Consider the following 72089-nt stretch of genomic DNA (forward strand, 5'->3'; position numbering starts at 1 on the left):
CTGTCTGTCTGTACACGCATCACGAGAAAACGGCTGAAGAGAATTTAATGGAAATCGGAATGAAAAGTCGGGTGATGAACCGCTACAATCGAGGCTATAAATGATTTTAATCACGCTGAGTGAAATGGTAGTTTAGGGGAAGGCCTGAAATTTAATTCTCAAATAGTTATGTTATTAGTGGTCGTGTCTTAATGAAAATCGCTAGACAAAGATGGGAAATAATTCGCTACAATATAGGCTATACACGCTGAGAAAAATGGTAGTTTAGGGGAAGGCCTAAAATTTAATTGTCAAATATTTATTTTATTAGTGGTCGTATCTTCACGAAAATTGGTATGCAAAGTCGGGGAATACGTCGCTATAATCTAGGCTGTCAATAATACTCGCACTGAGTGAAATGGTAGTTTAGGGGAAGGCCTGAAATGTAATCTATATATATATAAAATAAGAGTTTTGTCTGTACATTGCTCAGAATTTGAAAAGAATGGAATATCTGTATCGGTCATGTCCACAGTAACCAGCAAATGCACTTTTTACTTTTCCGTAATTTCTGTCTGTCTGTCTGTCTGTCTGTCTGTCTGTCTGTCTGTCTATCTGTCTGTCTGTCTGTCTGTCTGTACACGCATCACTAGAAAACGGCCAATTGCATTTAATGAAAATCGGTATGCAAAGTCGGGGAATATGTCGCTACAATCTAGGCTATAAATAATTTTATTCAGGCTGATGGAAATGGTAGTTTAGGGGAAGGCCTTTTATTTAATTTTCAAATATTTATGTTTTAGTAGTCCTATCTTCATAAAATTTGGTATGAAAAGTCGAGGAATACGTCGCTATAATCTAGCATATGAATAATGTTATTCACGCTGTATGAAGTGGTAGTTTAGGGGAAGGCTTAACATTTAATTTTTAAATATTTATGTTATTAGCGGTCCTATTTCATTGAACATTGGTATGCAAAGTCGGAGAATGAGCCACTATAGTTTAAACTATAAGTAATTTTATTTACGCTGAGTGAAATGGTAGTTTAGGTGAAGGCCTACATGTAATTCTCAAATATTTATATTATTAATTGCCGTATCGATAACTATTACATAACAAAACATATAGACAATTAAATTTCTGACCATTTATGTCTTATACATTTTTACCGTACCGGCTATGATACAGATATTTATGAATTTGTTTTTTTGTTGCAAAGTCCATATCAACGTCGAGCCACTAGAAAATGGGTTAACAGAATTTAATGAAAATCGGTATATAGAGTCAGGGAATAAGAAACTACAGTCTAAGCTATAAACGATTTTATTCATCCTGGATGAAATTGTAGTTTAGGGGAAGTTGCTTAAATGTAATTTTTAAATACCAATGTTAGGCTATTGGTCCTATCGAAAAGTACTATATAAAAAGTTATAGAGAATACAATTTCCGACCATTTATCTTTTATTTAGTTTTACCGTACCAACTATGATAGGAGTGGTTATTTCAGAGTCGGAAGAAAACGAAATGTGAAGGCGTATAATATCGAAAGTCCATAACATTGATCAACAATAACATTATATTGACTATTGTTTATTGTGATGTTCTTTGTCTCTTATGCTGCCTCTCAACTCCGAGTATAACAGCCTGATTAAATATTGTCGGGAAATAGGCGGGGAGTTAGAAAACTTTCTTCTTTAGCATGCCATTCCTCTGGTTCATACATTTCCCGATACAGCTGGTACGTAACACACTGGATCATCGTAGGATTTCAGCTATTCGATCCCTACTCTGACGCGCTGTTTTGAATGAGCAGTGTGCATACTTAAGGCAGAGCCTCACTTAGTGGTGGTGGTGGAGGTAGTAGTAGTAGTATTATGGCCTGGTCTAGAATAACAATTTAGGCCTTTTCCAAATTTTAGCACCACAATATTCACTAAATAATTCAAAATTCAACTCTGAAAAGAGCCGTTTCTTAAGAAAAGCTCATTTCTCTTCACTTTTATTAAATTCTACATTCAATTTATTCCAAACTAGCAGTGAAGAGGGGGTTTCTCTTCTGGCTTGGAGGAAAAATTTGCCTTCAATTCAGATAGATTTTTCCGCCACCAGTGTAGTGAATTGATATTTACCGAGCTCGATAGCTGCAGTCGCTTAAGTGAGGCCAGTATCCAGTATTCGGGAGATAGTAGGTTCGAACCCCACTGTTGGCAGCCCTGAAAATTGTTCTCCGTGGTTTCCCATTTTCACACCAGGCAAGTGCTGGGGCTGTACTTTAATTAAGGCCACGGCCGCTTCCTTCCCAGTCCTGGCCCTTTCCTGTCCCATCGTCGCCATAAGACCTATCTGCGTCGATGCGACGTAAAGCAACTGGCAAAAAAAAAATGATATTTTCCGACTCATCGGGTACTCCTAGGAATCAGAATAGTAATTGGGCATAGTTTGTGCCCTGGGAGTCTCCACTATTCGACCCTCTCCCCACCGAAGAAAGCCGAAGAGTGTTCACGGATCACGTCTGTCTGCGGTTTGGTCATTCCAGGTCTGGAACATTGGACTGTTAGATAGGCAGCGTAGTCCTGTTCGTTAAAAGTGAGAAAATGTGTGGTGTTTCATTTGAACGAGTATTTCGTAATATGAAAGCATTGCTTTTAATCGCGCCATTCATATTGACGTCGTTGTATGTTCATTTCAGTTGGGAAAACAACTAAGACAGTCTTTCTGAGGATGTAAAAAGGCATTATAATGAAAACATCCCAACCTGATTGTGACTGATGGTATGAAATTGGGTCTACCATTACAGTGAAAATTCCCTCAGTCTTCATATGAGAATAGATGTTTGGTGACCTCCCGTCGCGTTTCTAGGGTAACTTTATGAGCTATACAATTTAAGAAAATCTTGTTTACAGCGTGTACACTACCTAACCTAGAATTCCTTATACAATGTAGAATTCCGTAGCGAAGCACGGGTACATCAGCTAGTTACCACTCATAAAATGTTTTCACTCCTCCCCGGAAGGGGGAGGCGGGCCTCTTGGACTGTAACGCCGTTTCTCAGGCCGGGATATTTGTTACGGTGAAGGAGATTCTCGAAGAAGATGAGGGCTTGGCGGACGTGGCCTATACTAGGAACTGCCCCGACATTCGCCTTAGAGTAGGAGAATGGAAAACCTCAGAAAACCATTATAGGATAGCCGTCGGACGTTCGGGGCCGACTGTGATGTCCAGCTATGTCCCGTCTCAAGAATACAGAGGCGTAGAGCCACGGTAGAGCCGTGGCCAACCCTTTCCTGCTTGGTTAGCCGGTCAGAGTGCAGAGCTTTTGGACAACGGCCAGCCGTGGTCACTTATTGGCCTTGACCCGTTCTACATCTACCGACCGTACTATTATTATAAATATATGTCGAAGGGGAAAAGTCCGTTATATTAGCTTTACGACCGCAGCAAAATATTTTGATAATAATAATAATAATAATAATAATAATAATAATAATAATAATGCACACCTGTCTCTTTCATTTACCAACCATTATTTTCGCCTTGGGTCGAGGTGGCGGAATAACATCCGAATTATCGTCTACCAGTCGTAAGAGTTGACTAAAAGGGGCTCCAAGGGCTCTTAAATTATTATTTAAGAGAAGGCCAGATAAACAAGTGATAAACAATCTGCCAGCATGGTGACTGCCCTAAATGCACATCAGTGGTGATTGATTGATTGATTGATTGATTGATTGATTGATTGATTGATTGATTGATTGATTGATTGATTGATTGATTGATTGATTGATTGAGCTTTGGTTGGCGACCACGGGGCCATTAGCTGAGTCTAAGCATATTTTCCACTCACTTCTGGCAGGCTCCTTGCCTTCATCTACCCTAACTAACTTTCATTATTTAAGGCTTAGGTTTCCAAGGTCTGGGGAGCCTTTCATTTTCACGCCCTTCGGGGTCCTTGTCTTTCTTTGCCCGATACCTTTATTTTTCGAAATGTGGGGCACCTTTAACTTTTTCCATCTGATTAGTATTAATAGAGGATGGTTAGCCAGTTGCACTCACTCTTTGAACAGTAATCACCACCGCCACTTCCTCCTTTATTGTTTTCAACCCTTATTGATTTGTATTGATCATTTCCATATTTTCATGGCTGGGGAAGGAACCATTATCACAAATCATTATCGTCATCACCATCATCATTAGCGCTCTGCAGTCTTTTTGATGTCATTTGGCAACAGAATTTCAAATACAGCGACTGGTGATTTCGCCAAATTTTAGATAAAATTCTCACGAATTTTAATTTATTACTTCATGAATTTGGTGAGCCAAGTGGTCAATACTATATAGCATTGTGCTTCGTGTAACCGCGTGGGCGCGTGATGCAATATATTAAACTATGCGTTTTAAGTAACAGCATCTAAGAGTGCGTGATTCATTCATTCGTGTGGAGCATGAGTTCATATTATTTTCGGAAAGATTACCAGAGACGTCCGTGGTACCCGCTCACTTCCTGTAAGGGACTGGAGTAAGTAATTTTGATTTCCCTGTGATGAGATTGATGAGTTGATGACAACATTAGGATTACCGTAGCCTACTTTCCATTTGATTATTTGGAATGCATTCATTATTCAATTGCCCCTGTCATTCTAATGGACTTTCAAATTAATAATGGAAAATTAATCGAATGGAAAATGTAATCGAATAAGCGAAAGAATAATCGAATGGAAAAAAATTGAATAATAGAAAAAAATGAAATAATCGAATAAGCGATTATTTTGTATTTGATTTTCCCATCAAATGAATTTCTAAATGTTGAAACTGAATGAGTGAATTAACAGTCGTAATCTTTAATATCTGTAAAATAAACTTCCTTATTAATGAAAATGCCGTATTCTGGCCGCATAATGGAACTAAGCCGCAGTAACTTTCTACCAATTGATAATTTCTTTTAACTAGCAACAGGCAATATACTTTACCAATAAATTTATGTCGTCGGGCTCCATGGATACGTGGTTAGCATGCTGGCCTTTCGTCCATGTTGTCCAGGAGAGTTCCGGGTTCTACACCCGGTCGGGATTTTAACTTTCATCTGTTAATTCCTATGGCTCGATGACTGGGTATTTGTGATGTCTTCGGCATTAGACTTCACGGATTGGAAAAATAGCGTATTTCTATTTTTTGCAACAGTTCGTCTATTCGCTTATTTCAATAGATTGTCCATCCGACACACTTAAGTTCAAAAATTTATTCCTGACGAATTCTATTGTTGTATGCGATATAACTGAATGATATTTGAAACCCATTCTATTATTTGATAATTTATTTGATTATTTAAATAACCGGATGGAAGTTATTCGATTATTAATATTATCCCTTCACTAGTAGGGTGTGCATTTATCCATTCATGAGTTTTAAGACCGGCCGAGGTGGAGAAACCTACTCTTACTAACCCTCTCCTTGGAATTCGTGAATTTTGATACTCGTGACTTATGAGACTCGTCAGTTCTGAGACGACACGGAATGAAACAAATGCCACATTAAACAGAATGATTCACAAGTTATTCAAATGTAAAAAAGTGAAAACGTCACAATTTGCCGATTTGGACCTTTACGAATTCCCAAGGCGTTTTCTTATTAGTAGCGGTCATCCGTTACCTCCTTCAGTTTATAGATAATTTTCATACAGAAATATCGCTTCAAATTTACGTCCTCTATGTGGTGCCATTTTGAGATTTTAACAGCTGCTAAGCGGTTTAACACAGGGCTGGTGTCATTTTAATTTAACACAGGTGATAACAATTTGTTAGTGTTGACAATTTTTGATAAATTGTGTGTTAAGTCTACTTAACAGCGGTGTTAACACATAACATTCGTAATAGAAACTGGAACCTTGTAAAGTAAGCTAGTGATGTCGGTTCTGCAGTGTGATAGTGCATATATCACACCCTCGCACTATATGTAGAAGTGAGAGACATTATTGTCAATATTAGATTATTATTATTATGATTATTATTATTATCATCATCAGTATTTCATTTGTATATTTTGTCATTTATATTTGTAAGCTGGGAGATCTCCATGTAGGTATGAGTAATTTGTTTTGTACAACGGCTGGGAAAACATTGCTGTAATAACTTGGAAACTTTGCATGAGTCATGTATATATCCCAGTCTGATGAGATGAGCTTGTTGTTGTACTCGGAAAGTTCTATGACTCATGTGAAACACCCTAGTGTTCGTTATTTTCTTGGGACCAAGAAGAAGTCCACGGCGTGGTCTTGACTAGATGATACACCATAATTTGGATATTCCATGGCCCCTCTCATTTACAAATGCCACACCCTCCTCTGACTGTAGGCTGGGTTTTACTTTTTGATAACTTTCTAGTTCTAGGAAATAAAAGTACAATACTGAACCGCATAGACTATGTTGGAACTTCTCATCAGTCAAAATCTTATGAAGAAAAGTTGCCCACAGCAACAGAATTATCCAAAGTAGACAAACGGCATGGGTACCGAAACTTGCCCAAGATTAGACAGAAAAAGAGAACAAAATAACATGAAGTTTTCCAAGACATAATTATACCATATGATGTACAGATAATATCTAGGATCTGAATACGTTTAATCCACCTTCATAATTTCTTACAGATAATCACTTTAATCCAACTTCAAGTTATAGCAATGTTAGGCTAGATTTTTCTTCAGGGTTTTTATGTTAGCTTATTATTTCGGGTTACTGAGTTGCTTGTCGTGGTTCTTGGTGCATGTATAATAAAGACAAGGAAACCTACAAACATCATGGACTTCCAGAAGGAGTGATGCTTCTATTTAAGCCCATTTACAAGGATCTTGCCCATCCCGATTTATTGAAGAAATGTTTGTATGGAAAAACCCAAAATGTAAACGAGTCTTTTAACAGTGTTATTTGGAGCCGTGTACAGGTACCTAAAATATTTGTATTGGACATAAATACTTGAAATTAGGAGTACATGATGCTGTTTTATCATTTAATATGGGAAATTCAGGCAGAATTAAAGTTCTAGAACAGCTGGGGATTCACCCAACGTGGAATTCGCTCAGTGCGTTTCAAGCTTTTGATGTTCGTTGGACCAAAATGGAGGATAAACAGGTGTTTATAGTGGAAGACAAGATAAGGAAGTCAATGAGAGCAATGGAAAGGAGTCTGGAGGACAAGTAGGATGAGGAATATGCAGCAGGAGGGTTCTAGACTACATCTCAACTAAGATTTATATAACTTTAAAGTTATTTTTTTCTGCTTTTGTTTTTTCCTTATATAGGTACGCTCAGTCAAAAAACTATAAAAGGTAGAAATCTGAAATAATTATCAGTGATACTTCCTTACCTTCTCTCTGTAAAGCTACCAGGTTATTTTAGATATGTTAATATATGAGACAAGAAATAATTATTATTACTCAAATTTTTCATGAACATTTTTTAAATTTGGATAAAATTCCCAAGAAATAACCATGCATCTAATCCGAATGCTACAGACAGCAATGTAAAGAACAACGTTCCTACAATAACAATATAAAGTTTCAAATCTGTAGAACAAAGGACCTTTTACCTGAGCGTACCTAGAAATGGAGAAATTACCATTGTCAGCATAGGCAGTACGTACTCCCCTTAATACAGAGACAGTGAAGGGTACTTATCTACATATATGTACGTTGTTCAACGAACTAACTACAAATGGTAGCTTAGTTATTGCTTTCGTTTTCCCACTGTTTTCTTTGTTGTTGTTGTTGTTGTTATTGTTGTTGTTGTTGTTGTTGTAAATATGGAGTCTTCCAGTAATATCTTGTGTGTGTATTCTATGAATATTTTGGTGTGTTGATGAGGTGTTCAAGCACGGATTTTATTGAGAATATAGTTATATATTTTAGAATCAGTGGCGTCATTGATGAACCTAGGTTCAGTTCCTACCTATTTAGTCGTTTTCAGAACGTTAGGTAAGGCCTGAAGCAGATGTACCAGTACGCACCATTATGTACACGCCCTGGGAGACAAAGAATTATCATGCTCTATCCAAATTCGAGGGATCCATTCTGGTGAACTCTGGCGCCCATACTACGGACATTTCGATTAATTATATATGTTAATTTAATATATTTCCAGTATTTTATTTATTTATATATATTTATTTATGATATTTTATTATTATTTATTAGTTTATAAAAAATTTACAGCAGAAAGACAAAATTGTTGCCGGTGTGATGTATGAGTACATAAGATTATAGTGACGTGGTTATTCTTTTCACTGCATAATGAAGAAACTAGCCCGTTACATTTTACTGAAGAAAAGGAAACTAAATAATGACGATGCAGGTGAAGGACATTATAGTGATGTTTTATCTCGACCTGATAAGCTTTTACTTCTATTTCTGAAGAGAATCCACTAAAACTTGATTGTACTTTTCAAAATAGCATAGATCTCTATCCATATGTGTGTTCTTCTGACGAAGAAAGGTATCAATACTTGAAGGAAACATGTTCCCCTGCTGAGGACTTGAAGTTTCCAGGATAAATTTCAATTTGCACCTGTAATATTCCTCTGGGTCATTAGTAATATGGTTAGCATCGATGTATTTTTTAACCAACTTTCTAAGCAATCTCCCGTTTATCAACTCCAAACTTCGTTTGCAATTTCTTCCGATTGCAAGGAAATAAAAAGTGAACTTGGGTTGCATGTCTATCAGTTCTTTTTTTTCCAGATCTTCACATAGATTAACACAAGTCTTCATATGTACCTGCTTTGACTGAAGTGCTGTGGGAAGTCCAAAGGACAAACTGAAAATGTGATGAATAATAACCACTGATATCACAGTATAAATACAGAACGTTAAATTGCAGCTGCGTATGAAAATGCCTTGTTTTATGTTTCAGAATCTGCAAATTTCTGAATTTCTAGAAGATAGTGAACATGAAATCATTCAGCTCTGATAAAAGGGCAATAGTATCCCAGTGTTCAGTTACAACCCAGCGTCTCTCGAAGTATTTGAATAATCTTTTTCCATTAAAACCCACACCTCATTAATTGCTCACATTTTGAAAATGATTGTCTAGGTTTTCGATAAGAACATTGGCCAACGAAAGAATCTACGAACATCATGTATGGGAAGAAATTTAAGGATATCTTCCCGAATGATGAAAGATTATTTCTGAATGTGTACATAACGAATGCAGAGAGAGAACTGTTCAATATCTGAAACGTTTGCGGTTTCATCCCCTATAACAACAAAATATGTAAACTCGTAAAATTTATTGGCAATATTGTTGATAAACGTGTGGAGAAATGTTCTGTGAAGATCTGGAAAAAAGAACTGATAGACATGCAATCCAAGTTCAATTTTTATTTCCTTGCGATCGAAAGAAATTGCAAATGAAATATGGAGTTGATAAACGGGAGATTGCTTAGAAAGTTGGTTGAAAAATACATCGAGGCTAACCATATTACTAATGACCCAGAGGAGTATTACAGGATATCAATTTTCTTCCCCTTCATTGATTACATGTTGAGTTTGTTACATAATCGATTTCTGCAACACAAATATTTCCTGAAAAACATGAAAATAATTTTTTATCAATCAAATGTCACGGCATTTGTTGATGAAATAAATATTGCTGTAGGTGCCATTAGGACTCAATGGCCAGATGATATCAACGCGTGTAAAATTGTACTTTCCAGTAAACTCAAAATTCGGAAAAGAAATATTTCTTCTAAAAGCAATCATCTTGAACAAACAGACTTCATATGTGCACTTAACATTTGCAACAGTTGTATTCTTCTAACACATTTGCGACAATTGTATTCTTACAACACATCGAGTACTAAAACTAGTTTGCTGTTTTACCAGTAACCACTGGTACACCAGAACGTTCATTTTCAGCCCTGAAGTGTCTGAAAAGTTACTTGCGAAGTACGACTGCAAAAGAAAGATTGAACGGTTATCTCTTTTCTATATTATACAGAAAGGACATGTGACATTAGAAAGTATAATCTACGAGCTGGCCAGAAACCCCAGGAGACTTCTGCTATTGCAATACTGTAATCGACATGAATACGTACCTTAATTTTTAAAAATGTGTTATTTTGAAAGTTTCAATTCCACAATATGCACCTAACATTATTTTATAGTAGTCCTCAAACTTTAATAATTTTCTAAAGTTCAGAATTTAATTTTTAAGGGTAAGCCGTATGAGATCAAAAATAATTAAGCAAGAATATGCCCTCATTAAAAAGATTTGTGCGTGCACCCTTGTCTCCAAGTGGCACATCCTCCAGCAGAAGTGGGAGTTCATGGCGTAGAAAGTGCAGGTAGCATGTACCTCAAAGAAATGCGGCCCAATCAATCAATCAATCAATCAATCAATCAATCAATCAATCAATCAATCAATCAATCAATCAATCAATCAATCAATCAATCAATCAATCAATCAATCAATACTGATCTGCATTTAGGGCAGTCCTCAGGTGGCACTTTACCTATCTCTTGTTTTCCTAGCCTTTATTGAATGATTTCAAAGAAATTGGAATTTTATTGAACATCTCCCTTTGTAAGTTATTCCAATCCCTAATTCCCCTTCCTATGAACGAATATTTGTCCCAATGTGTCCCCTTGAATTCCAACTTTATCTTCATATTGTGATCTTTCCTACTTTTAAACACACCACTCACACTTATTCGTATACTAATGTCATTTTACTGCATCTCACCAATGACAGCTCGGAACATACCACATATTCGAGCACCTCGTCTTCTTGATCCCAAGTCTTCCCAATCCAAACTTTGCAACATTTTTGTAACGCTACTCTCTTGTCGGAAATCACCCAGAACAAATAGATCTGCTTTTCTTTGGACTTTTTCCAGTTCTTGACTCAAGTAATCCTGGTGAGGCATTACCCAAGATTTCACGCCATACATTCACTTCCCGCTTCAGTTGAACGACTGCCTGTCGCACCCAGTGGAGACTGTCAGCATTCCAGCAGCGCATGTTGTGGCGGTTTATGGTACCGTTATTGCGGAATTGCGATTCGTCCAAGAACAGGATTCCCGAATGCTGCATCATTTTCCAGATCTCGAAATCCAGCTCATTTAACTCCTAGTTGAACTGTAGATCGTAGGGGCGATATTTACGTGCATGCAGTATTCGTAGTACAGAAGCTTGGCTGATGTTCACCTCTTGTCCAATTTCACGTGTACTCGCATTTGGGTTATTGCGAGCTGTGTCCAGAACAGCCTCTTCAATTTCACCAGACGTAACGATCTTCTCTCGCACATGTGGTATCGTCTGAAGGACCCCTGCTCTTCGTAAACGACTTTCATCACTACGGCAAGTCTTCGCGGTTGGATGTCGCTTATCCGGATACCTTTCCTGACAAACCGGACGAGTTGAGCGGGAAGATAGTGGGTTCGAACCCCATTGTCGGCAGCCCTGAAGATGGTCTTCCGTTGTTTTCCATTTTCATACCAGGAAAATGCTGGGGCTCTACTTTAATTAAGGCCACGGCCGACCCCTCCCCATTTCTAGGCCCTTCCCATCCCATCATAGGCATAAGACCTATCTATGTCGGTGCGACGTAAAGAAATTGTTTTTTAAAAAAACTTTCGAGAACACATGTAGTGCCTGCCATGAATCCTATCTTTCTTCCCCATAGATAACAAGCACGTCAACGTATCCGTCTGTGGAAAACATGGCGAATGATTGAACCGAATTCAATCCTACCGTATAACAGTGTAGTGTGCTCCGCGTACATAAACAGTAACAGAGGCGTTTTACTGCTTGCGTATAGCACACACTAATTATGTTTAAGCACTGAACCTTCATATCGATGTCAAAATAATTGTGTGATGTGGAACTTAAACTTTTTTTTTTTTTTTTGCTAGTTGCTTTACGTCGCACCGACACACATAGGTCTTATGGCGACTATGGGACAGGAAAGGGCTAGGAGTGGGAAGGAAGCGGCCGTGGCTTTAATTAAGGTACAGCCCCAGCATTTGCCTGGTGTGAAACTGGGAATCCACGGAAAACCATTTTCAGGGCTGCCGACAGTAGGGTTCGAGCCTACTATCTCCCGAATATTGGATACTGGCCGCACTTAAGCGACTGCAGCTATCGAGCTCGGTAAACTATAAATATTACGTTTCATTAATTCTTATGCTAGTCTTCGACCACATGCCATACGACGCAGTTATCGGTGAGGCTGGAATTAAGAATGCCACGTTACTGCTCCAGTTCACTGATTTTTACGCTCTCCACGTCACTGTGTCGTCATTACACGCGTTATTTTTGCGTTTTGCTACATCCAGTCACTTGGTACGACATCTTAACGAGTTACATGGTTCTGTCACCACTTTTCCCACATTTGTCGGGTCGCGAGTGCCAACTGTGAGGCACAAGTGCATTTGACCCTGTTTTACGTCCGGATGCTATTCATGACGCAAACCATATATGGAGTGATGTAATCACTACTGCGTGTTCCTGTGGTGGTTAGTAGTGTGGTGTGTTGTCTGAATATGACGAGGAGAATGTTGGGACAAACACAAACACCCAGTCCCTTAGCCAGAATAATTAATCAGACGCGATTAATATCCAACACCATGCCAGGAATCGAACCGGGGACCCTCTGATCCGAAGGCCTCAAAGTTGACCATTCACCCAATGAGTCGGACAGTTACATGGTAGACTGCCGTATCATAAATGATTGAAATATTGTCATACTTTTCGAACGGTCAATCATCACATGGCGGGAACGACGTTATTGCTATAAACGTTTGCAGGATATGCTTACATGGCATCATTATGATGATGATGATGACGATGGTGTTGATGCTTGTTGTTTAAAGGTGCCTAACATCTAGATCATCGGCCATGGCATCATTATCATACGGGATGCTAGCAGAGAAATATCGTGCTCACGACGATCTCATACGGTTTTTGGGCTGCAAAACGAAATATTGGTAGGAGCAGCTGATTCACCTGTTACATTGGTTTGTTCACTTACTTTCTTTAATATTCCATTTCTAACTATTGTCATGAATGCATCATACACCAATATTAGTATCTATATTTAACGTAACGTGAAAGTTAAATCTTATTGTCACTGATAAAATGCCATCAGCTGCACTAACACTAAAGAAATTCCATGTGAAATTGTAATAACCGTTCCGTCGGAAAAGAGGACACCTTTTGTAATATCAATTGCCTAAATTTGGGGGCTAGTTGCACTGATCCAGTACGGAAGTACAGTAATAAAATACATAACGATGGTACTTTCAATATGCCAAATTTGTTTAAAGCAACCGTTCGTAATTTGATTGACACACTCATTCTCACGTAAACACAGACAGATACCCAGACAACCGCAGACTGTGATTTCATGTGCATTCGTTTCATTTTCTTGGAAAGTGGGCTGAAAATACCTAGACTCAGTAATGAGTGGGAGTAAAAATATGCATCCTTCGGTCCTATTGACAAGTAGGGAGTAGGAAGGTGAGATGAATGCTAGGAATAGAGCTTCTCGTTTTCTTATTTTTGGCACCTAAGCTGAGGGTTATACTCATTGCATCAAACCTTCATAATAATGTATTGCCAAGGCAAAATCGTACTGGAAGGCAATTCTTTAATGATAATCCTTTACGCCTTATCAGCAAACTAGGAGGCTCATCGAATACAGGGGGCATAAGAAAAATTATCCCTGCTGCCATGCCAAAATGATACCGGACCACCATAATTCAAATACTAGCAAATATTAAGTGAAAGTCATAACCGAAGAGCATTGTAGATCTATAATTCATATACGCGTACTGCTTACGTGCACTTAGCGTTCTTTAAGGATGTACTTTAAATCCATTTGTGTTAATTTCGTAGCTAAGAAAATGAAACTTTATCCAACGCTGTACCTTTTATTTCCAATTATAAAACTTATATTAGCAGTAACTTCTTCGTTCAGTGTAGTACTATCCGGTAATTTAATTGCACATTATATTCTAGATACGATTATTAGATTATCCGATAAAAAAGGCTGTAACATTAGCAAAATGAGGGCTTGTTGGAAGATGATAGGAGAGGAATGAAACGAAGAAACGAGATGGGGTGAGGGTAAAAGGAATATCTGGGCACTTAAATCTTGTACAAGGAGGGAAATTGGCAAACTGCTTCACATTGAAGTTTTATAATTCCTCTCTCTCCAGCTAATGACAGGAAAGCTGGGCTACATATTCTGAAATATCATTTTTAGCATTTTTCGCTGTGTTTTTAGGGCTATTTGTGAAAACCTGGATTTCAATAACAAATGGGCCCGAATTTAACCTGCAGAGATCTCTAATGTTGGGTCACATGTTACTCTTCCACTACAGCTACTTGTAAACACTTTCTCAGTGGGTATGGTCAATTACTTATGATCTCAGTGAGTATGTCTTCACAACATTTACATGAGTCTGTGTTGTAACCAAGGTTGAGATTTACAAAACACAACTTTATTATTCGCTTCAAATGCAAAATACACTATTTACACAAATAAAAATGAAATTTAACTTGAAGCAAATGAATTAGGAATCTTGAGAAAGAGTCTATCTTTTGTACACTATATACAAGTTTACAGTATTTACATCCACTTCTATCTAGAAAAGATAGTCCTTGTGATAAGAAAAGTCGATAGTCGAAAACTATCCGAAGTACTGACATAAATGTTTTGGAAAGTCCTTCCTTGCTGAGTTCATAAAAGCAAGTTCAATGTTGGAAGAATTCTTACTTGGCGAAACCAAGGGAGTTTGCATCAATTAAGGAAATATGACGGTATGTAATGGTATGACTGGATATGGGCAGCGGAAGAGGAGCGGTGACCAGAGGTGAGACCTCGTACTGCCAGAAATTCAGTCCACCTGGTCGAAGCACATTTTCAAGAGGAGTAGCCTCCGTGCTCGACGTAGGGTGTATTCTGGAGCTGGACACCGGGGCAAGTGGGCATCTGGACAGGCTGGGAGTTCCTCTTTATAGTACACACACGACTGTTCAGGCACGCGCACTGAGGGCTGCGCGTCGAGGCTAGAAGAATGACACTTGACGCGCGTGTAGCTGGCTGGCGGAGCGAGAAGGGAGCGCCGGACATACAACACCCTCCCCTCCTAAATACGCCGGTACGGCGTGAAACGGCGGCGGCGCTGGCGGCGGCTGCGATGCTGGGCCGGAGCTGCTGATGTCTCTGTTGGATTGTCCGGAGCTGGGACCGGGCGGAGTGGCGCTGTCTCGTCCCGAAAGGAACCCATGGTTATTAAATGGTCTAAAGCTCGTTCAGCAATAGATTTATCTGGCTGAGCAATAGAATCAATAGCTGGACATGGGCGGTAGCGCAGACGTATCTGGTCTTGATGGCGGCAGATACGTTTCTCCGTAGTCTGTATTTCGTAGAGACGATGATCCAAAGATCTGCAGATGACTCCAGGTATCCAGAGTGGGTTTGACCTGAATGTCCGGGTGTAGACCTTGTCGTGGACTGAGAACTTCGTTGGTGAGGTCTGAGACTGGGCCGGAAGAGGCTGCAACAGAGAAAGCAAAGTTCTGTGAGGTCGTCCATGGAGCTTCTGTGCAGGAGTGATATTATCAGCGCCGGGCAGAGTTCTGTAGTTGCTTAAGAGTTGGAGCAATGCTTGGTCTTTAGTTAAGCCTGAAGAGACAGCTTTTTTCATACTTCTCTTAAATGTTTGTACAAAGCGTTCAGCTTCACCATTAGATTGAGGGTGAAAAGGCGGTGCTAGGATATGACGAATGCCATTATATGTACAAAAGTTCTTAAAAGCAGTAGCTGTAAATTGAGTTCCGTTGTCCGAAATGAGTACTTGAGGTAAGCCTTCTGTAGTAAATATCTTCTGTAGAGCACGAATGGTAGCTTCGGTCGTAGTAGTCGAATGCATATCCACTACATATGGAAAGTGCGATAGTGAATCGATGACTATTAACCACATGGAATTGAGGAAAGGACCTGCGAAATCGATGTGAACTCGTTCCCATGAAGTAGTAGCAGGAGGCCATGAAGCTAGATCAGAAGACGGGGCGTTCTGATTCAGTTGACATTGTTCACAATGACGGATGAGCTTTTCGATGGCGGCATCAATACCGGGCCAGTAGCAGTGTTGACGTGCTAGTTGCTTCGTTCGGGATATACCCCAATGGCTTTGGTGTAATAATTCGAGGACTTGTTTCTGTAGGCTAAGTGGGATAACCACTCGGAAGATGGTGCCTGCTTCTAGGAGTACAACTCCAGCACGAGTCGTGAGACGATGCTGCATACGATGATAAGGTGCAAGGTGGGCGGGAAGATTGCTCTGAAGAGGCCAACCGTTGCGGATGTAAGTACGCACAGTAGCAAGTGTACTGTCCTTATCCGTAGCTTTAGCTATGCAGGTAGCATCAATAGGAAAACTGGAGACAGTATCTTCAAGTTCTATGTCCAACTGAAGACATTCAGATTCTTGAGAATCGAAGGCAGTATCAGGACCAACTGGTAAGCGTGAGGGGGCATCAGCATTACAATGCTGGGATGTGGCTCGATAGACAATCTGATAGGAATAATCAGAAAGGAACATGGACCATCTTTGAAGCTTTCTGAGGGAATTCTCAGGGATCTTATTACCAGGATGGAATAAGTGTACGAGAGGCTTATGATCAGTAATGATCAGGAAATGGTTGCCATAGAGATATTCATTGAAACGGCGAATACCAAAGATGATGGCTAAAGCTTCTTTCTCTATCTGTGAGTATCGACGTTGATGGTCATTAAGTGTTTTCGAAGCGAAAGCGATGGGGCGTTCCCGTCCATGACGATCCTTCTGGGAGAGAACGGCACCGACACCGTAGTCTGAAGCGTCAGTAGCTAGCGTGATGAGCTTGTCGGGCTGAAAATGAGTGAGTTGTATAGCTTGAATTAAGGCGTTGTTGATGGTTTTCCATGCCTGTTGGCATTGCGGAGTCCATTGAAATTTAACACCTTTTTTACGTAGAGCGTTTAATGGAGCTGCTACTGTAGCGAAGCGGGGAATGAACTTATTATAGTAGTTCGCTTTGCCTATGAAGGACTGGAGCTGCTTGAGGTTCTGAGGTGCTGGCATGTTGACGATAGCTGAGACATTCTGTGCACTAGGGCGAATTCCAGTCTTATCAAGGATATGTCCTAGGTAGTGAACTTGAGGCTGAAAGAATGTACATTTAGCGAGATTCGCTCGTAGGCCATTGTCTTTCAATTTCTGTAGAAGGAGGCGTAGATTGTTTAGATGTTCCTAATGATCTTTTCCCGTAACAATAATATCATCCAGGTAGTTAGCACAACCGGGAATGGAGGCAGTGAGTTGAGCTAAATAGCGCTGAAAAATAGCCGCTGAGGATGAAACACCGAATGGGAGCCGCTGGAGCTGGAGCAGTCCGAGAGGAGTGTTGAGTGTTAGAAATTTCTTAGAGTCTTCGTCTAAAAGTAGCTGGAGATATGCTTCTTTAAGATCAACTCGAGAGAAGAATTGTCCACCAGCGAGACGACGGAATAAGTCTTCTGGACGTGGAATAGGAAAGATATCTGTGTCGAGTTGTGCGTTGACTGTAGATCTAAAATCGCCACAAAGTCGAACATTACCATCAGGTTTCTTGATTACCACTAGTGGAGTAGCCCATTGACTAGAAGTAACTGGTACCACAATTCCAGTTTGTATCCATCTGTCTAATTCTTTCGTGACCAGGTCTTGAAGTGCTAGGGGTACTGGACGTGCTTTGAGGAAGCGAGGCTTAGCTCCGGATTTCAGCTGTATGTGAGCTGTATAGTCTTTTGCTGTTCCTAGCTGAGAGTCGAAGACTTCAGGAAACTGCTTTAGGAGATCGGTAACGTCAGAAGTAGGATGCAATGTAGATACAACGTTAATGTTGTCATGTATCTGGAAACCAAATAAGTTAAATAGATCCATGCTCATAATGTTGGATGCAGTGTAGTTGTTAACTACGAGAAGAGGAATGGCCTTCTGAATTCCTTTATAACTAGGCTGAAGCTGGATTTGACCTTTAATGTCAATTTTCCTTTTGTTAAACGTCACAAGCTGGATGTCAGCTGGAGAGCATGAAGGGGAACCTAAGTCATGGTAGGTAGCCAGGTTAATAATAGAGACAGGTGATCCAGTGTCTAATTGAAAATCGACAGATCGAGTAGAGAATGAGAGAGGAACGATGATCTTGTGAGAATTCCTTGTGGGCAGAATAAGATTGATCTGATCAACTTCCATGTCTTGGCGGGGCTGTATATGCTTCGGGCGTGCTGCAGGAGTCTTAGCAGGGCGGAGCGAACTCCGACATACAGTCTTAATGTGTCCAAGTTTATTACATCGTTCACAAGTGGCTTTGAAAAAACGACAGTCACGACGTTCATGATGCTTGAAACAGCCTCGGCAGGAAGGCAGGAGTTTCGAGGTGCTTTTAGAATTGGGCTTCCTTGTAGCATTACGAGAGGGAACCTGGCGAGAATGCTTGGTAGAGAGCGCCTTATCTGGACGGTTCACTGTAGCAGAGGACTTGCGGGCCTGAGTCGAGACTTGAGCAACTTCGTGTGGAGAAGCTATGGCTGCGGCAGTCTTGGTAGTAAGCTCATAAACCGTAGCAATACGCTGGACGTCTTCTAAAGAAGGGTTACTCTGCTTGACAGCGTCAAAACGTATCTTGTCCTCAGGAGTATGTAAAATTACCATGTCCCGAATGAGAGAATCAGTGTAGGGTGAACCACAACCGTCCTTGGAGCATATGAACTGGCAGGGTTTAGCTAGACCACGCAATTCAGTTATCCATTCAGTATGTGTCTGATGGGGTTGCTTTCTGCTCTGAAAAAATTTATAGCGAGCAGCCACTAGGTGAGGAGCTTTGGCATAATGTTCAGTGAGACGGGCCAGGAGCTGTGCGAATGGTACCTCAGAAAGGTTTTCTTCTGGACCTAATTTACGTAGTAATTCACACGTAGCATTGCCAACTGAACTAAGAAATAGTGCTCGGCGGCGTTGATCATCTGTGACAGAATGGCAGATGAAATGCTGTTGTAAGCGTGCTAAATAAACTGACCATTCTTCCTTAGCCGGATCAAAAGCAGAGAACGGAGGAATAGCTGATGGCTGTGTAGTGACAGAAATAGCTTGAATAGCCTGAATTAATGCTGCCTGTTGTTGTTGCATAAACTGTTGTTGTTGCTGCTGGAAGGCTTGGAATACCGTAGCGAGTTGCTCAGCTGTAGCCATTGCGAGATGCGTGCAATAAAGAGCAAGGGGAGCTGTGTGTCAGAACTGGTTGTAGGCGCGACCTTGACCGGTATATGCTGGGAGTGAGAGAGAGAGCAAGCAAACACGCTGGAGCGTGCCACACAGGTGGAGCGCACGACAGAGAGCTGTGGAATGTCTGTTAAGTGGGCGACACACTGAGCACTGATTGACTTCGTCGCCAATGTCTAAGTGTAGGAGGGCACTGAGTTTGCTGTACCTCGTTGTGAAGGAGTGGATGAATAGCAAGTTATTATCCTGTCGCCACAGAGTTGGTGACTGGGGCCGATGAATTGGAGTGTTTGTTGCGTTCCTTTTTTTTTTTACCTCGTCGCCATAGAGTTGTGTTGTAACCAAGGTTGAGATTTACAAAACACAACTTTATTATTCGCTTCAAATGCAAAATACACTATTTACACAAATAAAAATGAAATTTAACTTGAAGCAAATGAATTAGGAATCTTGAGAAAGAGTCTATCTTTTGTACACTATATACAAGTTTACAGTATTTACATCCACTTCTATCTAGAAAAGATAGTCCTTGTGATAAGAAAAGTCGATAGTCGAAAACTATCCGAAGTACTGACATAAATGTTTTGAAAGTCCTTCCTTGCTGAGTTCATAAAAGCAAGTTCAATGTTGGAAGAATTCTTACTTGGCGAAACCAAGGGAGTTTGCATCAATTAAGGAAATATGACGGTATGTAATGGTATGACTGGATATGGGCAGCGGAAGAGGAGCGGTGACCAGAGGTGAGACCTCGTACTGCCAGAAATTCAGTCCACCTGGTCGAAGCACATTTTCAAGAGGAGTAGCCTCCGTGCTCGACGTAGGGTGTATTCTGGAGCTGGACACCGGGGCAAGTGGGCATCTGGACAGGCTGGGAGTTCCTCTTTATAGTACACACACGACTGTTCAGGCACGCGCACTGAGGGCTGCGCGTCGAGGCTAGAAGAATGACACTTGGCGCGCGTTTAGCTGGCTGGCGGAGCGAGAAGGGAGCGCCGGACATACAACAGTCTGAATGTAAATTTGCTTTCCATCCGACCTGTTTTACCAACTTAGCTTCATTCTGTTTCAGAATATTTCGTATTTGATTAATTGATTTACTGCTACACTCTCTTAAAGGATCAAACGCTAAAAAAACATTTTGTATATTAAGGGAAGAAAAATTATTTAGAACTTAGTCATCACTTTTTATCGAAACACAAGAATACTAGTCTGCGATTTTAGACAGAGTCGCACCGGTTTTCTACCGTTTTTGTTGCAAACATGTAACTGCCTTATTTCTTGAAACGTGTGCACTCAGTATCAATAATATAAATCACAAACAGTTGAAATAGAATTTCAGTCTCGGCCATCTTTGAATAACAATCCGTGGTTTAGAACTTCATGGCCAGGCAAATGCTGGTCACAACCACTTCATGTTCAGTCTTAACAGTTTATTAACCCACAAAAAACAAATGCAATGTATCAAAGAAGGTTATTATGCACGCTTAGGCCATAGAGTGTTTAAGCACATTGTTGTAAGTTTACAACACGAAACAACAACAACAAAACTTCTTTAATGAAATCCTGGTTGAGCATGGCTGCAAACAAAAATTTAAACAAATATGGCGCAACACTCCCGAAGGACCATGGCCTACCGGGCGACCGCTGTTCAGCCCGAAGGCCAGCAGATCACGAAGTGTCATATGGTCAGCAGGACGAATCCTCACAGCCGTTATTCTAGACTGGGGCCGCCATCTCACCGTCAGATAGCCGCTCAATTGTAATTATGTAGGCTGAGTCGACCTCGAACCAGACCTCAGATCCAGGTAAAAATCTCTGACCTGGCCGGGAATCGAACCCGGGGCCTTCGGGTAGGGGGCAGGCACGTTAGCCCTAGACCGCAGGGCCGGCATGGCTGCAAATAACTGTTCCAAACTGTTAAAATTCGTTGTTTTAAAAAACAACGAATTTAAGTCGCGCTAACATGTCGAAGGTTTTCTGCAACGCAAAAATGGGAAAGGGCTAAGTTCGGTAAGGTAGCGGTCACAGTGTAACCTGCATTAAGGTTTGTCTGGTGAAAAAATGAGATAGCAAAGGTGGACAATATACAGACGCAGAATATGGGGCTCGTGTCTAACATGAATTTAATAGGAGATTTTTTATTGTGGCAGCTCTCAGTGTATCACAACATTTCACCGGTGCAGTGCCCCCAATTTAATGTTTAGTGAACAGAAAAGGCAAAAATTAATTTAAATAATAACGCCGCGCAAGGTGAAGCAAGTGCCAATGGATGTCATAGTTAAGCAGGCCGTACAGGAAGCGCTGAGCAGCAAAGAGACACTTGGCATGCTTGTCAACCTTATCCAGGATCAGGTGATAAGGTCAGTTGTCTATAAAAAGAAGACTACTAATTTCAATACTAGTGTAACTGAGGAACATACGAGGGCCCTGGAGGAGCGGGACAAAAGTATCAGTGAGTTAAAAACGGATATTAGGGTAAAAACGTACTCTCTGAAACAGTACCAAAGAAGGCAGTGCCTACTGTCGGATTTTTTATTATGGACACTCGAGTTTAGGCTTTAATTACAAACGAATCAATAGGCCTATGGAAATTCGAGTTATACCAATATTTGCGTTGTTTAATTCTGCATTAGTTTATATAAGACGCATTTTTTTCGACGTTCATTAAATATTTTTTATTTGTGGTTGTAATAAATATTGCCCGGGTTTTTGGCTTCTCTTCTACGAAGCGCTCACTTAGGAATATATACAAGGAAAACGACTTGTCTGATTCTAATGAAATTTTTATATGTTATAACCACATGTATTTTTAGTGTAATACTCAAGTTACAACTTTTTTCAACCACTTCGAAAAAAGTTCTTATCATTTTTCTAAAGCAACTCTTTCTCAGCCCAGGATAAAGGTACAGCAGCAAACTTGGGCTTATTTTGAAGCACGCAGTCATGGTTATCAGAAACTACAACAACTGTAACCGTATAGTGTGGTACAGAATTTATGAAGAGTAATATTGAAGGGAGGTTTTGTCCACGCCGGACCGTGCGATTAACAGCAGGCCGAGTGGTGAAATTGGGCGCAGTGTTGCCGCGTTCAGTAGTAATCACGAGCGCAACGAACACAGTTCACTTGCCCCGGGCAGTTGTGAAACTGAATGCCCGTGACCTTGGTTTGTCCGGAAGTTATTTTCAGTTTTCCTATGTTCTGCATGTTGACCACGTCACTTCAAGATGCCTCCGAGACCGCCGTTATCAGAGGGTGAACTTGCAATGATTTTTATTTATTTGCTTTACGTCGCACCGGCATAAATAGGTCTTATGGCGACGATGGGAGAGGAAAGGCCGATGAATGGGAAGGAAGCGGCCGTGGCCTTAATTAAGGTACAGCCCCAGCATTTGCCTGGCGTAAAAATGGGGAAACCACGGAAAACCATCTTCAGGGCTGCCCTCAGTGGGGTTCGAACCCACTATCTCCCGGATGCGAGCTCACGGTTGCGCGTTTGTAACCGCATGGCCAACTCACCCGGTTTGCAGTGATTTTAAGTGCTATTTTTTCTTTCAATGTGAGGGGAAAAAAGTAGGGGACAAGAGGTTCCCTGTGTACCAGAAGGTGGCAGATTGTCTTGGATTATCGCTGTCGTCAGTGAAGAGAGTAGGAGCCGCTTCAAAGGAGAATGATGGAAATACGTCATCCAGGTCATAATTTTACACATGGGAAGTGAAGAACGATTTCTTGACGGTGCAGAACTTTGTTTTATTGGCAAGAAAAGTAGTGATGATTACCAGAATGAGATGAACTCGACTCATTATGAAGAATGGTTCATGACAGTCCTGAGTTTATTGCCTCAAAGTTCAGCTGTCGTTATAGATCAAACTCCATATCATACGAGGGTCGATCCTTCATCTTAAAACCCGAATATGTCATGGCTGAAACGTGAAATCATACATTGGATAACGTCAAATAATATTTCACTACCAGTTGTGTTGTAACCAAGGTTGAAGTTTACAGAACACAACTTTATTTGCTTCACTTTATGATATTTACACAAATAACTGAAATTTATTTTGAAGCAAAAAGGAATATTGAATCTTGAGAAAAGTCTGTCTTTATACAATATGTACAGGTTTGCAGTCTTTATATACACTTCTATCTCGAAAAGATAGTCTTTGTGAATTGACACGTTGATAGTCGAGAACTATCTGGCACACTAACATAAATGTTCATGAGAGTCTTTGTTTGTTGAAGTGCCTGAATTCCTAAAAAGCAAGTTCAATTGATTGAAGAAATTCCACCTAGCGAAACTAAGGGAGCTTGCATAAGTTAGGGAATGAAAATGGCTTGTAAAAGAATTACGGAACATAGGCAGCGGAAACAGGTAAGGGAGCGGTGACCAGAGGTGAAACCTCGTACTGCCAGAAATTCAGTCCACCTGGTCGAAGCACATTTTCAAGAGGAGTAGCCTCCGTGCTCGACGTAGGGTGTATTCTGGAGCTGGACACCGGGGCAAGTGGGCAAGTGAGCCGGCAGGGAGCTCCTATTTATAGTACACTCGATGGTCAGGCACGCGCACTGAGGGCTGCGCGTCGAAGCTAGCAGAATGATACACAGGCGCGCGTGCAGCTGGCTGGCGGAGCGAGAAGGGAGCGCCGGACATACAACACCCTCCCCTCCTAAATGCGCCGGTACGGCGTGAAACGGCGGCGGCGCTGGCGGCGACTGCGATGCTGGGGCGGAGCTGCTGAGGTCTCTGTTGTATTGTCCGGAGCTGGAACTGGGCGGAGTGGCGCTGTCTCGTCCTGAAAGGAACCCATTGTTATTAAATGATCTAAAGCGCGTTCAGCAACAGATTTATCTGGTTTAGCAATAGCATCAATAGCTGGACAGGGGCGGTAGCGCAGACGTATCTGATCTTGATGGCGGCAGATACGTTTCTCCGTAGTCTGTATCTCGTAGAGACGATGACCCAAAGATCTGCAGATGACTCCAGGTATCCAGAGTGGGTTGGATTTGAATGTCCTGGTGTAGATCTTGTCGTTGAGGGAGAACTTCGTTGGTGAGGTCTTATGCTGGGCCGGAAGAGGCTGTAACAGAGAAAGTAAAGTTCTGTGAGGTCGTCCATGGAGCTTCTGTGCAGGAGTGACATTATCAGCGCCGGGTAGAGTTCTGTAGTTGTTTAAGAGTTGGAGCAAGGCTTGGTCTTTAGTTAAGCCTGAAGAGACAGCTTTTTTCATACTTCTTTTAAATGTTTGTATGAAGCGTTCAGCTTCACCATTAGATTGAGGGTGAAAAGGTGGTGCTAGGATATGACGAATGCCATTATGTGTACAAAAGTTCTGAAAAGCAGTAGCTGTAAATTGAGGTCCGTTGTCCGAAATGAGTACTTGCGGTAAACCTTCTGTAGTAAAGATTTTCTGGAGAGCACGAATGGTAGCTTCGGTTGTAGTAGTCGAATGCATATCCACGACATATGGAAAGTTTGACAGTGAATCGATGACTATTAACCACATGGAATTGAGGAAAGGACCTGCGAAATCGATGTGAACTCGTTCCCATGGAGTAGTAGCAGGAGGCCATGAAGCAAGATCAGAAGACGGGGCGTTCTGATTCGTTTGACATTGCTCACAATGACGTATTAGCTTTTCGATGGCGGTATCAATACCGGGCCAGTAGCAGTGTTGACGGGCGAGTTGCTTTGTTCTGGAGATACCCCAATGGCTTTGGTGTAATAATTCGAGAACTTGTTTCTGTAGGCTAAGTGGGATAACCACTCGGAAGATGGTGCCTGCTTCTAGTAGTACAACTCCGGCACGAGTCGTGAGACGATGCTGCATACGATGATAGGGTGCCAGGTGGGCAGGAAGTGTGCTCTGAAGAGGCCAACCGTTGCGGATGTAAGTACGTACAGTAGCAAGTGTACTGTCCTTATCCGTAGCTTTAGCTATGCAGGTAGCATCAATAGGAAAACTGGATACAGTATCTTCAAGTTCTATGTCCAACTGAAGACATTCAGATTCTTGAGAATCGAAGGCAGTATCAGGACCAACGGGTAAGCGGGAGAGGGCATCAGCATTACAATGCTGGGATGTGGCTCGATATACAATCTGATAGGAATAATCAGAAAGGAACATGGACCATCTTTGAAGCTTTCTGAGGGAATTCTCTGGGATCTTATTACCAGGATGGAATAAGTGTACGAGAGGCTTATGATCGGTAATGATCAGGAAATGGTTGCCATAAAGATATTCATTGAAACGGCGAATACCAAATATGATGGCTAAAGCTTCTTTCTCTATCTGTGAGTATCGACGTTGATGGTCATTAAGTGTTTTCGAAGCGAAGGCGATGGGGCGTTCTTGTCCATGACGATCCTTCTGGGAGAGAACTGCACCGACACCGTAGTCTGAAGCGTCAGTAGCTAGCGTGATGATCTTGTCGGGCTGAAAATGAGTGAGTTGTATAGCTTGAATTAAGGCGTTGTTGATTGTTTTCCATGCCTGTTGGCATTGCGGAGTCCACTGAAACTTAACACCTTTTTTACGTAGAGCGTTTAATGGAGCTGCCACTGTAGCGAAGCGTGGAATGAACTTATTATAATAGTTCGCTTTGCCTATGAAGGACTGAAGCTGCTTGAGGTTCTGAGGTGCTGGCATGTTTACGATCGCGGAGACATTCTGTATACTAGGACGAATTCCATTCTTATCAAGTATATGTCCGAGGTAGTGAACTTGAGGTTGAAAGAAGGTACATTTAGCGAGATTCGCTCGTAGGCCATTGTCTTTCAATTTCTGGAGAAGAAGGCGGAGATTGGTTAGATGTTCCTGATGATCTTTTCCAGTAACAATAATATCATCCAGGTAGTTAGCACAACCGGGAATTGAGGCGGTGAGTTGAGCCAAATAGCGCTGAAAAATAGCCGCTGAGGATGAAACACCGAATGGGAGCCGCTGGAGCTGGAGCAGTCCTAGAGGAGTGTTGAGTGTGAGAAATTTCTTAGATTCTTCGTCTAAAAGTAGCTGGAGATATGCTTCTTTAAGATCAACTCGAGAGAAGAATTGTCCACCAGAGAGACGACGGAATAAGTCTTCTGGACGTGGAATAGGAAAGATATCGGTTTCGAGTTGTGCGTTGACTGTAGATCGAAAATCGCCACAAAGTCGAACATTACCATCAGGTTTCTTGATTACCACGAGTGGAGTAGCCCATTGACTAGAAGTAACTGGTACTACAATGCCAGTTTGTATCCATCTTTCTAATTCTTTCGTGACCTGGTCTTGAAGTGCTAGGGGTACTGGACGTGCTTTGAGGAAGCGAGGCTTAGCTCCGGATTTCAGCTGTATGTGAGCTGTATAGTCTTTTGCTGTTCCGAGCTGAGAGTCGAAGACTTCAGGAAACTGCGCTAGGAGAGCGGTAACGTCAGAAGTAGGATGCAATGTAGATACGACGGTAATGTTGTCATGTATCTGGAAACCAAATAAGTTAAATAGATCCATGCCCATAATGTTTGATGCAGTGTAGTTGTTAACTACGAGAAGAGGAATGGCCTTCTGAATTCCTTTATAACTAGCCTGAAGCTTAATTTGACCTTTGATGTCAATTTTCTTCTTGTTAAATGTCACGAGCTGGATGTCAGCTGGAGAGCATGAAGGTGAACTTAAGTCGTGGTAGGTAGTCAGGTTAATAATAGAGACAGGTGATCCAGTGTCTAATTGAAAATCGACAGATCGATCAGAGAATGAGAGAGGAATGATGATTTTGTGAGAATCCTTTGTGGGAAGAATAAGATTGATCTGATCAACTTCCATGTCTTGGCGGGGCTGTATATGCTTCCGGCGCGCTGCAGTAGTCTTAGCAGGGCGGAGCGAACTTTGACAGACAGTCTGAATGTGTCCAAGTTTATTACATCGTTCACAAGTAGCTTTGAAAAAACGACAGTCACGACGTTCATGATGCTTGAAACAACCTCGGCAGGAAGGCAGGAGTTTCGAGGTGCTTTTAGAATTGGGCTTCCGTGTAGCATTACGAGAGGGAACCTGGCGAGAATGCTTGGTGGAGAGCGCCTTATCCGTACGGTTCACTGTAGCAGAGGACTTGCGGGCCTGAGGCGAGACTTGTGCAACTTCGTTTGGAGAAGCTATGGCTGCGGCAGTCTTGGTAGTAAGCTCATAAACCGTAGCAATACGCTGGACGTCTTCTAAAGAAGGGTTACTCTGCTTGACAGCGTCAAAACGTATTTTGTCTTCAGGAGTATGTAAAATTATCATGTCCCGAATGAGAGAATCAGTGTAGGATGAACCACAACCGTCCTTGGAGCAGATGAACTGGCAGGGTTTAGCTAGACCACGCAATTCAGTTATCCATTCAGTATGTGTCTGATGGGGTTGTTTTCTGCTCTGAAAAAATTTATAGCGAGCAGCCACTATGTGAGGAGCTTTGGCATAGTGTTCCGTGAGACGGGCCAAGAGCTGCGTGAAGGGTACCTCAGATAAGTGTTCTTCTGGACTTAATTTGCGTAGTAATTCACACGTAGCATTGCCAACCGAACTAAGCAATAGTGCGCGGCGGCGTTGATCATCTGTGACAGAATGGCAGATGAAATGCTGTTGCAAGCGGGCTAAATAAACTGACCATTCTTCCTTAGCCGGATCAAAAGCAGAGAACGGAGGAATAGCTGATGGCTGTGTAGAGACAGAAATAGCTTGAATAGCCTGAATTAATGCTGCCTGTTGTTGTTGCATAAACTGTTGTTGTTGCTGCTGTAAGGCTTGGAAGATCGTAGCGAGTTGTTCCGCAGTAGCCATTGCGAGATGCGTGCAAGAAAGTAGTAAGGTAAGCTGTGTGTCAGAACTGGTTGGAGTGTCGTTGTTGTTTAGCACGTCGCTGTAGAGTTGACAACTGGGCCCGTTGAATTGGAGTGTTGGTGTCGTGTTTACCTCGTCGCTATAGAGTTGGCAACTGGGGCCGAAGAATTGTAGTTTGTTGCTGTTTTACCTCGTCGCCATAGAGTTGTGTTGTAACCAAGGTTGAAGTTTACAGAACACAACTTTATTTGCTTCACTTTATGATATTTACACAAATAACTGAAATTTATTTTGAAGCAAAAAGGAATATTGAATCTTGAGAAAAGTCTGTCTTTATACAATATGTACAGGTTTGCAGTCTTTATATACACTTCTATCTCGAAAAGATAGTCTTTGTGAATTGACACGTTGATAGTCGAGAACTATCTGGCACACTAACATAAATGTTCATGAGAGTCTTTGTTTGTTGAAGTGCCTGAATTCCTAAAAAGCAAGTTCAATTGATTGAAGAAATTCCACCTAGCGAAACTAAGGGAGCTTGCATAAGTTAGGGAATGAAAATGGCTTGTAAAAGAATTACGGAACATAGGCAGCGGAAACAGGTAAGGGAGCGGTGACCAGAGGTGCAACCTCGTACTGCCAGAAATTCAGTCCACCTGGTCGAAGCACATTTTCAAGAGGAGTAGCCTCCGTGCTCGACGTAGGGTGTATTCTGGAGCTGGACACCGGGGCAAGTGGGCAAGTGAGCCGGCAGGGAGCTCCTATTTATAGTACACTCGATGGTCAGGCACGCGCACTGAGGGCTGCGCGTCGAAGCTAGCAGAATGATACACAGGCGCGCGTGCAGCTGGCTGGCGGAGCGAGAAGGGAGCGCCGGACATACAACAACCTGGAGTTGACGATTATAACAAATTAACTAAATCAGAGCTGATTCTCCTTGCCAGGCCTTAGTTTCAAACGCCGGTAAAGAAGCTGGAACAACTGCCTAAACGACTACGACCAGATGTACAGATTATTTGGTTACCAGTGGCCCATTGCGATCTTAATTCAATCGAGCTCATTTGGGCTTACGTAAAAGGGAAAATAGCAAAAACAAATATGGCTAACACATTAGAAAATGGTAGAGGTATGGAAGCAATTTACGCTTTATGCCGAGAAGCCTTACGTACCGTGACCCCTGAACTCTGGAAACAATGTATTAAACACGCGAAGAAAATTGAAGACCACTACTGGGAAAAAGATGGACTGTCTGCAAATGTCCCTTATTTCGAATCAGTCATAATCAACATGAATGACAGCAGCACCGATTCTTCGGAACACAGTGATTTTTCAGACGAAGAAAATTTATAGAATTAAATACCGTAAATATATGTAAATAATAATACAAATAACTCTTGTAAAAATTGTACAGTGTGATATTTCTAAATTAGGAAGTTAACCATTTTTAAACCAGCCGTTGAAGGTCCAAAGCCCTTATGAGAAAAGGTGATGGGAAGTGGAATTTATAAGAGGAAATAAAATTAAAGGTTGAAACTAAACGAATGAAATTAAACGAAAAGCTGTGTTCGTTGCGCGCGTGAATACTACTGAACGCGGCAACACTGCGCCCGATTTCACCACCCGGTCTGCTGTTAATCGCACGGTCCGGCGAACACAAAACTTCCTCTGAATATTACTCTTCATAAATTCGGTACCACACTGTACGGTTACAGTTGTTGTAGTTTCTGATAACCATGACTGAGTGCTTCAAAACAAACCCAAGTTTGCTGCTGTACGTTTATCCTGGGCTGAGAAAGAGTTGCTTTAGAAAAATGATAAGAACATTTTTCAGAGTCGTTGAAAAAAATTGTAACTTGAATATTACACTACAAATACATGTGGTTATAACATATAAAAATTTCATTAGAATCAGACAAGTCGTTTTCCTTGTATATATTCCTAAGTGAGCGCTTCCTAGAGAAGAAGCCAAAAACCCGGGCAATATTTACTACAACCACAAATAAAAAATATTTAATGAACGTCGAAAACAATGCGTCTTATATACGCTAATGTAGAATTAAACAAGGAAAATATTGGTATAACTCGAATTTCAATAGGCCTATTGGTTCGTTTGTAATTAAAGCCTAAACTCGAGTGTCCATAATAAAAAATCAGACAGTACGTGTATTCGCTATACCAGAAACTGCAAATGAGAACTCTGACAATATAGTTCTTGTCATTGGTAAAGAAATCGGGGTCAGTCATTTTGTGGATGATATTGACAGGTCTGACAGGCTTACGAAAAGTTAGACCGGGCGTCGTCGATCAACAATCTTCAAGTTAGTGTCAAACCGTAAGAGAAACACTATGTTCAAAATCAAAAAGGAATTTAAGGGCTCTAATTAAACTATCCGCGCAGACGTAACTCCATTTCTTCAGGACCCAGTCGCAAAATTTAGTGTCCATAACTCTTGGTCTAGAGAAGGTACTATATATCTATATACATAAAATAACTTGTCCTGACTGACTGACGAACTAACGGATTCATCATCGTCGAGCCAAAACTACTGGACATAAAGAAATGAAATTTTGCGGATACATTCATATTAAGATGTAGGTTCTCACTAAGAGAGGATTTTCGGATAGTCCGTCGCTAAGGGGGTCAAAAGGGGGGGGGTGAAAATTTGAAATGAGTGTATATATCAAAACTTTAAAAGTTTACAGATATGAAAATTGGTATTTATAATCTTCTTTAAAAATAAGGAATCATGTATTTTTTGTTTTCAGAAAATCCCAATAGGAGGGGTTAAAAAGGGTGAAAATTGGGTTGAATGCCTTTAATCAGGATACCGGTACTTATATCTCAGAAACTGAAGATATTACAGACCAGAAAAATGGTACTTTTAATCTCTTTTAAAAATAAAGAAACACGTATTTTTTGTTTTTGGAAATCCAATTAATGGGAGGTGAAAAGGGGGGTGAATTATTTAAATGAGTGCATCTATATCTCAAAACTTTTAAAGAATACAGATGTAAAAATTGGTATTTAGAATCTTCATTAAAATAAAGAAACACGCATTTTTTTACGGAAAATCCCAATAGGAGGGGTGAAAATGGGTGAAAAAATGGTTGTATGCCTTTAATGAGGATACTTATATCTCAGAAACTGAAGATTTTACAGACGTGAAAATTGGTGTTTGGGATGTCCTTTAAAAACAAAGACACACGTATTTTTTGTTTTTAAAAATCCAATTAATGGGGAGGGTGGAAAGGGGGTGAATTTTTAAAATGAGTGTATCTATATCTCAAAACTTTTAAAGTTTATAGATGTAAAAATTGGTATTTAGCATCTCCTTTAAAAATTAAGAAATACGTACTTTTATGTTTTCGAAAAATCCCAATAGGAAGGTTGAAAAGGGTGAAAAAGGGGTTGAATGTATTGAGGCTACTCATATTTCTGAATCTCTAGATATTACAGACCTGAAAATTGGTATTTAGGATCTACTTTCAAAATAAAGGAACACTTATTTATTGTTTTTGAAAAATCGATTTAATGGGGGGGGGGGGTGAAAAAGGGGTCAATTTTTAAAATGAGTGTATCTATATCTCAAAACTATTTACTTCATAGATATCAAAATTTGTATTTAGAATCTCCTTTAAAAATAAAGAAACACGTATTATTGTTTTCGGAAAATCCCAATAGGAAGGGTGGAAAAGGGTGAAAATGGGTTGAATGCCTTTAATGAGGCTACTTATATTTGAGAACCTCAGGATATTACAAACCTGAAAATTGGTATTTCGGATCTACTTTAAAAATAAAGAAATAGGTATTTTTTCGTTTATGAAAAATCCAAATAATGGGGGGTTAAAAGAGGGGGTGAACTTTTAAAATGAGTGCGCCTAAATCGTAAAACTTTAAAAGTTTACTGATGTAAAAATTGGTATTTAGAATCTCCTCTAAAAATAAAGGAACAGGTATTTTTTTGTTTTCTGTAAATCCCAAAAGGAGGGGTGTAAAAGTGTGAATAATGGGTTGAATACCTTTAATGAGGATACATATATCTCAGAAACTAAAATATTACAGAACTGAAAATTTGTATATGGCATCTCCTTTAAAAATAAAGAAACACGTATGTTTTTTTTTTGTTTTGTTTTTTTTGAAAATCCTATTCATGGCGGTTAAACAGGAGTGACAATGTTGGGTGAATTTTTTGAAAGACTACATCTAAAGAATATCTGAGAAACGTAAAATATTACAGACATAAAGAGTGGGTATTTGGAATCTCCTGTAAATGTAAAGGAACATTGGTGATTTGTTTTTTGAAACTCCACTTAAGAGGAACTAAAAAGGGGTGAAATTTCAAAATGTCTACAGTATACCTCAGAAAACTTAACAAGTTACAGAAGTGAAAAATGGTATTTTTCTATCTCTATTAATAATAAAGAAACGTGTATTTTTAGTTTTCGGAAATACCACTTGGGTGGAGGGTGGACGGTAAAAGTGACTGAAAATGGTGATGAATTATTTTAATTTGGCTACTGATATCTCAAAAATGAAGATGTTACAGACGTGAAATTTGATTTAGAAGATCCCTTACTATTAAAGAAACACGTGTTTATTGCAGGAAAATTCAGTTAGGGGGAGCGGGGGGGGGGGGGAGGAGTGTGAAAGGAAGTGAAAAAAATTAATTATTTTCATGGGGATACTTATATCTCAAAACTGAACGTAATAGACATGAACATTGGCGTTTGGAATCTCCTTTAAACATAAAGAAACACGCCTTCTTTTAATTTTTTTTTGGGGGGGGGGTGCAAATAAACTGAACGGTGGTGGGGTGTAAAAGGAGGTGAGACCAATTGATTTTACTGTTCATAATGTACCTATAAGGAGCCTCCGTTGCTCAGGCGGCAGCGCGCCGGCCTCTCACAGCTGGGTTCCGTGGTTCAAATCCCGGTCACTCCATGTGACATTCGTGCTGGACAAAACGGAGGCGGGACAGGGTTTTCTCCGGATACTCCGGTTTTCCCTGTCATCATTCATTCCAACAGCACTGTCATATATTTCATTTCATTTGTCACTCATCGATCATTGCCCCAGAGGAGTACTTCGGCAGCCAGCATAATTCCTATTGTCGCCGCTAGATGGGGCTTTATTCATTCCATTCCTGACCCTATCGAATGACTGGAAACAGGCTGTAGATTTTCGATGTACTTATTCTGATCATAAACCGATCATTCAATCTTTCGTGGGGTTCGTTTTCAACAGCCATATTTTCCTTCGGAGAACGTTCTTAGATTACAGTAGATTCTCCTGGCATATAAATAAAAATGTAAACACATTTGAAATAAACGGTAGCAATGATATTGACCGTCAAATTGTTGACCTCTATAATAAGGTCAATAATGCATGGAAGTATGTCATTCGTATCGCCAGAAATCCCGCACACTTGCCTACGCGCGACAATGGTGCTGGTCACATTCTCTAATGACAATGGCAGCAGATGTAATTTGCCGCCAAGTAGTGGTCTTGCATCTTGCTGTGGGGTCCAGAGAATTTAATAATAATAATAATAATAATAATAATAATAATAATAATAATAATAATAATAATAATAATAATAATAATAATAATAATAATAATAATAATAATAATAATAATAATAATAATAATAATAATAATAATAATAATAATAATAATAATAATAATAATAATAATAATAATAATAATAATGTTCTGGACCGTCGTCAAATTTGCGGACCGCGCTGGAAAAGGGTCCTGGACGGGTAATGACTAAGAATGCAGTCCGGTCACGGGTTCAGTACCGCCAAAGCCCCCAAGACGACACCACGCTGGATCTCCTGAAGGATTTGATCCATTTTAAAAATGCTTATAGGAAAAGATGGCAAAGTTTTACGGACCCAACTGACCGGGTGGAATACCTGGACCTAGCCCGGGAAGTACGAAATCGATTGCTGGAAAAAAGATTGATAAATGGGAGGAACGTTGACGTAATCTGTCAGAAAACGAGTCAGATAGCGAATTTTGTCGGAATCTTAAAGAAAACGAGTCAGATCGCGAATTTCAGCTGATTATATATTTAAAACAATAAACATTCAAATATAAACTTCAGTATAATACCGTAGCGAAGCACGGGTATCTTGCTAGTCTAAAATAAGGGAATCGTAAAATAAACGTAACTAATCGTTCAGATCTGAATAATGTCCAGTAGTCGTGAGCAGGCTCTCTGCAACATAAGGACCGCCATAGCCTGTTTAGTTCACTTAACTCTATAATTTTCTAGATAGTCGTAGGTTTGATTTGACATTAATCTTATACGCGTATTTCAGCCTCCTTTCACCATTGTCCCAGGCAGGTCATTATCCCGTCATTCCAGCCCCTTCGCAGAATACCGTTAATCATCTCAAATACAAACTTTCACCCTATCCTACTTCTTTACAAATGTTATGTCAACACACAGAGCATTGTCCCACATTTCGCTGAATTGTCCAAAATTTTTCAGCGTAAAATGTGCATAGGCCTACAACAGTAATTTCAGTCATGGTTACGTCAGCCTATCCCTCCAGTACCAGTTAAAATGAGTGGGTACACTTTAGTTAGGAACGATAAGGTGGGAAAGAGAGCACGGAGGTGAAGTCGGGATATTCATACGTGATGATTGTAAATATATGGAAATAATTTAATCACCAAGTAAATACTTTCACAGACCGGAATTATTGTTCGTAGAAATTGAAGTTTGTGGTACAAAGTGTTCACTGGGTGTTGTGTATCGCCCACCGAAGGCTGGAAACATCACGGTTCTGGAGGAAGCGGCACAGGAATTAATATCCGGGTATGAACATAGGAGATTTTAACACTGACCTGAAAATTTAAATTACGGAGACTAAGCGACTAACATGCATATTTGAATCCATTAATATTGAACCCTTGAACTTACCATTCCATCGTTGGTCGGCCACGGCTGCTACAGTAGAACAATCTAGAACTTTTATATCATGGGTCGTTGCGGGAATAAATTCGGTCACGATCTTAACCAAACGATGGGGTTCAGAAGAGAGCCTAACTACTTGGAATGAGGAGCAAAATGTGCTTACTAACTTTTATTAAATCGAAATAGCACGATAACATCATTAATTTAATATGCATTCTTGAAATAAAAAAATTATGAATTATTGATTTTTGAATGTTTCAAACACAGTCACATTACATAGCGTTGATTTGTTTCTTACAATATCGAAGAGTTGCTTCGGAGAAGTTAATATATTAGCGGACAGCGAAACTGAAAAACTGAAAAAGGGAAGACCTGAAAACCGGGCACCTATTATTCCAAACGAGAACTGAGAGTTAATCCACACGATCCGTGGAAAATCTGACTTTCAACAAGTAGAACGCCTGATTTTCTCTCAATTAAGGTTATCCACCAGTCGAATACCCTTTACGGATACGGAACACCCGCCGAATGGACCCTTAATCGAACCAAACTGACTATCAGTTGCTTTGGATAGGTTGCGAAATATTATGGGAAAGCATGGTGTTCACTACGAGTTAACAGCATCATTCACAATTGAAATAAAATCCCACCATGGGTAAAACTTTACTTCTCGCAGCCCAACGTTTATAACATTATAGGGAAGTGAAAATAATGTAAATCTTACTTGGAATTCCTTTTAGAGGAGAGATGTGTTCATTGCCATGTCTAGGAACCCACCAGCCCGCCCCGAGAAATATATTTACTTTTATAACCTAATAAAGAACAGTAGCCGCCATCGTCCATGGCTCAAGTAGTTTCTTGCATTCTCATTGGTCATGGTGAACGGAATGTGACGTCATTGCCATCAATGCTGATAAATACATTGCGTTACCAACCCCGGCTGAATAAAAGCACAAACAAAAAACACCATGTAAAATTACAATGCGGCTATAACCGTCCTGACCAATGGTCTTGTCCAGGTCTTATCCTAACCGTCCGCACGGCAAGAACCAGTCCAGACCAATCGTGTTTCCACATGAAACTAGAGGCGTAGTGCCGCTTCGCGGCTTCTAACCGTCCAGACCAATGGCCTTGTCCACGGCAAGAATCCTAACCGTCCAGACCAATCGTTTTGTCCACGGCAAGAATCCTAACCGTCCAGACCAATCGTGTTTCCACATGAAACTAGGGGCCTAAGGCCGCTTCGCGGCTTCTAACCGTCCAGACCAATGGTCTTGTCCACGGCAAGAATCCTAACCGTCCACACCAATCGTCTTGTCCACGGCAAGAATCCTAACCATCCAGACCAATCGTGTTTTCACATGAAACTAGGGGCCTAAGGCCGCTTCGCGGCTTCTAACCGTCCAGACCAATGGTCTTGTCCACGGCAAGAATCCTAACCGTCCAGACCAATCGTCTTGTCTACGGCAAGAATCCTAACCGTCCAGACTAATCGTCTTGCCACCAGCTATCGAAGCACCTCACTCATTAGTTCCTCCGTACAGAGGTTGGCAGCTCTGAGCATAGCTTCACAACATCCTTCCCGAGAAGGCCGCGAGCGTGTAAACAAACGACAGTCGTTCCGCGCGCAGCTGAATGTAGCGAGTGCTGGGCTGCGAGAAGTAAAGCATTGATCCACCATGTATTTGTCATTCATGACACCCTTAAGTGATAAGGTAATCCCGATGCTAAATGTGCATCACCCAAAACAGCTGTTCGGAAGGAACCAACAACAACATGATCCGTGAGGATCTTACGTTATGTCGTTGTAAAGGAACAAAACTGCGAAATGCAGGAAACACTTATTCATCATGCATTTAGAAGAAATGCCAAACACTGAAGTTAATTAGAAAGTGGAAAGTCACTTGAAAAGTATTATTATCGAACCGATTTTCAGGTTAGAAATGGGTTTGTTTTGCTTAATAAAATTACCAGTCCACATGACAAAGAAATATTACAACTTTAAGGAATTCTTCCCTTGAAAACAATGTCTACCAGTACAGATCTATCTATTTATTGTCTGTCCCAACACACTACTTATAAAGTGATTACTTAATTACTTCAACTATGAATAAAATGAAAGTACGACAAGATTGAAAATAAAATATTGTTACTGGCTGACGAATCGAAACCGCATTCGCAACTCAAGTCTCACACTAATACACTGAATGTCAATATGCACACTATCAAACGAAACGGACGTCAAACCGAGAAAACAATAAAGTCCGTAAAATAAATTAACATATCGAAGTCATTAAAGCTCAACACGCACGGAGTATTACAGTAAAGATATTTAATCTAGATCAGGTCGATATCCAACATTTGGGCAACCGTCATTCGCCGATAGCGGCCCCGTTATCTCAAGGAGAGCTACGCACTAACCCTCTTCATAATTTATATTTTATTGTAGGTGCTACCTTCGTCCAGGCCACTTCAAAAAACAAAAACAAAAGAAACATCTAATCTGAGACTTGAGTGTGTACAGCTGACATCCCAGACCTATCGTCGGGCTCACTTGAAATCTGTACATCCTAACACTAATCTCTATGTACATGATACCTTCCAAATTCTATCGTCGGGCGTGAACTAGGACGTCTCATCATCAGTGACTCCAAGGATAACATGTGACGTCCTAAATCTATCGTCGGGCGTCAAAGTGGGTCGTACTACGCATCCCTTAACGTATCAGGCGAACTAGCAATTTCAAACAAACTCTGACTTTCAATACTAAACCTGGTCCGACTAATAACACGACGTAACAACGTCTCTTACTATCCAACGAATGCAAGTCGAAAAATACAGTAAGTCTCTACCTCGTTACAATACGTGAACTCGAAAATAAATATACGTGACGAACAAATCTCCACCTCAAACACAATCTCAGCCTGTGCACTGAAGTTTTAGGGAAGCAATGACAATTCCCAACACACGTCTACCATAGTGGATGCCTTCAAAATAATAATCATCACTACCGCATTCGAAACTCTCCAATTGCCTATCATCAATTCCAACTATTTATATCAATGACCTATCCAGTGGACGAAATTCAATACACCCCAACCATGGGTCCAAATGCTCTTTTATCCTTGAGGTCGCATTATCTTAATATTCATACCGGCTTTAAGTAACAAATCGCTGGACGTTTACTACCAAGATTTTTAACCTTCTACTAGAGTCGTTTTCACTTGGGATCTTACTAGAAATCTACGGTGCTTCGCACAGTATTCGTCTCCAATTCCGGATTGGTAGCGGAAAACAATACAGCCTGCCTCAACACAGCCTGTTTCCTAAATACTTCCTCTGCAAAAATATAGCCTGTCTCAAACTCATTCTCCTCGCTTTCTTCCAGCGGTATCACTTAAAATCCAGGCTTCATTTCATCCATCTCTCTCATCTCCACATACATATAAATTCGTCGCTCTCAATCCCCTTTTCTTATATTTCCAAGACCCCTTTTCATAATTCAATCCCCTGGTGAAAACAACAACCACTGTAAAACACATCTCTTACTTTACTGTTATTACGACTTTCGGACCTCGAGAATCGAAGAACACACCGCGATTTCTCGTATCATTGATATACACGATGTCTCAAAATTTTACTTCCCATGAATAACTGTAACTCTATCAAATTTCACTGAAATTATCTAAATATGCCTGCGATCCTTGTAAAAATATACTGGTTAAATGCACATTTAACATAGAAAAATTTCTTTATCCCGCGGTAGACATTATTATTATTATTATTATTATTATTATTATTATTATTATTATTATTATTATTATTATTATTATTATTATTATCATCGACAAACATTTCCGAATTCAACTGATATTTGAAATTTAGATATTCGCCACGACTAATTTATAACTTATAACTTCCCAAAGTTCCACGCTTTGGACAATATCTCATCGAACATTAACACCAAATTTTAAACGTCGCATTTTACCGTTCTTGACATGAAATTTACACACTGAAATTTTCACACGCTGACCAATCATTACAACACCTTTCGCCTGATAATTTCGAATATCAAACCGACAATCATCTTGAAAAATTTGTTGGGACAGAACAATAGAACTAACTACAACATAATACAAATATAGACAGACCTGCACAATGGCGCCATTCCCAGTATTCTGGTTACATCCTCGCCAGCTGACCTCGTGCTTAGCCGTACATTTTCACAAATAACATTATAATTTCCAACATCTCACTCTTACAAACACTACCCTTCTCACACACGATATTAAAATTACCACACAAATCACGCACTTTCTCTATAATTTGCACCACGAACTTCCCTCGTTCTGCAGTCGGCTGCGACTGTCTGGCTCGTTCCCAATGTTGTCTCTCTCTGTTACTCCAATAAAACAGGTGTTCAACAGATAAAGGGAGCAGAACTACTCTGAATAGCTTCCCCAACCCTCTTCACTTCCAAACGTACATGAGATGATATAAATAAAATCTGCTGTGTATATTTTAACCAACGCCTACACTTTCCTAGTTCGTCGGCAAACGTTCAGAACTTTTCCAATCACCTCCTCTTCTTAACCGAGTATGTGGACCTTAGCCACGGACATGTATTTAGTTATTTGTAGATCAATCTGGCGCGATTTTCCAATGACGACGGGCGCGAGCTCCCGCGGCTTCAAGTTCCAGATCGACACTGAAAAATATACGGTGGGGGGTTTCTTTTATAATCTCAGAAGGGACGCTATCCCCGCTATTAAGCTTGATTGTGTAATCTGCCAATTTTGCGTCCAATAAACCGATTTTGATGAGACTTGTCCCAGAATTCCGGATAGGCTTGAAATTATTTTAGATGTTAATCTTATAATTATACCACACTCACAACAGGGGAAATAAATTATTTCTTCCCGTGCGTTTCGCGCGTTTTCTTCATCCACTGACCTTGGCACGTGTACCTAGTTCACTGATCTGATGCTGACATGTACTTAGGCTTAACTGCATTTATGATTTTCCCTGGGGGCTCTGTCTTCACGTAGGGTTTACGAATAATTTAACTTATTTATTTCTTTATTTGCTGTATTGCCAAAATCCCTCGTTATATAGAATTCCATGAATTTAAAGAATTATCGGGCACTCGAGGTCCGCCGAGGTGTTACGGTATTTCACGAGCTTGCCGGGAGTGAGATCCTTCCCACGCGACATCGGGGCTCTTAGGAGCGCAACATGGCTGCCCTCAAAAATAACAGTAGCTTCTTGATACAAAATAAATATTGAGAAAAAAAATTTTCTCATCGTAGAATTATGGGTTCAATATGACAATCCTGCCCTTAGATCCCATACGCCACGTTGCAACCTTTCACACACTGCTCGTTCTAATAATTGTTAACAATGATGTCTGCATTTTGTCATATGCACAGCTGTCTGTGCCAGGTCTTTCTCGCCATGATATGATTTACGCTGCATATTCTTTGAAGTGCCCGAAATAAAAGCCTAACATAATCACGTAAAGGTACAAGACAGGTCAAAAGTTTTCGATCACCTATGCACAAAATTAGATACTTTATTTCAATGTACAAACACATCGTAAAAACTAAATAGACCAACAAAATATATATTTTCTCTCCCTATCATTAAGTAGGATACAATATGGTTTATATTTTAGCCTCTTCAGAGTATCAACCCTTTGCCCTCCGAACAGTTGCACAAACTCTTGGCATTCTGGAAATAAGATTTTGTAGTGTTTGTATAGATATTGCAGTCCAACATCTCTGTAAATTATTCCATAGCTCTTCAACATTAGTCGACCTCAGTTTTCGAACCTACCTGTCAAGTTCATCCCATAACAGTTCAATGGGATTTATGTCTGGTGACTGACTTTGCCAAATCATATTTTTCATTTCCCCACATTTCTCTTTTCTATTGATGTACCCTATAAACAATTTAGAAGAATGTTCAGGGTCATTGTCCTGCTGCAGAAAAAACCCACGACCAATAAGCCTCTTGCCAGATGGAACTGCATTTTTGATCAGTATCCTGTGATATCCTTCCTTCTTTAATGTTCCATTAATTCGCACTAGATCACCGACTTTATCACCCGCAAAACATCTCCACACCCGAACCGACTCTCCACCATGCTTCACTGTAAGCGTCACACACTGACTCTTCATACGTTCTCCACGAATTTGACGAACATTCGACGATGGCTCCCAAATACTTCAAACTTCGATTCATCCGTGAATAACACCTTGGACCATTGCTGCACGCTCCATTTTTATGTTGCTGTGCCCATTGCATTCTTTTCACCTTATTTTGTGTCCGTAAGGTTTTTTGGTCGCTATGCACCCCTTTCAATGTCGTTCACGATGACGGCGTTGCACTGTTGAGACAGAGATTAGAGCAGCTCGCATATTATTGACTTCCTCGCGAATTTCAGTTGCCTTACGAGTCCTCTGACGTTTACTCTGTACACATATGAACTGATCTGCCTTGTATGATGTTACACGGGGTCTTCCAGATCACGAAACACTTGCATTGGCACCGGTTTGCTTGAACCGCTGCAATGTATACACCACTGTAGATTGGGCTACGCCAACTTTTGTTGCTATTGTCCTACTATAATACCCTTCGTGATGCAGAGCTACAATTACAGCAAGTTTTTCAGTTCCAATCTCTTGCTTCCGTCCCATTTGGAGGTAATATAGTATGCGCCTGATCAGATACACAAACACACCGCTATGCTGAGAGTCAACTCAAGACCTTAGCGGTCCCTTTGATGTTAGTCAGACTTCTGTTCGGTGAAAAGGCTTCCTCAGCTAGGTTTGTTACTTGTTCCTGAAGTCAGGAGATTCCTTCCGTTTGGTTAGATATTCTCGTGAACTGACTTGACGAATTAAAAAATTTTGCCCTGTATAAATAAGGAAAAGATATCACAGGTTGTATGTTATGCGGGTTCGTTACCAACTCTTATATTTCATACGTAGATGGCTATGGATAGTTATTGTTCTCAGTGGTGCATGTAGCAAAAAAATAATTATTTAACATGAGATTGATATCTTATTGCACTGTGTACTTAGTAAGCTTTGTTCGAGTTCATTCCATTGCTGATAAGTTCGCATAATATGTGCGACGTTGAAGATGGATCCAAGAAAACTATTGGCAATACTGGCTGCATGTTCAGTGTTCATAATGGCTGCCAGCTGTGAGCAAGACGTGTGTGATGCTGTGGCGCTCGAGTCCCCTGTCAAATACTTTAAAGCTAACAAAAGTGGAGAAAAATTAAGTAGCCTAGGAAATCTAAACCAAATTGTTTTAAACGTTTACAGTAGCCTACGAGATTAGAATCTGCTGTGGACTGTGGAAGACTTGAAAAGACCGCGCAGCTGACCGGCGTTTCTGTGTACAGTGCTTACGCCACTCGCGTGGAATTTAAACTCCACGGAAAATACAAGTATCCAGCGAAAGGTCGAAAGGAAATTCTTATGTTTTCTTGTGGTACTATATCGTATGCTCTCCTGTGGCTGTCTGTATATGTCGTGAGTCTTTTTGATGACACATTTCTGTAAAGTCGCTGAACATTTAATTTTAAGAAAGTTTCTCATTATGTAAACAAGCAATCAAGGTGATGAAGAAAATGTCACTCAACTAAGCTGCATGCCACATTTATGTGATAAAAAACGTTTGCTCGTTTGGTTGTTCGTCAGTAGGCCTATGTGTCAGCTCAGTTCGAACTATGCACTCGCCGTAAATAAAACAGGAAGGGCCTTAACACGGTATGGGAATAGGATCCTTGGCGTATTCGATAATAATAATAATAATAATAATAATAATTTGTACTTTACTTTTTATTCGTAACCGCCCTCTACCTGCAAAAATGTTGTCATGAGGGGATCATGAGTTCGTTTTTACCTTCCGAATGACGAGACTACAATATTAACAACATTCCTGAAAACATTGTATTTTGCAATCCCACTCACACGTGGGTTTTTCAGCTTGTTGAACTGCAACTGACAGTCGTAGCACGAGAGCGCAATCGTACACTTATGTTGTAAGTCCCCATGTGCCTCACACAAATTGCTTTATGAAATAAAAATAAAACTTGCTTCTCTTGCCTCGGTAATCGTCAGTAATCTGTAGGTTTTTACATGGTCAATAAAGGAATAAATAGGTATGGTACGTAATCAGAGTAGAGCTATGTGAAAGGAAGTTATTTCTTTTGATGCTTCACTATTTGAGAATGAAGCACGGTACTTGTCAGATAGACGCACGACGTTAATGATTAGCTGGTTATGGCGGAGATGGAAAACGGAGACGGGAAGGGGGAACAGGGGACGTGTTCACATGCGGAAGGACACTTTTCCTAAGCTCTTGACTTGACTTTCAGTATAGCTGCACACTGTACTGAAAACTAATGTGAACTGCATGCTACACAGATAGCTGAAGGAATGAGGCATATTCGAGTGGACACGTCTTGGGTGTAGACACGCCATTGTTGTTGTGGTTACTCATCAGCGACCCTCCATGCGGAGAACCGGTCAAATATACAACAGAGTCGTTCCGTCTTTACATGTTCATGCTTGTTTTATTATCAGAATAGAGCTATGATAGATTATTTAAAACTGCATCTCTGTTTTAACCACAAATACATAGTTGTGATAGGTGATCGAAAAACTTTTGAACGGTAGTGAATTTCAAAAATGTTGACGAAGAAGCTCTCATTGAACGCTCTGAGCACACCACAGCACACAATCAGTATATAAATGGCCTTGACGGCAAAGTATCTCAATTTTATAAAACGGGCATGCCCCATTACGTACTGCTCAAATAAAGCGATCTTCCAACCTTTAGCTCAATCAAGAAACTCGAGATCAGTTGAAAGACAGAGACGCAGCCTATAATTTTTACGTGAAACATCCATCTCACTACAATTTTGAGAAATATAAATGACTCCGAAATAAAACAACGTAAATGATAAGAAATACGCTACTCATATGAAATTTTAAATACAAGAATCTCTTCTATTGTACAGAAAACTCTCCGCGATATGGGTTTAAATAAAACAAAGGTAAACGATAGTAACTGCAGTGTATATTTGGACAACCTGAATTCTTATTTTAGCTCAAGAACCATCCAGACGAACGGATATACCAAGAGAACCATTACTGACAGAATATATTCAAAGGGAAAGCATGGCGGAGAGACATTCTACTCCCCTCATATGACACCAGTTGATGTAAAAGTGCCCTCAGTGACATAAAATCGGTGCCTACTGGACACGATGGAATAAACCAATGTATGGGCAAGTGGGACTGAGTGCAGCCAGTATCCAGTGTTCGGGAGATAGTAGGTTCGAACCTCACTGTCGGCAGGCCTGAAGATGATTTTCCCTGTTCTCCCATTTTCACACCAGGCAAATTCTGGAGATATACCTTAATTAAGGCCACGGCTGCTTCCTTCCCACTCCAAGCCATTTCCTGTCCTATCGTTACCATAAGACCTTTCTGTGTCGGTGCGACGTAAAGCAACTTGTAACAAAAAATATTCAAGACAGTGTGATATAGACCTATAACAATACCTGGGTATGTTTAGTGCAAGAAAAATTCTGGACGTCATTCTTCCTACAGTAACGGGCGTTATTGACACCTCTCTTATGACGGAAAACTTCCCTGAGTACTGGAAAAATGCTATCATCCCCTGCCGAAAAATAATTCCCCACAACACTTGAATATTAGGCTACCGCCCAATTAGTAAACTCTCTGTACTAGGAGAGGTACAGGAGAAACTAGTACACAAACAAATGGTAGACTATCTTCTACAACATAATATACTGAATAGATCTTCATCAAGGTTTGGATCTCCCGAACACTGGATACTGGCTGCACACAGCATTCATAAAAGCAAAAAGCTGTGACTTAGTCTTTACTAATTTAAAAATATATAAAACTTGTTTATGTTTTTCAGATTTGTTGATGCCTGTGTTTGTTGTTTATACACAAAACCTGTTCGTCACACTTCGTCCTCTCGCACTAACCACAATAAGAGGTCACACCTGACTCATCCCCAAGAGCTTTATGTGGTTCTCGTCGTACGCATAGTAATCTGTATTTTTAACTACTGGTGCTGATAACAAATCGCAACAGATTACGCTATTGCGTATTAAAATGATGCCGGTAGAATAAACCTGTTAAGACATAAGGCTCCAGTAGAAGCAGAGAAGAAGCAGAAAAAGAATGAGACGGAGAAAGAAACAAGAGGCACATTATCAAAGAGGACATAGCCGAACAAGGCTCACATTATTGACACAGACATAAGAGTGGCGTAGTCGTAGGAACTACAGTCGTAACAGAAACACTCTGCTGCAGTAAAGAATGAAGTAATATACAGTAGTTGATCGTTAATTTCAGGTGGACGGTAACAAGACTATCTCGAATAGTAAAGCACGTATTATCGAACGTACACGAAAACGCCTGTGTACAAGAAAAATTTACCTATGTTAAACATTACAGTACAACACGTTAGAAAATAACAACATTCAGATATCCTTACACTAAAAGAAATTTTAAACTGTCTTCTGTAAATTAAGAGAACATTCTAGGCAACATTCATATGTTAAATGTGAACTTCCACTTGCTATTTCAGTAGTGATGAATATAAAACAAGCATTTTATTGATTTTTTTAAATGTGATAATGATGATGTTGCGGTTTTAAGGTCATCGGCCCGTAAAAAGGCAAAGTGTCTTCTCTTTTAACTCATAGTGATTAAGAAACAAAATATCAACTGCTTGAACACACGTGATGAACCCAAACCACGGGCAGGGTAGGATTGAGGAACTACCGAACTGCGTTCAAGGTCTATGTCAAGTGTTTTAACAAGCACGTCTTCCGTGTGCTGTGTTCAGCTTTGGCCACGTACAAGGCAATCGCGTACTGAAACTCTCGATTTATATTTTTGTTACCGGTACATACATTTCTCTGCTCGTATTTATGAGGATATCGAACTATCGAGATTCAAAATACCGTATCGATTCTGTACTGCACTCCCAAGTCATTACTCTTCAGAAATGGCGTAACATCTGAAATATCAAAGGAAAACTCGTAGCAATTATTCAAAGTGATCACCCTGGGTTTCTCTGCAGGCTTCACTTCTACGAACCCAGTTGCAACGCATTAGAGGCAAGACAGCAGGTTTGTTCAGAATATACTCTCCTGCTTAAAAAACACGTTCACTAACTCTCCCCCTCAGGAAGAGTATCCTAAGGTCAGCAGCACGATCCTTGCTGTCCATCCCCACTCATCACAGCAATGTGTACAACAGAGCAATTGTAACCCGGACCATATGTATTTAAATGTAAGGTTAGGAACATTACAGTCTAAATGGTTCAAGATTAAATTTTTGTCCATAATAAGTACTATGTATATTCATGTAATAATTTTAAAATTGGTTTTATAATAATTTAAATTTCAATTAAGTTACATTTTAAGTTAATTTTAAATTAAATTAAATTTACTTCTAAATTACTTTACTTTTAAATTACTTTTACTTTTAAATTCCATTAAATCTATTGTCATATATCTTTCACATCTGAAAACCACTAATTGTCGATTAAAATGAACCGAGATTGAAACTGACAATTATTTTGAAGGGTTCATTAACCCCATGTGCTTGTAAATGCAGGGAAATTTTTGATAACTATTACTATTTTTTAATATTTGTTAGCGTCATGCAATATTAGATTCACGACGAGCTTGGGCTCCTGAACTTTAAATACGATGCAATCCATACAAATATTTGGACGGAACGTTTGTGAGGAAATGCTAGGAAATAAACCACATAATACCCACTTCCAGCCTCAAGATTTGTCCTTCTTACCTTTAAGGATACAACTTCCCAGTTCTGATGCGTGGTGTGATTAGTTTCGAAGTTTGATCCATGCTTTGTGCAATATCTCCAGCTTATCAGTTACTTCATTTATCAACTTCTGCTAGGATATGTTCTTTCAACGGTACTCACACGAGATATTACGCATGTTTTGCATTGTGAAATAAAGTTATGAGCTGTACATCCCACACGAGATTAACGTACAGTATAGCAGATAAGATTTCTGAACTTTATGTGCTAACTGTAACATTCATATTGAAGTCATTGTGAGGCGTTACAATACGTCATTACAAGCTGAAATGAACACTTAGAGTGTATAAAATGAACGTTCTTCATCGAAGGAATGAAATCGATGACTGACACTATCGTATTCATGATCTGAGATAAGCATTCATAATCTTAAGTTTGTATGTTCTTGAATCTTGTAGACAATCACCAAATGTTTACGATTGTGTTTATGGAAAGGCGCCAGTCTTGTTCGGCCGCAAATCGTAAGATGCTAATGCACACATAAAGAACTATAATTTGTGCTTCAGAGCGCTTAGTGCACGGAAAAGATTTATAGAGGGTTAGGCATATCTGTAACTTTCTTGAGGGTTAAATTACTCAGGTGATTCATCACACACGGGAGACAATATATGAGCTCAGAAAACTATGCTTCGCTTAGCCACGTTATTGGGAGAGATATCTGAAAGATTTAAAAGTGTATCAGCTAGAGGCTGTGTGTTGTTTATGAATAAATATGAGGGACGTTTATCATTTGTGTAACCGTGTAATTTAGACACTCTGTTACCTGCATGTTTCATTTACCACCCTGCTTCACACGAGGGAGCATGTCACATTTACAACCCTGTCAGGTGAATTATTCAAATATATAAGATGACGACAAGAAGATGCTCGAACTGGGAGTATGTGTCTGATCTGAAGGCTTTGCTTTCTACCCTTATGCACGTCGAATTAGCCTTTACGGCACTTCTCTTCAAACTTCTCCCTGCTCTCGATTATGACTAACCTTATTGTCTTCTGATTACCATGTAAATCGCTCTTCCCTGTTACGTCGTTTAACCTAAGTTGATTTACTGTGCAGTTTGTGAGATAAAGAGCAAAAGGGGAGAGAGGGAGCGTAGGGAGTGTATCTCTGAGAACGACTGTAACATTCCCAGACCGACTGACATGGAGCGGACACGAGAAAGCAAGCTCGGCAAACAGCAACTAACACTCATGATGTTAATGCATGAAATATTCTGACTTAGAATTTTTTTTAAATTCTGCTTTACGTCGCACCGAAACATATAGGCCTTAGACGGCGATGGGATAGGAAAAGATTTGGAGTGGGAAGGAAGAGACCGTGAGGTAAATTAACGTACAGCACCAGCATTTGTCTGGTATGAAATTGGGAAACAATGGAAAACCATTCTCAGGGCTGCCTACAGTGGGTTTCGAACCCGCTATCTTCCGAATACAAGCTAATAGCTAGGGGAGGAAACCGCACAGCCACTTGCTCGGTAGAGGAAAAATATATTAAATGATTCCCTGTTTTCACTCATTTCATGGCAGTGACAATTATGGTACTTTTGAGCTCTTCCTCAGCTTGTAATACTTGTTGCGCAGAGTACTTCTGAGCATAGTTCATTCTTTTCTACTCTTAATAGCTGTCTACTGTTAACAATTTTCCTGATTGGAAAGAGATTATATTATATTTATGCTTCACCTTCTGAACATAAAACAATACCGATATATGGACAGCTCTTATTTATTCTCATAGGATGGGTGAAAGTTCTAAAAAAAATCTTGCTTAATGGAGAGATACATGTTTTCTTTAAATGCATATCAATTTAACGTAGAATTCCTAATTGCTGCTCTGTAAATGCTCACGCTGTCTTTAATCATTACAAGAGGGCATTCAAAAATAAATGAGCCGGAGGCTACAAAATGAAAACCGATGAAGAGATCGTAATGCAATTGCCAGTGTAAGAAGGTACGATCGCTGTAAGAGCGCTGAAGTCCTAAACTCGCCGCTGGAGGGACATGGGGCCACAGCACTTGAAGACAGAGCGAACACACACACGTGATGATAGTCCACAGCACCCAGTCATGCTGAAAAGAGCGAAATGGAAGCTTCAGTAAAAGAGCAAAGGGCAGCGTTTCCTGACAGCAGAAGTAGTGAGTAATGATAAACAGGGTTGAAAGTCTGATTGTGAGTTTCACGAATAAGAAAAATCCTCTCTGTTTTAATTACTGCCTTTGATGGGGGTGAAAGTTCTTTTCGGGGATAATTGTAAGTATCTATGTGTTAATATAAAGAAAGATCTTCATTGGGATAATCACATAAATGAGATTGTAAGTAAAGAGTACAGATTTCTGCGCATGGTTATGAGGGTGTTTAGGGGTTGTAGTAAGGATGTAAAGGAGAGGGCATATAAGTCTCTGGCAAGACCCCAACTAGAGTATGGTTCCAGTGTATGGGACCCTCACCAGGATTACTTGATTCATGAACTGAAAAAAAATCCAAAGAAAAGCAGCTCGACTTGTTCTGCTTGATTTCCGACAAAAGAGTAGCGTTACAAAAATGCTGGGAAGACTTGGGAGAAAGAATACGAGCTGCTCCACTAAGTGGTATGTTCTGAGCTGTCAGTGGAGAGATGGCGTGGAATGACATTAGTAGACGAATAAGTTTGAGTGGTGTCTTTAAAAGTAGGAAAGATCACAATAAGAAGATAAAGTTGGAATTCAAGAGTACAAATTGGAGCAAATATTCGTTTATAGGAAGGGGAGTTAGGGATTGGAATAACTTACTAAGGGAGATGTTCAATAAATTTCCAATTTCTTTGAAATCATTAAAGAAATGGCTAGGAAACAACAGATAGAGAATCTGCCACCTTGGCGACTGCCCTAAATGCGGATCAGTATTGATTGATTGATTGATTGATTGATTGATTGATTGATTGATTGATTGATTGATTGATTGATTGATTGATTGATTGATTGATTGATTGATTGATTGATTGATTGATTGAGGGGAGCGAAAATTCATCGAAGAATGGCACAAATGTACGGAGAGCAGTGCATATCCGTTGCAAGGATCAAGGCATTGCACAAGCGATTCAGGGAAGGACGCATGTTGTTGGCCGATGATGCACGGTCTTGAACGGCACACCGCATTACCGGTGCCTTTTTCTGGCGGGTGGATGCCCTCATTATTATATAAGACGGGCGAGTTACGGTAGCAGCCATTGCCGTAGAGGTCGAAGTGAGCGTAGGAAGTTTTCACGCCATCATTAAGGACATATTGAAATTTCACTAAAAATGCGCCCAGTGGGTGCCTCACAGTATTCAGCCAGCATAGGAAGCATGTCGAATGAGCGTCTCTCCTGAACATCTGCTACGCTGTGACAAGTAGTGATGGGCTGCGAATGGACTCGCGAAGACTCGAGTCTGGGATCGTAAAATTCTAGGTACTCGAGTCCGGACTCGAGGCCGAGGACGCTGGCAGCGTTGTCTGCGAGCCGTGTATGGAAACTACACGATGCTTAATATTTTAGGTAGGCGAAGGACAAATATTGGGTCCGTTTCCAAATAATGCACATGGATATAATGTACAAACTGATGTACATTATGCCGTATTTACATGAATGTATAGGCCTACACAACAAAACCATATTGTAACGTTAACTAAGGAATGTGTGGACACAGGTGTTTATGAGCTACAGTTCGGATCTATGGGTAAATGGTTAGCGTGCTGGTCTTTGGTCACAGGGGTCGCGGGTTCGATACGCGGCAGTGTCACGAAATTTAACCATCATTGGTTAATTTTGCCGACACGGGGGGTGGGTGTGTGTGTTGTCTTCATCATCATTTCATCCTCATTATGACGAGCAGGGCGCCTAATGAAAATCCACAGCCTGTTTCCAGTCATTCGACCGGGTCAGGAATGGAATGAATGAAGCCCTCATCTAGCGGCGAGGATAGGAAATGTGCCGGCTGCCGAAGCCTCTCGCACTCCTCTGGGGCAATGATTAATGAATGACTAATGAAATGAAATGATATTGGAGAGTGTTGCTGGAATGAAAGATGACAGGAAAAACCGGAGTACCCGGAGAAAAACCTGTCCCGCCTCCGCTTTGTCCAGCACAAATCCCACATGGAGTGACCGTGATTTGAACCACGGTATCCAGCGGTGGGAGGCTGACGCGCTGCCGCCTGAGCCACGGAGGCTCTTAGCAGGGCGCCTACCGGTGTCAAATCGAAAGACCTGAATCTGGCGAGCCGAACATGTCATAGTACACTCCCGGCACGAAAAGCCATACGCCATTTCATTTTACCGGCGCACAGTGTGATATTGTAGAGATCAGGCAAGACAAACGTACATTTTCTACTAATCTATTTATATTATAAAGGGCATTATTGTACACTCGTGACTATACAAAGAATACCTGACCGCAAAGCTTTTAAAGCTGTGTGTGGTATATCTGATGTCTACAATTGTGTGAACATTGCGCCCCGTACCGAACCTTGCGTCTCGCACTGTCAATTGTCTGCAGTGTGTTCAGATGAATCTACGTAACTAGCGACTGTGTTAAGATATTTTTAATGTGAAATGGCGATGGTCCGCCTCTGTGATGTAGTTGTTAGCATGATTAGCTGCCACCCCCGGAGGTCCGGGTTCGATACCCGGCTCTGCCACGAAATTTGAAAAGTGGTAGGAGGGCTGGAACGGGGTCCACTCAGCCTCGGGAGGTCAACTGAGTAGAGGTAGGTTCAATTCCCACCCCAGCCATCCTTGAAGTGGTTTTCCGTGGTTTCCCCAATTCTCCTCCAGGCAAATGCCTGGATGGTACTTAACTTAAGGCCACGGCCGATTCCTTCCCTCTTCCTTGCCTATCCCTTCCAATCTTCCCATCCCCCGCCAAGGCCCCTGTTCAGCATAGCAGGTGAGGCCGCCTGGGCGAGGTACTCGTCATCCTCCCCAGTTGTATCCCCCGACCCAAAGTCTGAAGCTCCAGGACACTGTCCTTGAGGCGGTAGAGGTGGGATCCCTCGCTGAGTCCGAAGGAAAAACCGAACCTGGAGGGTAAGCAGATTAAGAAGAAGAAGAAGAAATAGGGATACAGCTAGATTGCTTTCTTTCTTAATCTGCTTACCCTCCAGGGTTGGTTTTTCCCTCGGATTCAGCCAGGGATCCCACCTCTACCGCCTCAAGGGCAGTGTCCTGGAGCGTGAGACAATGGGTCGGGGGATACAACTGGGGAGAATGATCAGTACCTTGCCCAGTCGGCCTCACCTGCTATGCTGAACAAGGGCCTTGGTGGGGGATGGGAAGATTGGGAGGGATAGACAAGGAAGAGGGAAGGAACCCTACAATGAATGGTTAAATCATGTTCCTAATCTTTACCCCGTATCTCAAGTTACCAAAGGCTAACCTACTGGGCGATATAATGCAAATATGCAAACTCATATCCTCATCCCGAGGTGGTGCAGCTCCTTTCAGGAAAACCCCCATTGCAGGTGAGCTGCATGTACCATTTCAATCACATACCAGCCTTCCGGACATTCTAAAATTTCTGTCGGTACCGGGAATCTAACCCAGGCTTCCAAGGATGGGAGTTAGTAACACTACCCGTTACGCTACAGAGGTACTGTAATGAACGCGCCCAACTAAATATAGACGAAGGAGAAAAGGAAGAACACTGTGTGACAAACTAAACTAATTTCGAAACAAATAAGTTACGTTCATGCACTCGCGTGTTTCACGTTATGGTCATCATTTACGTAGCTGTTGTAATAGTATTTGATGATTGGGGCATTTCTTCCGACTGCTCGGCAACAGGTCGCAGTTATGGATCGTGACATCACAGTGGAGACTCGAGTACTTCGCACGGGTTACTCGGCGAGGCTTGGACTCGCCAGACTCGATTCTCGCGAGTCCAAGCGTCACTCGCGCACATCACTGTGTGTAATAACACTAATAACATTTGACGGCGCCTACAAGTGAACTGGCGGTAATTGTCTTGTGTACCGTAACTCATTTCAAATAGAATATAGTTCCTTATTTGATTTATTTACAGATTATTTAATAAGTACAGTGTTTCACAGTAAAAAGGGTCGTCATTGAATACGAATATTCATCATCATCATCATCATTGAACTAGGTAGCCCGTCTGCTGGCCATAATATTTTCCATTGCACGTTTTTGTAGGTGACCCCGTGGTTAAGTGGTTGGAGTCCCATTGGTCGAAAAAAAATCACCATCAGATTGTTGGTCGGCAGGGTGGGAGACATAGTGGTATATAATTCCTAAATACTTTATTGCATATCAAAAGCGTTGGTTCAGTTCCAAACCTCTCCGCATTGTTATATGGAGTGACGATATATGAAGCTGTTGAATACTGGATACTGGCCGCACTTACGCGACTGCAGCTATCGAGGTGTCGTCTCATTTGCGATCACTCAGGTAGAATACAAGACTAGTTTATTTTTGACGGGTTAAACGTTGTCCCATTTGCGATCACTCTTATCAGTGACATACAGTCAGGTTTCTGTGAGGGATTTCCCTCCTGCACGACTGCTACAGGAAGACATCCCTCAAGTAACTGGCGAAACTGCATTCTATCTGCGCACCTTTTAGCGATAGATTTACACCCCAGTGCTGAAGCGGTCGACCTCGGCAATCTTCGAGATTCGTGCTGGTAATCTTTGAAACACAAACTATGAATCGCTTATGCATCGCTGTGCGACGTCTGGCGTACACTTTACGTACTAGTATTGTTGTTATTTACACAGTAAAGCCAAACTATAGAATTCACTCCAGGTATAAGATTCGCATCGAGGAATGTTATATAATGTGTGTGTGACACAGTTGTTGGCTTAAAATAACAAAGGTTTAGAAAATTCATATCGATCGATCATATTATCGATTCAATTCAGATTCCATTTCCATTCAGTTTGAAGTACTAACTGAACCGGAAGAGCTCCCTCCTTACTCCTCAAACCCGTACACAAATCCATCGCTAAAAAGTGCGTAGATAGTACTAGGATTCTTACGAATCGTATGTTGAAACTCTTTTAATTACTTATATTTACTGTTTGAGACTGATGCGTTAATATTGGAACTGACAGAATAAACAGGACTCAGATGAACCTTTTATTTAGAGTTACTACATGGTTGTGGATGTAAAGGCCGTTATATGAGTTTTAAGAATTAGGACAAAATATGGGCCCATTAAAACCGTTGATTTTTACACTTTATTTCAAAGCAAGGGATTTTGCTGTAAGACTTTGATTCTTTGATAGTGCTACCCTTTTTGAAGCAATTATAACTCATCTCAAACTTAATAGATAACCTACACTTTCTTAATACAATAGGGGACACTATTAAATTACTGCTTAAATAATGTTGAGCAGCTTCTCAAAATACAATTAGCCTACTTTCATCTATCTGTATGTATGTCTATCCCTTAGTCCCGTTTCTTGATACTGGGTTGGGATTAGATGAGATTAATTTATACGGGATGTTTCTACGGCCGGATGCCCTTCCTGGCACCAACCTCAGTTGAGGAGCTAATGAAGATGAAATGTGTTATGGTGAATAAAATTGGGTAAGGGGGTGGGAGGTCTCAGCTCTGGCTTATGGACAGGAACTGTACCGGCATTTGCCTGGAAGTGAAAATATTAAACCACAGAAAACCACTCTGAGAACATCCGACGGTGGGGTTCGAACCCACACGTTTCCCGCATGTAGAATTTAGCTCCATAGCCGTAGCGCGTTAAAACGCGCGGCCACTCAGCCTACTTTCACCTATGTAAATAAAATGACATTTTTCGTCTGTATGCTCCGATTAGATGCACAAGATTCTAGAACTTAATGTTAAGAAATTATTTAGATTAAAATAAGTTGAAGAAATGATCATTCTATAATGATAGCGAAAATGATTAGATTGCATTCGGGAAATAGTGGGTTCGAATCACATTGTCGGTAGCCCTGAAGACGGTATTCCGTGGTTTCCTATTTTCACAACAAGCAAAAAATTGCTGGGGCTGTGCCTTAATTAAGGCCACGGCCGCTTCCTTCCCACTCCTAGCCCTTTCCTATCCCACTGTCGCCATAAAACCTATCTGTGTCGGTGTGATATAAAGCCAGCGATAAAAAAACCCATGCCACCAAACATCTCCGACTTTTCCGTAAATTTCTGTAAGAATATCCATTATATAAAGCACACGGCATGCCTTTATTAGTCTCTATGACCTGCATGTCGTAAGTGAGCACGCAGGTAACAACATCACAACAAAAGCTACATCAACGATGGTTGCCTACAGCTGGAATAATTACAATATGTTGAAAACTATAGAGTAATAGTATCTCAAAAAACCTTCAAGAGAGAGGTTGTGTGGAGTACGTCCTAATTAGCAGTCCTCCTGCTTCATGGACGTTGGAAAACTCTGACAGGCTGCTGATAATTTTACAGTGGTCGCAAATGGAACACGAACTGGTCTTTCTTCACATTCTTGTTTTCCACTGTAATGGGAGTGATCGCAAATGGGACAACTTTTGCTGTGATCGCAAATGGGACACAACCGCTATCGAGCTCGGTAGGGAGACTTAATATCACATAAGGCAACTTGTGTAGGACGGAATTCCTGCACCTCGGCGCCTCCATAAACCGTAAAAACAGTAGTTCATGGATAATAAAACTATATTATTAACAACTTGGTGAGGAAAGTAACGAGAAATTTCCTCTCTCCTTATATCCCGCGTACGCCGGTAGAATGATCCCTAGGATATTTATGAAAAATAATGGTGAACCTGTTTGATGTCGAAACAGACATAGGGTTAAAGACACTATTTAAAAGGCAAAAGTCCTCATTCTCCTTGCTTGCGCTCACTGTTTGTTCCTGAAGTCCCCAACAACACCGAGAAGCCACACGGTGGAATGTGAAAAGTGTAGAACTCGGTAACCTGTTCCTTGGTAGTGAAGTAAATTGTGGTATAGTGCAAGACGTGGGGGAAACAACAATTTTACCCGACTCTGTCTGAATTTTAGATTGTTTCTGTTTTGAACGGAACAATGTGTACATAGGTGACATAATTCACATACGGTATGAAATCCCAAATTAAACCCAAACCAAGAGTAGTTTTCTGTGTTAACCAGCCCGGATCCATGGCTAAATGGTTAGTGCGCTGGCCTTTGGTCACAGGGGTCCCGGTTTCGATTCCCAGCAGGGTTGGAAATTTTAACCATAATTAGTTAATTCCGCAGGCTCGGGGCTGGGTGTCTGTGTCGTCTTCATCATCATTTCATCCCCATCAAGATGCACAGGACGCCTACGGGCGTCAAATCGAAAGAACTGGATCTGGCGAGACGAACTTGTCCTCGGACACTCCCGGCACTAAAAAAGCTTTACGCTATTTCATTTTTTGTGTTAACCAACAACCGTTCCAGGCGAATGACAGGATGGTAGATACATCAAGATATAACCACTTCCTTCCAAATTCTAGTCCCTATTATTTGCAAATAAACACTTTGTTACAAGAGGCTTTACGTCGCACCGACACATATAGGTCTAATGGCGACAAGGGGAGAGGAAAGGGCAATGAGTGGGAAGGAAGCTGCCGTGGCCATAATTAAGGTACATCCCCAGCATTTACATGGTGTAAAAATGGGATACCACTGAAAACCACCTTCAGGGCTGCCGACAGGTGGGTTCGAACCAAATAAACATTACCTTTGACATCATTTGTATATAGTTTTCAAGTAGACCATCTAAGTACATAGCACTGTTGACCATATTGTCCTGAATAATTCGACGAAACAAAAAGAGCGAAAAAAAGAATGCGCGTGTCAGTAGAATAACATATTTGAAGTTTCTACCTGTTTAATGACATAATGGTACCTTTAATGAAAATCCTAAATTGAGTTCATAAATCTCACGCCTGTATTCAGATATAGCGTATGGAGCCTCCATATTGCAGAAAAATGGTCGTTAAAGGGTAATAATGGCCGGCTGTCTGCATATATCCGTACTATTGGGAAACCACTCATCTATTCCCTTACTAAATACTGGCGTTAACAATGCTGGCCTGTAATGTTCCTTTCCAAAGCGGAATGCGTGACTTGAAACACTATGTACCCACGGGGCCCATTTCCATTAAACATTCAGCTCTCTCGAGAAAGGTTACGGTAAAGTAGGTGGGTTAACTCAAGAAAAGTCTTCAGAAATAAAGAAGTGAATGTTTATAACACGAACAGCCTGAAATCTCACTGTTCCTTGGGAATTTCACAGTAGGCTAGGAAAACCTCTGAGTGGAATTTTTCCGCTGTTTATGAGTCCATTCTATGCAATATCAAAGAGCATTCTACTTATTACCATGTTTCTGTGTACTGTTGGAGATCCCCCTATATTTTACTTCATGAATAACATACTTGGGTTATTTTGCTGCCGTAACTCGGATGAAGACAACATATTTCGGACCTGCACTGATTACAAGCGGTGTAAGTGACTCGCCTGAATTATCATCTTCCCCATATGTTTTAAATTCACTACAGGATGATGTAGGAATAGTAAATAATTTCTAGTTATTGACCTCCATTTCCATTCCGGGAACAGGGAGCGTGTTATCCGATTGGCTTAGCCACTAACTTCTCACCAAGGCGGCTGCAGTTTGAATCCCAGGTAACTCACTTGGGATTTTTAAATGAAACGTCACGCCCCTTCGTTTTCGTATCACATGTAAATGTGAATGTTTCATAGCTACGATCCCGATATCAATAGTCGAGGAAAACAAGCAAAGTTGCTTTTCGAACTCATCGTAGTGGTCCATATTAAGAATCGTGAAGCATTGGCAACTTTTAAAATAAATAATCAAACGGGTATATACAGGCGCTCAAAAGACGGAATGAGGGCGAGGTATTGCAAAAGTTCCTCACTTGTACATTTTTCTCATAAACAATTGAATATATGGCACTACGCTCTCAATATAACCAGAGTCGGGAATTAAATCAATTCAACCGGTCAGGAAGCTACGATGATAATGCTTACAGCGGTACCTCGCTCTCCCTCTCTCCTTTTATCTCTTTCTCTCTCACACACACATGCACTCTCTTTTCATGTGCCTTGATAACACTCGGAAATAAAGGCTGAATGGCTCGATTGCTTTCCATGATATTATATGGTGGATTCAACAGAACAACAATCCCCAATTCTAATAACAAAAGAAAAAGGAAGAGATACGGCCACTGAAGCAACTTGTTTTCCTTTATTTACGTCTAACCGACTCAGGCAGGTATTATAGCGGCGGTGGGTGTGGACAAGTCTAGGACTGGGATGGAAATGACCCTGATACAGTTCCAGCATTTCTCGGGGTTGAAAATTGGAATCCACGGAAATCTCTCTTCAGGGCAGCAGACAATGGGGTTAGAACCTTCTATTTCTCGAATACAAGCTCACACTTACGTGAACTCCATCTCAGAGACTTTATGGAATGAAGGTGTCAGAAAGAGAAAGGAAGGGTACATGAAGGACGTGAAGATCAAATCTCTTCGACTTCGCAAATCAGTGATCTCCCCTATTTTTAGGGACAAGTAGCAATACGCATGGGTCGAATGTCCACACTCTAAATCCACACGATGCACTGACCATATGAAATGGGGAGGAAGAAAACAAGAATGGGAGAAGGGAGATCTGTTTGGAAAGAAAAAATGAGGATCCTGACGCAGCTAAGTAGAAACAGAGTTGGAAGCAGAGATGCCCCGTTGTAGACAATGCAATCTCCCAAGTTGGGAACCCTGTAGGAGACACCACTCTTCGTCATATTCTACGATGGGCAGGAACTACCGTGGATCTAATGTATGCCCCCATTCAACTATTATTAACAAATTATACCACTTTAGTTTGGTCATGCGTACCGAATCCTTGGCTGAGTGGGAACCCGTGTTCGAGTCCCTCCAGGTGGGGGATTTTAATCGCGTATGATTAATTCTTCTGGCTTGGGAACTGCCTGTTTGTGTTTGTCCCAATATTCTCCTCTTCATATTCAGGCAACGCTTCTCACTGTCAACCACCACAGGAACACGCAATGGTGATTACATCCCTCTATATTAGGTTGGCGTCAGGAAGGGCATCCGGCCGTGATACAGGGCCACTTACATACAGTTCGCACCCGTAACCCCACAGGCGTGATATAGCGGTCGTAGAAGAAGAAGAATGATAATGGGTGCAGGTAATGGGGACATGAAATACATATACAATATGTAGGCCCATTAGTAGTAACATTTTATTTAAGTTACCGCTATTCATGATATTTTATTACTGTCCGTACTTCGACACTAGAGTTTGTTTAACAATGTCAGTTATCAGCAGTTTTCGCTGCTAACACTACCTGAAGCACTGAAGTCAGCTTTCACGGATTTCCGGGAGAAACTTTTAAGGCGAAGGTACTTACACATGCGTGTCTGAACTGAACGACGCACTGGTTATCACACATTCAAGAGATGGATTTCCACAATCGGTCTGTCTTTAATGTTCGAGGAAGACCAGATATAACAGGACATTATCTCCCCAAACAAAATCTAAGGTGTAACATTCACAAAACTCAATCTCCGAAACGTCAAAGAGTTGGGAGGTGCGGAATGCGCGAAAATTTTCCATATCACAATAATATTAATAAACGCAAAATCCTTTATTTCTTAACAATCAGTAGAAATAATTTATTTTGATTCAAATGCAGTCTGTGCGAATAGACTGTCGTTATCACTTAGATATTGTCGCTGCATTACTTACCAAATTGCTGTGCGAATATACGCACAGGTTCAGTGAAGAATGGGGCAAGAGCAGTGGATTGCGTAGCGTGTCGGACCTATATCCGGATACCCCGGTTCAATAAAATATTACAGCACCTTTCTTTATCATCGTGTTAGTGTTTTGTTGAGGAGTACCAATAACTCTTCGCATTTTATCAGCGATAGATAAGCGAGTTATGCTGCGGCGCTTTTTCTCTATATCCATATACTGTATATGCCTACGTATGTGTTGTCATCAACCTTCCGTGCCACCCTATAGCAAGCTAACCTCTTCATTCCTAAGTAAATACTAAACGATATATCTACTCTTATATGTTTGTCATACTCATGCCTTGATATATCTCTACCTCAGATGCAAAAACTTTTCTAGAGAAAGAAGATATTTGTTGATCATTTTTTATCTCTTCTTCTAGTCAAATTTCAGCAAATCATTCTCCTTCCACCAATTCAACTAAGTAACGCTTCAATCATGGGTCGATATACCCATGTAATCTTCAGCACTCTTCTGTAATACCATACAGCACAAGCATCTATTATCTTTCGTTCTGAGCTAGTTATTGTACATGATTCACGTTTGCCAAGCTTCAGCCAAAAGTATTAGAAAACATCTTTCCAATTCTTGTATCAGTGTTCGAAGTGAGCAAATTTCATTCCTAAAGAAAAACCTTCCTTTCTTCTTTTAGTCAGCATTTAATGTCCTTCTTACTTCTGCCATCGTTATTCTACTATCCTAAGTAACAATATTCATCTAATTCCTTTAGAACTTAATTTCGTAATCCATTTGTTCTCCTTCTCCAAGACTCTATCCAAACCATTCAGCGATTTCTGCAAATCTTCTTCAGTCACCATGTCATCGGCAAATTGTTGATTGTTGAAGGGAATAAATTCCGGCACCTCGGCGTATCCGAAACCGTTCAATTAGCTAGTGGTACGTAAAACAATAACATCATTATTATTTATTATCACTAACACATCACATTGATTATTGTAGATTTCTTCTCCTGAAATTGTCATTTCCTTCACTACTTCTTTCATATTCGTTACTACCTATTTTACATAAACATTGGGAAGTAGAGGCGATAAAATGCAGCCTGCCTCACTCCTTCCTGGATTTATTCTTGTTATTAATATTCCTCTTCATAACCATCGATTCTTAACGCAGCACAATGCCGGGCTGAGTGGCTCAGACGGTTGAGGCACTGGTCTTCTGACCCCAACTTGGCAGGTTCGTTTCTGGCTCAGTCCGGTGGTAGAAGGTGCTCAAATACGTCATTCTTGTGTTGGTAGATTTACTGGCACGTAATTGAACTCCTAAGGGGCTAAATTCCGGCACCTCTGCGTCTCCGAAAACCGTTAAATTAGTTAGTGATACGTAAAAACAATAACATAATTATTACTTATTATCATTAACACACCACATTGATTTTTCTTTCACCGAGCTCGATAGCTGCAGTCGCTTAAGTGCGACCAGTATCCAGTATTCGGGAGATAGTAGGTTCGAACCCCACTGTCGGCAGCCCTGAAAATGGTTTTCCGTGGTTTCCCATTTTCACACCAGGCAAATGCTGGGGCTGTACCTTAATTAAGGCCACGGCCGCTTCCTTCCCACTCCCAGTCCTTCCCCGTCCCATCGTCGCATAAGACCTATCTGTGTCGGTGCGACGTAAAGCAACTGGGAATAAAAAGATTTTTCTTTTGCTATTTGCTTTACGTCGCACCGACACCGATAGGTCTTATAGCGACGATGGGATAGAAAAGGGCTAGGACTGGTAAGGCAGCAGCTGTGGCCTTAATTAGGGTACAGCCCCAGCATTTGCCTGGCGCGAAAATGGGAAACCACAGAAAACGATCTTCATGGCTGCCGACAGTGGGGTTCGAACCCACTATCTCCCGGATGCAATCTCACAGCTGTGCGCTCCTAACCGCGCAGCCAACTTGCCCGGTGCACACTGATTTTTGTACAATTTTTAGATAATCATTCTTTCTGGGTATCTGATCCCGATCAACATCAGAATCTTAAATAGCTTGGTCCAATCAATTTTACTGAATGCCTTTTCTGAATCTACGAATGTGATGGACTTTTGTTTGTCCTTCATAGTTCGATCCTCTAGGATCAGACGTAAAGCTAGGATTGCTTCACAAGTTCCTACATTTTTCAGTACCCAAACTGATCTTCACCCAACTCAGCTACAAAATGTTTTACCATTGCTCTGTAAATTGTACGTGTTGAAATGTTTTAAGCGTGGGATAAGAAACTACTGTTGCAGTAGTTTTCACACTTGTCAGAACCTGCTTTCTTGGGAAGAGGCATAACAATATTCCTTTCAAAAGAGAATGGCCTTTTTCCTGTATCATGCAAGCTGTACACTAAACGGAATTACTTCGCTATGACGGTTTCTCCTAAGGCTGTCAGTAATTCTGAGTGTATGTCATCATTCCAGGTCCCTTATTCCTAGTGAGGTCTCTCAAAGCTCTGTCGAATTATGACCTCAAAATTGGGTCTCCCATTTCATCTGCATAAACAGTCTCCTACTGTTCCAGATTTTTGATACAATTGTTGAATATGTTCCTGCAATTTTGTTTGCCGTGGCTTCTTTCCCCAAAAGTCGTTTTCACTCTGAGGTCTCAATATTCATACACGTAGTTTTCCTTTCTCCAAATGTTTCCTTAATTTTTCTACTTTTCATACAACCATGCAACATTTCAACATTCTTACACTTTTCTTTCAGCTATTCTTCCATGGCTGTCCTGTACATTCTCTATATTTCAATTTTTAATCACCTGTATTCATTTCTGCCCTCCTCATTTTTTGCATTCTTGTACTTTCATCATTCTTCAATCATATCTCCTGAGTTATCCAGTAATACGTATTTGATATTGACTTTCCTCAGCAACCCTACTAATCTCATTCTTGACGATAGCCCATTCTTTTTCAGCCTTTTCATGTAGTCGTTGTGAAACATGTTCCCTGAAACAATACGTCACTCTCCTTTTCCTTCTACTTGTCTTTATCCCATCTCCCTGCATTCCTTGTTTTCTCCTATTTCATCAACTTTATAAGACATGTCATGTCCATCAAATTGTGGCCTGCGTCCTCGCGTGCTCTTGCATATGTCTTTCAGTCCTGCACCTGGTTTCTGAATCTCCGCCTTATCATAATGAAGTATATTTTATGCCTTCCAGTGCCTCAAGGTCTTGCCCACGTTTCTTGTGTATGAACCAAGTATTTGCAAAGACTAAACTATGATCGGTGCAGAATTCTACCAGCCAACTTCCCCTTTCAATCCTCTGTCCGAGTCGAAATTCTCGAAATACACAGCGCTTACATACAATAGCTTACGATTTTTGTTGTAAAATTATTTTCATATCTGAAGACGGTCATCAAATAAATCATTAATATTATAAAACAGAGATAATTGCACGTACATATAATTACCGTTAGGTTAACTCATTCCCTTTATCATTCTTTTCAAAGAATATTTATTTCTTTTACTGCGATCTTAAGACGCCAGCAACTGAAGTGAAGACCTCAAAAATAGATTAGGATACTCATATTTGACGTGGAGCAAGTTATTTATTTGAACATTATTTGCAATAATGTATGGTAGAACGAGGAACCATTTCGGAACATTAGGACCGACATTCAATTACAATATCTAAAGATCCTCTTCTCAGATATTCTAAGGAAAGTGACACACAATATGCACATTTAAAAATCACTTAAGTAATCTAGTGTGTTAGAACATCAAAATCCGGGCTGAGTGGCCCAGAGATGGTTGAGGCGCTGGCCTTCTGACCCCAACTTGGCAGGTTCGATCCTGGCTCAGTCCGGTGATATTTGAAGATGCTCAAATATGTCAGCCTCGTGTCGGTAGATTTACTGGGACGTGAAAGAACTACTGCGGGACCAAATTCCGGCACCTCGACGTCTCCAAAAACCGTAAAAGTAGTTAGTGAGACGCAAAGCAAATAATAGCATTATTATTAGAACATCAGAAGCTTTATTTACAGAATCTAGGCCTAAACCTTCAGGCACTCAATCTGGAAATGCACCCTTGATGCTAGGGCCACAAGCCATAGACAAAACTGACTAGAGACCAATGAATTGCTGTTGATACTATCCCTGATGCGATATGCGATAACCAACCACAAGCATTTAATCACCAGTATTCCCTTCTATATGGGCCAGGCCACCGGTCAGCAGCTTAAAAGATGAATGACTTTTACTCTTGTTAGTAAGGAATGATTTGAAGTCAACAATCGTGTACTTCGCGGTTTACCTGGGGATGAGGTAGTTTAACAAAGGGAATAAGACATTTTGAGTGACTATTGAGAAGATCAACTTGCATAACCTGAAAAAGTCTTAAGAGTCTAACACCAATCATGAAGCCTCTGCACAAACTGAGAATGAAAAACGGTGGAACTCTCATCAGTATAAGATATCTACTACCCTTCTAACGTATCTGTAACAGGGCAAGACTTATAGAAATACAGTGTAATACAATAGAGGCGACTATTGTATGTTCCGTTACCGCATAAACCGTTTTCATTATAATGACACTACTACTACTACTACTACTACTACTACTAATAATAATAGAGCCCATTATTAACTACATTTACAGTCTTGGGAGACATCGATTTGCCGGAATTTCGTCCCGCAGAATTTCTTTAACTTACCGATAAATCTACCGGCACGAGGCTGACTATTTCAGCATCTCGAGCAGCCATCTGACCGACATTTATTCCCCCCGACACACGCATGCCTTTTAAACTCTAACGAAGACAGTTTCCAATATAGTTGCTTCTTCATTTACGATCATCAAGTCTCAGGGTCACATTTTTACCAAATGTGTCTCCCTACCCTTCCACATGGTCTACCAAGCGACTGCTGTTCAGCACAAAGAGCTTCAGATTACGAAGTACCGGGTGAATGGCTGCGCAGTCGGTCTGGGTCATGTATCTTTCAGCTTGTTTCCGGGAGACAGTGAGTTCGTACCCCATTGTTGACAGTACTGAAGATGGCTTCTCGTGGTTTCCCATTTTCATAACAGTCTGTACTTTAATTAAGGCCAATGCCGCTTCCTTCCGATTACTAGCCCTTTCATATCCCATCGCCACTAGAAGACCTACCAAAGTCGGTGCGACTGAACGTTTATTGTACTTAATAAACATATTACCAGGTGACGCGTGATCAGTGCGACGAATCCTCTCGGGCGCTGTTCTTGCTTTCTGATCTGAGACTGTCATCTCACCAAAAGTAGCTCCTCAATTGTCCTCACGTAGGCTGAGTGGAGCCTGCATCATTCCTCAGATTCAGATCCCTCAGATACCTGGCCTGGTATCAAACTCGAGGCTTCCATGTGAGAGGCAGGCTTTCTGCCATTAGACCATGGGACATGGAAAGTTCTGTCTCTCAACCTGATGAAATACAGATCAAATTTGGTCTAATGATCAAAAACATCACAGGCAAAACACACTGAATGACCAAAACATGTCCTAGCCATGCGCAACGTTACGGAGATCTTTCATGTGTGAGATGATTTAACTCACCATTCGTAGCATAATCAAGTGCAGGAAATAATCCAGTCTGAATATTGGCGTCTGTTAGTGGAAGCTTTCTGCCCACATAGGGACATTTATCTTCTTTTTCAACCTCATTTCTTAATCGTACACCACGTAGCACGTAGAATTTCTGTGCCATATTGTGCTAGTTTCAAAATTTAATAAAGAGTTATACAAATTTATCTTCCTTGATATTGAACATTCACAGTGGAATTTACCCAAGTTTTGATACGCTCAGTCCCAAATAATGATACTTCTGTTCCACACATCCAGTTCCAGAATTGTGTTCTAATCCGAGTTACATGTTGCTTTCAAGTTCAAGTCATACTCCTTCTTTCAGCAATGCATGAAATGCGCTTTACTCTGAATAAGGATATGAACAGAATTATTAAAATGATTGAATTACACAAACACAAGTGAACGGGCAAGAAACCATACACCCTAGCGCTGGGGCTGTACCTTAATTATGGCAAATGCCATTCCTATTCCATCATCTCTGTAAGATATGTATGTCGATGCGACCTGAAAACGACCCTTGAAGAACAGTGGCTGTGAAAACAACAAAAATAAAACTAATGATAACAAAAGTAAAACAACATTTAGGTGAGGAGCCCTAATATTTTAGAGCTTCAAAGCACTTTTTCATTTTGGTGTCAATCAGATCTTTAGAACAAGTAGCATACGATTCATCCTGATCCTAAAAGACGTTGGAATGTATGAAGTTTATACCAAATCAACTGACGGGTCGATCCTAATATTGAAATACCTACGGCATGCTTGAAGCTTCGAAAGTTCAAGCAAAGCATGAACTGTACTATGGGGGCTGATGTTACCTACAGACATAGTTTTATCCCGAAATTACTTGGAATCAATTTAGTAAATTATTTCTATAATAAAAATATTAGTAAACACTGGATTAACAATAAAATGAAAATTGACCTAAAGTTAAACTCCGTATGGTCGTACCATCATTGGAAAGGAATTTCACGAAATTTCACTAAGCAGAAACACGTCTTCTTTTGCTTTCATGAATTCCCGAATATCTTAGGAAGTTTTTTGATTGGGCAACGGGAATGCAGGTTCACTGCTATTTTATTTCAATTATTACTGAAGAAAATAAACCACACAGTTTAGATTTCCTGTGGTGGGGACTACCACGCGTACTTCTGTTCAATGCACGCGTTTAGCTCTGTTATACCAAGACCGACTCCAATCCTCAGAACTGAATATAACAAATTATGGCGGCTACAGTAGCCGGATTGGTGAGATTGGCTAACGCGAAAATATCACGTACAATGGCGGTACGACGGCTGGAACGGGGTCCACTCAGCCTCGGGAGGTCAACTGAGTAGAGGTGGGTTCGATTCCCACCTCAGCCCTCCTCGAAGTGGTTTTCCGTGGTTTCCCACTTCACCTCCAGGCGAATGCCGGGATGGTACCTAACTTAAGGCCACGGCCGCTTCCTTCCCTCATCCTTGCCTATCCCTTCCAATCTTCCCATCCCCCTACAAGGCCCCTGTTCACCATAGCAGGTGAGGCCGCCTGGTCGAGGTACTGGCCATACTCCCCAGTTGTATCCCCCGACCAAGAGTCTGAAGCTCCAGGACACTGCCCTTGAGGCGGTAGAGGTGGGATCCCTCGCTGAGTCCGAGAGAAAAGCCGAACCTGGAGGGTAAACAGATGATGATGATGATGATGACAATGGCGGTAATTTAACATGTCGCGAACGCCGATTCTTAACACGTCCATCCGTGGGAAATTATGGGGCGAGCGCATCGAACGGGGTTCGGTCCTTGACCTCCCAGTCAGAATCCCTAATAATCATATGCAGTTGAAGTGTAACATATAAATAGAAGATAAAGAAAAAACAGTGGAAGTGAGTGATTAAGTGTAAATCATATATCAGTGCAGTGAATACGTGCAGAATTACAATTATGGTTAGGTAAGGTAAGGGTTATTCTGCCCGAAGGCAGGTCCGAACCTCCGCAGAGGTGTTCCTGAGCCGGAGTTTACGTGCGGTAGGGTGGCCAGTTCCTTTCCGCTCCTCCATTCCCTTACCTCCCACCAACAGCGCGTGGCAACCCATCCAACTCCTGACCACGCCCAATGTTGCTTAACGTCGGAGATCTCACGGGATCCGGTCTTTCAACACGACTACGGCCGTTAATTATGGTTAAAAGCATTCATAAAGCTATTCTCAACTTCGAATCCCACTGTCAGCAGCCCTGAAGGTGGCTTTCCGTGGTTTAATATTTTCACGCCAGGTGAATGCTGGGGATGTACCTTAATTAAGGCCAGGCCGCTTCCTTCCCACTCCTAGTTCTTTCCTATCCCATCGTCGCCATAGGACCTACCTGTGTCGGTGCGAAAAGCAAATTTTGAAAAAAATAAATTAAAATGTTAGCCTAGTGTCGATAGATTTACTTGCATGTGGAAGAATTCCAGTGGTTCACTATTCCGACACCTCGGTGTCTCCGAAAACCCTAAATGCAGTTAGTGGAATGTGAAACAAATTAAATTATTATTTCTTTCCAAGTTTCTGGAAGGGCGTTAGAGGCATGGCTAAAGGTGGCAGGGTACGATAATCAATCTCCATTTAATTTTCTCATAGTTTCCGTTGTAAATCCAGCACATGTAAGCAGAGAGCATCAGTTTCATATAACAGTATGCACTCTTACGTTACAAATGTTACTTCTACCAAACCAGCCCTTGGCAGTACCGATCCCATGTGGAATGATTATACACACTTGTGCGCTTCGTATGCCCTAGTGGCGCCATCGGAAGTGTTATTTCCTTATACGATTAACGTCTAACTGTCGATATGTTATGTAATATGCGTATCATAACACACAATCTATGAGTCTAGACAAGTAGGGTCAGGTAATTTCAAGGTTGATTACTCTGAAATACAAGTCTGGAGCGTTTTCTTTGTAAGTCGCGTAGAAGGCGGCGTCTGAAGGAAGGTGCCTCCAGGAATGTGGTCGATCACTTAGTGACGTGAAGCCAACGGGCGGATCGAATTGCTTAAGTGGAGCCCGTATCACGCCTTCGACTGGCTTGAATTACTGCTCCCGAACATGCTAGTGATGTCTTGATGCCACATAATTTGAACTGGATGTGATTACAATAACATCCCACTTTCCGCTTACTAATAACTTGCTGCCACCCGTATCACTGCACCTCGAAAGATGTCATTCACTGCAGAGCTTTCAGTTCAGGAAGTCGCTTTGTCATGAATCCTTCCTTCCCTCCATAGAAAGTACTTAATTTTGCTCGATTCTTGACGATGTAGAGATTCACCACAAATGACACGATTATTTTTCATTTTGCAACATTTTAGAGACTATGGATATTTCAGCCATCGTCACTAAGTCTGCAGTGTACGTGTGTCTGTCACTACTAAGAGTAACACATCATTAAATTATAATCTGCTATGTGTATTAGAACACGGTTACTACTACTACTAATGCTGCTTTGGTTCTTCGTTCCACTGATAGGGAAGTAAAATCAAAACAATAGGAAATGATATAATAAAGCACCAGCGACTCTTATAGAATGTACCTGATTTGTTTCAAATTAATATGGATATTCCTCAAACTTCCACAACTTTTCTGTTTTCTAATGTTCATGTTTTTTTTTTTTTTGTACGAGTCTGCAGCATGGTTTTGATTCTGTTCTCGCAGCCATTGAATAAGCTTCATATTCAACGTGGATGTATATAATTTTAAAACATATTTACTGCCAGAGTTCTGTGAAAAAATGACTATTCAAAAATTAATAATACTTACAGGTTTAAAGACGACGAGTTGCTGGAGATCGTTTTGCAAGAGCTCCTTTACGTGCCGGTAATTATACAGACACGAGGCTGACGCATTTGAGCACTTTCAAATACCATCGGTCAAACCTCTCAACTTAGGCTCAAAAGACAACTCTCTGCCTTCCGAGCCACTCATCCCGAAATACATTCACATTAGAAATAAGTCTTTAATCTTCAGTATAAGTACTATGTATTTTTATAATCATCTAATTTATTTGATTTTAAAATAAGATATTCACAGTCAAAACAGTGAAATGTTTGACTTTCCCTATTCTTATATTTCAGTCATTGAATGCCAACGTCATCTACAATCCCTTATTCATACGACATGCACCATTCTCTGTAGTGTTCCACATTCACAACGTGCGAAACATGATCACCATATTGTATTCGAAACATGTTATTCTCCAATTTTCCTAGGTTCATTTTTTTACAAGCTGCTTTACGTTTCACCGACAGAGATAGTCTTATGGAATAAGAAATTGCTAGGAGTGGGAAGCAAGCAACAACAAAAACAACAACAATTGGCTTTATATCGCACCGGCACACATAGGTCTTACGGCAACAATGGGATAGGAAAGGGCTGGGAGTGGAAAGGAAGCGTTCTCGGCTTTAATTAAGGTACAGTCCCAGCATTCGTCTGGTGTTAAAATGGGAAACCACGGAAAACCGTCTTCAGAACTGCCGACAGTGGGTTTCGAACCCACTATCTCTCGAATACTGGACACCGGCCGCATTTAAGCGACTGCAGATATCGAGCTCGGTGGGAAGCATTTGCCTGGTGTGAAAACGTGAAACCACGGAAAACATATTCAGGGCTGCCGACAGTTGGGTTCGAGCCCACTATCTCCAGAACGCAACCTCACAGCTGTACACATCTAAATGCACGGCGAACTCACTTTGCTTTCCTAGGATCTCAGCTGATCATACCGACAAATATTTATGTTGTTTTTGTGACAAAATAGACATGCATTTTATCAGTGCTGTATATCGTCAGTCACCTCTGTTTTAGTCACCTAACAGCTTCCTTGAAACAAAGTGCCAGGCTCACTGACGCATTGAGAAACTACCTACCTACCTACCTACCTACCTAAACAAACAAACAAACTAACTAACTAACTAACTAACTAACTAACTAACTAACTAACTAACTAACTAACTAACTAGCAATGCAGTAATCAATTACTATAAATTGTGTATCCCAAACTGCTTGAGAGAAAGAGAGGGTCTGAGGTGCCCACTCCTAAACCATTAATAATAATGTTATTGGCTTTACGTTCCATTAACGACTTTTACGGTTTTTGGAGAGGCCAAGGTGTCGGAATTTAGTCCCGCAGGAATTCTTTCACATACCAGTAAATCTACCGACACGAGGCTGACGAATTTGAGCACATTCAAATACCACCAGACTGAGCCAGGATCGAACCTGCCAAGTCGGTGTCAGAACACCAGTCCCTCAATCGTCTGAGCCATTCATCCCGGCGCTCCTAAACCATATGAATTGACATTTCAGTCTCAGGATTACGAGCTAGGATACTCAATCTTTGTTACTGGTTCAAGAAATTAGACTTTATTATAAGAACCAATAAAATGAAACACGAGTAGTATAAATGGAGAGCTCGGCGGCCTCCACCTCCACGGGCCCTCCGCAGAGGCCTCCACCGCCTCCACCTCCACAGGCTCTCGGGAGAGGCCTCCACCACCTCCGCCACCGCAGGTCCCTCCACAGAGGCCTCCAACGCAAGCCACGTGCTCTTCTTTGTAAACAAAGCCACGTGCTTTTTTGACAGCTACGTGCTTTATTAACAGCTGTCATCCGCCATCTTGCATCGCTAACCTCAGTGTTGCCATCTTGACGGGGCTAAACCTTATAGTTACCAACTTAGGCATGTGGTGGCGGGCAATGTGAAAAAATCCACATGCTTTACAAAGCCACGTGCTTTTCTGACATCCGCCATCTTGGATCGGTAACCTCAGTTCCGCTATGTTGACGAAGCTAAACCTCACTGTTGTCAACTTAGGCAGGTGGTGGCGGGCAATTTGAAAAATTCAACGTGCTTTAAAAGCCACGTTCTTTTTGACAGCTGTCATATTTAATCAACGGAGCACCGTGCTGCTAGCATTACGGCACTGCGGGCAATTTGAAAACTTCCACGTGCTTGACAGCTGACATCCGCCATCTTTTATTAACAGAGCATCGTGCTGCTATCTTTACGGCAAAAAAACCTTACGGGCGGGCAATTTGAAAAATTCCATTTGCTTCTTGAAAGCTGCAATCCGCCATCTTGCATCGCTAACCTCAGTGCTGCCATCTTTAGCTACTACCTATGAAATATAGTGGTGGGTAATTTGAAAAAAATCCACGTGCTTTACAAACCCACATGCGTTTTGATAGCTGACAGTGGTCATCTTCAATCAACAGAGCATCCTGCTGCCATCTTTATAGCACTAAACCTCATCCTTTGACATGTGGTAGCGGGCAATTTGAAAAATTCCATGTGCTCATCAAAGCCACGTGCTTTTTAACATCTGTCATCTTTAATCAACACAGCATCCTGCTGCCCTCTTTCCTGCGAACTCACAGTCAAAGCAAGCAGCCACTCTGCTACTAACGAAAGTGACTTAGCAAAAATATACATTGAGCGATTGCGCAAAATGGCGGCGGCTCTTATGGAGAAAGCTAGCTTAGAGGTTACTGCACAAGATGGCAGCTATACATAGGCTGTTACGGCCTTTTCCTGTGTTAACACCTTCTGAACACCTTCTTTCTTGACGTACTTACTCTTCTTCTTCGAGTATTGAACAAAACTTTCATGAGGAAGGAGCGGGAGGAGGAGAATGTTATACCTAATCTAAAATAAAGGAATATGCTCTATCGAACAAGTATAAACATGCATCGCGAAGGCTAGAGTGAGCACGTGCAGCAGCGATGCATGTTTAGACTTGAACGCATACTGCTGTTCAAAACATATTGCAATAAGTGTTCAGAGCACAAAAATCGCCTACTATGGTTTGATGTTGTAGAACGCTGC

This window comes from Anabrus simplex, chromosome 2 (genome assembly GCF_040414725.1).
Source record: "Anabrus simplex isolate iqAnaSimp1 chromosome 2, ASM4041472v1, whole genome shotgun sequence".
NCBI classification, from domain to species: Eukaryota; Metazoa; Arthropoda; class Insecta; order Orthoptera; family Tettigoniidae; genus Anabrus; species Anabrus simplex.